General features: G+C 51.2%; 2 protein-coding genes across 3 annotated transcripts in view; one reads left to right on the top strand and one right to left on the bottom strand.

Annotated features, from left to right (window-relative positions):
* The window catches only part of numbl (NUMB like endocytic adaptor protein), a 130,345-nt gene extending 114,670 nt beyond the window's left edge, over positions 1-15,675 (top strand). For both annotated transcript variants that reach the window (XM_087983866.1, XM_087983867.1), the window contains 6 exons: positions 1,548-1,622; positions 4,594-4,734; positions 7,244-7,448; positions 12,159-12,452; positions 13,080-13,247; positions 14,445-15,675. In XM_087983866.1, coding sequence (XP_087839992.1) covers positions 1,548-1,622; positions 4,594-4,734; positions 7,244-7,448; positions 12,159-12,452; positions 13,080-13,247; positions 14,445-15,175 — 1,614 coding nt within the window. In that variant the 3' untranslated portion in view covers positions 15,176-15,675. The remainder of the gene's footprint in view (positions 1-1,547; positions 1,623-4,593; positions 4,735-7,243; positions 7,449-12,158; positions 12,453-13,079; positions 13,248-14,444) is intronic.
* A 26,635-nt stretch (positions 15,676-42,310) lies between these two features.
* On the bottom strand, positions 42,311-70,386 carry LOC122542685 (zinc finger FYVE domain-containing protein 1). The gene is made up of 11 exons (XM_087984137.1): positions 70,300-70,386; positions 64,059-64,563; positions 62,643-62,860; positions 61,273-61,379; positions 58,711-58,819; positions 57,395-57,492; positions 56,034-56,151; positions 50,686-50,856; positions 47,263-47,443; positions 45,910-46,020; positions 42,311-44,849 (listed from the first exon to the last, which is right to left on the bottom strand). Exons 1-11 carry the CDS (start codon positions 70,342-70,344, stop codon positions 44,617-44,619), a joined length of 1,896 nt encoding a protein of 631 aa, XP_087840263.1. The 5' UTR covers positions 70,345-70,386; the 3' UTR covers positions 42,311-44,616.
* Positions 70,387-71,007: the final 621 nt, after the last annotated feature.

Here is a 71,007-nt window from a genome sequence, read left to right as displayed (position 1 = left end):
CAGACGGCCTACCCCTACTCCCAGTTCCTATGGTCCTCGAGGGGCCAGACGGCCTACCCCTACTCCCAGTTCCTATGGTCCTCGAGGGGCCAGACGGCCTACCCCTACTCCCAGTTCCTATGGTCCTCGAAGGGCCAGACGGCCTACCCCTACTCCCAGTTCCTATGGTCCTCAAAGGGCCAGACGGCCTACCCCTACTCCCAGTTCCTATGGTCCTCGAGGGGCCAGACGGCCTACCCCTACTCCCAGTTCCTATGGTCCTCGAGGGGCCAGACGGCCTACCCCTGCACCCAGTTCCTATGGTCCTCGAAGGGCCTACCCCTACTCCCAGTTCCTATGGTCTTCTCAAGCAGCTTTGGCATGTGAGTTTGTAATTTTGAGCCAATGTCAACTTTTGCGCCAATGGGCGAAGTTGGCACCCAGCATCAGGAGGACAGTTCCATTCCTGTCCCTGGAGAGGAAGGTGGGAATGTGAGAATAGGCCATCGATTATGTCCCTGTTTAACACCAGCTTGAAGGCGGGATTTCCACAGAGCTCCTGCTACTCTTAATTTTTTGTGCCTACCTCACAGTGGGGAGGCAATGGCCTCGTGGTATTATCACTGGATCATTAATCCAGAGACGAGGTAACATTTTGGGGACCCGGGTTTGAATCCTGTCAGGGCAGGTGGTGCAATTTGAATTCAAATTTTAAACAAAATCCGAACTGAAGAGTCTAATGACAAGCATGATGTTGTAAAAACCCACCTGGGTCACTGATGTCCTTTAGGGAAGGAGATTGCCATCCTTATCTGGTCTGGCCTACATGTGACTCCAGACCCACAGCAATGGGATTGACTCTTAACTGCCCTCTGGGCAATTAGGGATGGGGCAATAAATGCTGGGCCTAGCCAGAGACACCCACATCCTGGGAAAGAATAAAAATATAAAATTACAGGTGATACCTTCACTTGCTAGTCACGCTGTCTGACTCTCTTAATCACCTGCAGCGATGCACTATTCAGTCTGTCGTTACACCACTCACACCATTTGTACAATCTTTTGATCTCTCTGGTTAGAAATTCCAGAGAGTTTCTCTCTTCACCTCACCTGGTGAAGGAGCAGCACTTTGAAAACTTGTGATTTCAACTAAACTTGTCAGACCACAACCTGGTGTCCTGTGACCTTTGACCCAGGGCCAGAGGACACAGTCTCAGAATGAAGGGGTGCCAGTTAACGACGGAGAGGAGGGGGAAGTCTCTCCCAGAGGGTCGCGCGTCTTTGGAACTGCTTACCCCAGAGAGCTGTGGGGGACAGAGCCCTCGTGCAGGTTGAAGACTGAGCTAGACGGATGATTGATCAGTCGGGGAAAACGTAGCAGAGTGTTTGTGAGCAATGTCGGGTCAGCCATGGCAGGGCAGGCTCTAGGGGCTGAATGGCCTCCTCCTGTTCCAATTTCTGGGCAGTCAGGGACAGGCAACAAATACTGGCCTTGCCACTGAGCCAAGAAAGAGGATCCTTTGCTCCCTGCAATCCAGTAAAGGTTTGTGTGTTCTTTTGGGTTACAGACGGGAAAGAAGTCAGTGAAGGCCATGCTGTGGGTGTCTGCGGATGGGCTGAGAGTGGTGGACGATAAGACTAAGGTAAGGTTTCCCCGTCTCCCGGAAGAAAGCGGGCCCTTTGCAGAGGCAGTGTTGCTGGTTAGCCCTGGGAGTCGTTGCTTAGCAACGTGTTTGCCTCCTCGCTATTGATTCACTGATGTCAGGTTTTAACTGCAGTTGTTATTGTGTAGGTGTGCATCGCTGGCATCTCTCTCTGGCCGTTATGAGCGGTTTATCCCAGTGTTTACCAGGGAGGACGCTCTCTTACCCACCACCCTGCTTTTCCTTTTAACCTCGGGGAAGTTAACGTTCCCAGCTTCGCGCTTAGAGGTTGTGGGTTCGAACCCCGCTCCAGAGACGTGAGCACACATTCGAGGCCGGCGCTCAGTCCAGCCCTCTGTTTGAAAGGAATGGTCAGAGATGCAGTGATAATGTCCCCACCTCTGAGCCAGGGGACCCGGGTTTGTGTCCCACCTGCTCCAGCAGTGTGCAGTACTGAGGGAGTGCTGCAGCGTTGGGAGGTGCCATCTCTCAGACGTGACGTCAAATTGAGGCCCTCCCTTAACCCCCGTCCCCCGCAACGCCTGGGGGGAAGGCTGTTTTCCCTGAGGTATCAGACCTTAACAGAGGTTTTTAAAATTATGAGGGACATGGATATGGTGAATAGCCTTTCCCCAAGGTAGGGCAATCCAAAACTACAGGGCATAGGTTTAAGGCAAGATATAAAAGGGACCTAAGGGGCAACATTTTCACACAGAGGGTGGTACGTGTGTGGAATGAGCTGCCAGAGGAAGTGGTGGAGGCTGGTACAATTGCAACATTTAAAAGCATTTGGATGGGTTTATGAATAGGAAGGGTTTGGAGGGGTATGGGCCAAATGGAACTAGATTGGGTTGGGATATCTGTTCAGCATGGACAAGTTGGACTGAAGAGTCTGTTTCTGTGCTGTACATCTCTATGACTCCGTCTATGAGAGCTGATCACTTCAGATAGTTTCTAAGCAGTCTGGCTAGAGATGTTATTACACACCTCTGTGGGAATCGAACCTGAGTCTACCCCACCCCCGCTCAGAGGTGGGGACACTACCACTACACCCACAGGAGCAGCCGGTCATTTGTTTAAAACGAACAGAGTGTAAGTGCAGAAGAACCCTCAAAAACCAGCTTTAAATTGTATTGTACAGAAGGTAACCATCAAGGAGACAGGTCAGTCGGTGTCTTTGTGACGTTTTTAGAATATTACTGGGGATGTGATTGAATGCAAACAGGTAACAAGAAAATGAGATTGACACACGTCCCCTCGAGTCAGGAGAGTAATTTGAAAGGCAGCCCGGCTGCAGCCAAGGGTTCATGTCTTTCAAAGCCAAATCTTCAAAAGACCCTTTGGGATTTCCTTTCTGTTGTCGAGTGCTCTGGAGGTGAAATGACGAGGCACTTGCGAAGGATTCTTCTGAAAATGTCGGGGAACATTGTCCTGTGGTGTGGTTCTGAAATCCTCACCCACCCACTCACCTCCTGTGCCTTTTAAACACTTACTGGAGAGTGCACTGAACTGTGTGGGCCTGTGAGAGGGGTTCCATATCTGAGAAACTGCTCACTTCAGTTGCCAGATGTGATTCGCAGCTCACTAGCCCGGGTTGAGTCATTTCAGACTTGTACCAGCAAATTTTCACACAAGAGCTGCAGCACAGACTGAGGCCATGTGACCCATTATGTCCGTGCTAGCCTTCCGATGGGAGTTGTTCATCTCATGTCCCACATTTCTCCTTTCCGGTTGGTAGAATAGAATCCCTACAGTGTGGAAACAGGCCATTTGGCCCAACAAGTCCACCCTGACCCTCCAAGAGTATCCCAGTCAGACCCATTCGTCCTACTCTGTATTTTACCCCTGACTAATGCACCTAACCCACACATCTCTGGACACTACGGGGCAATTTAGCATGGCCAATGCATCTAACCTGCACAGTGGCTCAGTGGTTAGCGCTGCTGCCTCACAGCACCTGGGTCCCAGGTTCGATTCCGGTTTCCTCCCACAGTCCAAAGATGTGCAGGCCAGGTGAATTTGCCATAGTGTTAGGTGCATTAGTCAGAGGGTTGGTGTCTACTTATTAGGCTGAAGGGCCTGTTTCCACATTGTAGGGAATCTAATTCCCGACACAAATTCCCAGCTCGGCGAACAGAATCACAATAACAGGGAATCTAATCTTTCGACTGTGGGAGGTACCCAGAGGAAACCCACATAGACACAGGGAGAATGTGCAAACTCCACACAGACAGTTGCTTGAGGCTGGAATCGAACCTGAGTCCCTGGTGCCACCATCCTGCCCTGTGCTGGGTCCTTAGATGACGGTCCAATTGTCTCTTGGTATCCTCGATGGGATCTGGCTCCCCCAGCCTACTCTTAGGCAGCATGTTCCAGGGCCCACCCCCTCCCTGTGCTCCCTCACATCACTGTAGTTTCTCTGACCAATCATCTTCAATGTGCTCTAGCAGCAGGAAGAGGCCTTTCTGCCCCTCTAGCTTGCTCTGCTGTTCAATGGCTGGTCTTATCTCGGCCTCAACTCCACTCTCCTGCCTGCTCCCTCCAAACCTTTAACTCGTTACTCATTAAAAATCTCTCTCCTCCTTAAATTTACTCAGTGACCCAGTACCCACCGCATTCTGGGGGAAGGGAATTCCATAGAGTCTGAGAGAAGGAATGTCTCCCGACCTCAGGTTTAAATCTGCTGCCCCTTATCCTCAAATAATGACCTCTCTTTCTGGACTGCCCTGTAACGGGAACCATCCTCTCTCTCTCTCTGTCTGACCACTTTCCCCAGTGAGATCCGTTTCTCCTGATCTGCTCCATCTCGATAGAGTTCCCCAGTGGTCAACATGCCCAACTTCACCGGTCCCTCTTTTGAACTGAAGACCCTCATCGCCCAACCCACCTCGCTGAGTGTTTCTGCGCCCTCTCTGATTTCTTTCACAGCTCCTCACTAACCCAGCTCCTCTTGCCTCTGTCCGACACTCAGGACCTTATCGTGGACCAGACCATTGAGAAGGTCTCGTTCTGCGCTCCGGACCGTAACTACGACAAAGCCTTTTCCTACATTTGCCGTGATGGGACCACACGACGGTGGATCTGTCACTGTTTCATGGCTCTGAAAGATTCGGTAAGGAGCACATCGAGGTTCAATTACCTTGGAAGTCGCCACCTTGGAAGGCCGCTCCCTTGCATTTCTGTAATTCCCAAATTCCAGCGCGTACTCCCCCCCCCGAGCTCTCAGCCTCTGAGTCCTGCCTCCTGTACATCCCCCAGGTTTACCCCCTCACTGTTAACTGCTGTGCCCCAAACTCCGGAACTCTCTCCCTAAACCTCTTCCCCCTCCCACTCTACCCCCCACTCACCCCCCACTCTCCCTCTCCCACTCTCCTCCTCCCATTCTCTCCCCCACTTTTTCTCTCTTACCCACCTTGCCCTCTATCTGCATGTCACTCTCTCCCCCCTCCCCTTTCCCTCTCTATCTCTCTCCAGCCCCCACTATCTCTCTTTGAACCTCTACTGACCCCCCTCCCCCATGGTGTACCCTGTATTGACCTCCCCCTCCCCAACGGTGTATCATGTATTGACCTCCCCCTCCCCCACGGCGTCCCCAGTATTGACCTCCCCGTCGCCTGCGGTGTCCCCTGTATTGACCTCCCCGTCGCCTGCGGTGTCCCCTGTATTGACCTCCCCGTCCCCCGCGGTGTCCCCTGTATTGACCTCCCCGTCCCCCGCAGTGTCCCCTGTATTGACCTCCCCGTCCCCCGCAGTGTCCCCTGTATTGACCTCCCCGCCCCCCTGCGGTGTGCCGTATATTGACCTCCCCGCCCACCGCGGTGTGCCGTATATTGACCTCCCCGTCCCCCCGCGGTGTGCCGTATATTGACCTCCCCGTCCCCTGCGGTGTCCCCTGTATTGACCTCCCCGTCCCCCGTGGTGTCCCCTGTATTGACCTCCCCGTCCCCCGCGGTGTCCCCTGTATTGACCTCCCCGTCCCCCGCAGTGTCCCCTGTATTGACCTCCCCGTCCCCCGCGGTGTCCCCTGTATTGACCTCCCCGTCCCCCGCGGTGTCCCCTGTATTGACCTCCCCGTCCCCCGTGGTGTCCCCTGTATTGACCTCCCCGTCCCCCGCGGTGTCCCCTGTATTGACCTCCCCGTCCCCCGCGGTGTCCCCTGTATTGACCTCCCCGCCCCCCGCGGTGTGCCGTATATTGACCTCCCCGCCCCCCGCGGTGTGCCGTATATTGACCTCCCCGCCCCCCGCGGTGTGCCGTATATTGACCTCCCCGTCCCCCGCGGTGTCCCCTGTATTGACCTCCCCGTCCCCCGCGGTGTCCTCTGTATTGACCTCCCCGTCCCCCGTGGTGTCCCTTGTATTGACCTCCCCGTCCCCCGCGGTGTCCCCTGTATTGACCTCCCCGTCCCCCGCAGTGTCCCCTGTATTGACCTCCCCGCCCCCCGCAGTGTGCCGTATATTGACCTCCCCGCCCCCCGCGGTGTGCCGTATATTGACCTCCCCGCCACCCGCGGTGTGCCGTATATTGACCTCCCCGTCCCCCGCGTTGTCGCCTGTATTGACCTCCCCGCCCCCCGCGGTGTGCCGTATATTGACCTCCCCGTCCCCCCGCTGTGTGCCGTATATTGACCTCCCCGTCCCCCGCGGTGTGCCGTATATTGACCTCCCCGCCCCCCGCGGTGTGCCGTATATTGACCTCCCCGCCCCCCGCGGTGTGCCGTATATTGACCTCCCCGCCCCCCGCTGTGTGCCGTATATTGACCTCCCCGCCCCCCGCGGTGTGCCGTATATTGACCTCCCCGTCCCCCCGCGGTGTGCCGTATATTGACCTCCCCGTCCCCCCGCGGTGTGCCGTATATTGACCTCCCCGCCCCCCGCGGTGTGCCGTATATTGACCTCCCCGTCCCCCCGCGGTGTGCCGTATATTGACCTCCCCGTCCCCCCGCGGTGTGCCGTATATTGACCTCCCCGTCCCCCGCAGTGTCCCCTGTATTGACCTCCCCGTCCCCCGCAGTGTCCCCTGTATTGACCTCCCCGTCCCCCCGCGGTGTGCCGTATATTGACCTCCCCGTCCCCCGCGGTGTGCCGTATATTGACCTCCCCGTCCCCCGCGGTGTGCCGTATATTGACCTCCCCGTCCCCCGCGGTGTGCCGTATATTGACCTCCCCGTCCCCTGTGGTGTACCCTGTATTGACCTCCCCGTCCCCCGCAGTGTGCCGTATATTGACCTCCCCGTCCCCCGCGGTGTGCCGTATATTGACCTCCCCGTCCCCCGCGGTGTGCCGTATATTGACCTCCCCGTCCCCCGCAGTGTCCCCTGTATTGACCTCCCCGTCCCCCGCAGTGTCCCCTGTATTGACCTCCCCGCCCCCCACGGTGTGCCGTATATTGACCTCCCCGCCCCCCTGCGGTGTGCCGTATATTGACCTCCCCGTCCCCCGCGGTGTGCCGTATATTGACCTCCCCGTCCCCCGCGGTGTCCCCTGTATTGACCTCCCCGTCCCCCGCGGTGTGCCGTATATTGACCTCCCCGTCCCCCGCGGTGTCCCCAGTATTAACCTCCCCCTTCCTCACGGTCTGCCGTATATTGACCCCCTCTCCCACGGTGTGCCCGGTTGCAGGGGGAGCGTCTCAGCCACGCGGTGGGCTGTGCGTTTGCCGCCTGCCTGGAGCGGAAGCAGCGACGGGAGAAGGAGTGCGGCGTCACGGCTTCCTTCGACGCCAGTCGGACGAGCTTCACTCGGGAAGGCTCCTTCAGGGTCACCACCACCTCCCAGCATGCCGAGCGAGAGGACACCATGAAGCAACTGCAGGACAAGACAAAAGGTGACGATGGGGGAGGGGGTGGAGGGTGGGTTAGCATCACATGGGGTCAGAGACTCGACTATAAACCTGACCAACCCCTCCAACCCTGCTCCGCTGTTTAGTAAGATTACAGCCAAACGGACTGTAATCAAATCTAGAATTAAGAGTTTACTGACAATCACGAATCCATTGTCGGAAAATCTGACTCACTAATGTCCTTTTGGGAAGGAAATATGCCAACTTTACCTGGTCTGGCCTATACGTGACTCCAGACCTACAGCAATTGTGGTTGATTCTTAATTGCCCTCTGGGGCAATTAGGGATGGGGCAATAAATACTGGACCTAGCTCATCCCGTTAATAAATAAAACAAAATCTCAAATCTGCCTCCCCCCATTAACATTTCACACTCCCCCCTCTGCTTAACAAGAATTTCTCTAGGATAAATAAACAAAGTCTTTTCCCTGTTGTGGGGGAGTCCAGTACTCGAGGGCATAGGTTTAAGGTGAGAGGGAAAGATATAAAAGGGACCTAAGGGGCAACTTTTTCACACAGAGGGTGGTACGTGTGTGGAATGAGCTGCCAGAGGATGTGGTGGAGACTGGTACAATTGCAACATTTAAAAGACATTTGGAAGGGTATATGGATAAGAAGGATTTGGAGGGATATGGGCCGGGTGCTGGCAGGTGGGACTAGATTGGGTTGGGATATCTGGTCGGCATGGACTGGTTGGACCGAAGGGTCTGTTTCCATGCTGTACATCTCTATGACTCTAAAACTGCATCACCTTTTCGGGAAGAGTTCCACAGACACGTGACCTCCTGAGAGAAAATAAATCCCACCCCCCCACCTCCGTCTCTGTCTTCAATGGCCAACCCCTTAAAGGAGAGGATAGGATAGGAGCAGGAGGAGGCCATTTGGCCCTTGGAACCTGCTCCACCATTCATCACCAACATGGCTGACCGTCCAACTCAATAGCCTAATCTTGTTTTCTCCCCATAACCTCTGACCCCATTCACCCCAAGTGCCATAACTAGATGCCTCTTGATTACATTCAATGTTTTAGCATCAACTACTCCCTTTGGTAATGAATTCCATAGGCTCACCACTCTCTGGGTGAAGAAATATCTCCTTAGCTCTGTCCTAAATGGTCCACACTAAACCCTCAGACTGTGACTCCTGGTTCTGGACACACCCACCATCAGGAACATCCTCCCTGCACCTACCCTGCCTAGTCCTATTAGAATTTTACATATCTCTGTGAGATCTCTCCTCGCTCTGAAACAGGTGACCCCCTGGTTCTGGATTCTCCCACTGCGGTATCTCCATATCCTCCAGGTCAGGACTCCTCAGGATCTTAAATTTCAATCTAGCCACCTCTTACTTTTCAAAACACCAGGGAATAAGGCCCAGTCGAATCTAACCTTTCCTCATAGGACAACCCCCCCAGTTGTAGGTATTGAGTCAGTAAACTCTCTCTGAACTGTATCCGACTCAGTTACATCCCTCCTTAGGCGATAGTGAGGACTGCAGATGATGGAGATCAGAGTCAAGGTTAGAGTGATGCTGGAAAAGCACAGCGGGTCAGGCAGCATCCGAGGAGCAGGAAAATCGATGTTTCAGGCAAAAGCCGTTCCTTAGATATGATGACCAATACTGAACACAGTTTTCCAGATGTGCACTCACAGAGCCCTGTACAATCACCTCTCATTCCCCTTTTGTTAAATGAAACATTCTCCTCGCTTTCCTGATGTCTTGCTGTCCCTGTGTATTACGTTTAGTGATTCATGAACAAGGACCCCCAGCTCCCTCCGCATCTCAGATCTCACCCCACCTTAGTGGAGCTCTCTCTGCAAGTACATTAATACTGTAGCCTTGAGGAAAGCAGCAATTTGATGTCATAAACCACTTTTTCTTTATTCTTCCATGGGATGTACGCATCAATGGCTAGGTCAACATGTGAGTCCCATCCCTAATTGCGCTTGAACTGAATGGGTTGCCATGGCAATTTCAGAGATTCAGCCACATGGCTGTGGATTTGGAGTCATGTTAGGCCCAGGCTGGGTAAGGGGGCAGATTTCCTTCCTTAACGGGGCATTAGTGAACCAGATGGGGTTTTGACACAATCGATGATAGTTTCCTGGTCATCGTCATGGAGACTAGCTGTCAATTCTGGCTTTACTAATTGAATTTAAGTTTCCCCGTGGTGGGATTTGAACCCCTATCCCCAAAGCCTGAAGCCTGTGGATTACTAGCCCAGAGACATTACCACTACCTCACCATTTCATTTGTATGATGGTAGTTAGACCATCTCAGGTTATTGATGGTTGAAGTCATATTGAGGTTGTACAGGACATTGGTGAGGCCTCTCCTGGGTTCTGTGTCCCGTTCTGGTTGCTCTGTTAGAGAAATAGATAGAAATGCACAGCGCAGAACAGGCCCTTTGGCCCACGATGTTGTGCCGGGGGTTAATCCTAATGTAAAATAAAATAACTTAACCTACGCACCCCTCAACTTACTGCTATCCATGTGCATGCCCAGCAGTCACTTAAATGACTGTTATTGGAAGGATATTATTAAACTGGAGAGGGTTCAGAAGAGATTTACAAGGATGTTGCCAGTTATGGAAGGTTTGAGTTACAAAGAAAGGTTGGATAGGCTGGGACATATTTCACTGGAGATTTATAAAATAATGAGGGGTATAGGTAGAGCTGACAGCAGGTATCTTTCCCCGCTGACGGGGGGATTTGAAGACTAGGGGACACATTTTTAAAATGGCAGGAGAAAGATTTTAAAAAGTCACGAGGGGCAAATGTTTTACACAGTGGTTTCTGTTTGGGATGCAGTTCCTGAGGAAGTGGTGGATGTGGGAACAGTTACAACATTTAAAAGACATTTGGATAATGACATGGATAGGAAAGGTTTGGAGGGATATGGTGAGACTGGTTTGGTTTGGGATTATGGTAGGCATAGACTGGTTGGGCCGAAAGGTCTGTTCCGTGCTGTATGGCTCTATGACCATCTCCCAGAAGCCCCTCACAGAGCTCAGTCTCTTCAGGAATTGGAAGCGGGCGGAATGCCATTCGGCCCACAAGCCTGGGCTGCTGTTCACCATGTCCACAGTCAATTTAAAAGACATTTGGATAATGACATGGATAGGAAAGGTTTGGAGGGATATGGTGAGAGACTGGTTTGGTTTGGGCCCACAAGCCTGGGCTGCTGTTCACCATGTCCACAGTCAATCTTCCACCTGAGCTTCACATTCACACCCTGTCTCCGTTTACCAAAACCCCATCACCCTCCGTGTGGAATCCCCTCTGAGCCTGAGTGCCTGGAGGGTGGTTACGAGATGGTCACAGGCCCGTGTTGGCTCCAGGCCAGGCCTGGAGAGTTGCTTCCCTTCCCTGAAGGGGAACAGTGTGCCAGAAGGGGCGTTGAAAGTAAACCTGATAACTCCATGGTCTCCGTTACTGAGACAGTGAGAGCGGAAGTCCCTGTCCTCACGTACATCTGTGACCCGGTGCCGTGTGGCATACCAGGGGCGGGGGGTGTGGGGGAACGAGGGTGTGGGGTCAGGGAGGGGGTTGTGGAGGAATGGGGGTCAGGTCAGGGAGGGAGTTGTGGGGGAATGGGGGTAGGGTCAGGGAGGAGGTTTTGGGGGAACAGGGAGATGGGGTCGGTGAGGGGGTTGTGGGAGAACGGGGATGGGGTCAGGGAGGAGGTTGTAGGGGAATGGGGGTGGGGTCAGGGAGGGGTTTGTGAGGAAACGGGGGTGGGGTCAAGGAAGGGTTTCTGGGGAATGGGGGGTGGGGTCAGGGAGGGAGTTGTGGGGGAATGGGGTGGGGTCAGGGAGGGGGTTGTGGGGGAATGGGGATGGGGTCAGGGAGGGGGAATGGGGGTGGGGTCAGGGAGGGGGAATGGGGGTGGGGTCAGGGAGGGGGTTGTGGGGAATGGGGGTGGGGTCAGGGAGGGGGTTGTGGGGAATGGGGGTGAGGTCAGGGAGGGGGTTATGGGGGAACAGGGGAGATGGGGTCGGGGAGGGGGTTGTGGGAGAACGGGGTTGGGGTCCGGGAGGGGGTTGTGGGAGAACGGGGTTGGGGTCCGGGAGGGGGTTGTAGGGGAATGGCGGTGGGGTCAGGGAGGGGTTTGTGGGGGAACGAGAAGGTGGGGTTCAAGGAGAGGGTTGTGGGGGAATGGGGGTGGGGTCAGGGAGGGGTTTCTGGAGAACAGGGGGTGGGGTCAAGGAAGGGTTTCTGGGGAATGGGGGGTGGGGTCAGGGAGGGGTTCTGGGAGAACAGGGGGTGGGGTCAGGGAGGGGGTCGTGGGGGAATGGGGGTGGGGTCAGGGAGGGGGTAGTGGGGGAATGGGGGTAGGGTCAGGGAGGGGGTAGTGGGGGAATGGGGGTGGGGTCAGGGAGGGGGTTCTGGGGAATGGGGGTGGGGTCAGGGAGGGGGTTCTGGGAGAACAGGGGTGGGGTCAAGGAGGGGGTTCTGGGGAATGGGGGTGGGGTCAGGGAGGGGGTTGTGGGGGAACAGGGGTGGGGTCAAGGAGGGGGTTCTGGGGAATGGGGGTGGGGTCAGGGAGGAGGTTGTGGGGGAATGGAGCGTGGGATCAGGGAGGGGGTTGTGGGGGTACAGGGGCGTGGTTGGGAGGAGCAGGTGAGCAGAGTGATGGGGAAGGGGCCGGTCACTGACATCTTGTTTCTCTCCCCATTCCCCACCCCCACCCTCAGCCGAGACGGCGGTGACAGGGAGCCCTGTGCCAGGGTCAGGGGCCCCCCCACCCCCCAGCAGCTCCCCCCCGCAGGGAGAGGGCTCTCCCGTTGACAAGAGTGACCCGAGTTACCAACACGCCATCCCGCGGCGCCACGCTCCCCTGGAGCAGCTGGTCAGGCAGGGCTCCTTCCGAGGATTCCCGGCGCTCAGTCAGAAAAACTCTCCCTTCAAGCGGCAGCTCTCCCTCCGCCTGAACGAGCTTCCCTCCACCCTCCAGAGGAAGACCACCGACTTCCAGATCAAGAGCCCAGGTGAGTCCGTCCGTGCTGTGTGTTTGTGGGGGAGAGGGGTCCTCACTCGGTCAAAGGGAGGGGGTCTCTGGGAGGGGGGCAGTGTGGGTCACACGGCCCTGGGGTCTCGCAGCAACACAGAACGGTCTCCGCGGGCTGCATATCCACCTCCACCCTCATTGTTTCTAAAGGGGAAGGGGTAGGGGGGTTGGGAAATAGGGCAGGGGAAATCAAACTTGACCCCACCAGCGACCCCGTCTCCGAAATTGCGGCCAGTTTCAGCTCCGGTCCATTGGGGCTGACTGTGGGGGAGGGGGTGGGGATGGGAGTGGGGGCAGGGTTGGGAGAGGTGTTGGGAACTGGGTCCCAACAGTCAGGTTCTTGTGAGGGGATGGGGGGGAAGAGGAGAGGTCAGGGTCAGGAGTTGGGGCATGGGGAGGGGTTTGTGGAGGAGCCGGGGGGTGGGGTCAAGGGGAGGGGGTGGGGAGTGGGAATGTGGTGTGGGGTCAGGGAGTGGGGTTTGTTGGGGGTGAGGAGTGTGGGGTCAGGGGGTGGGGGTTGTAGGGAGCGACGGGTGGAGTAAAGGGGGTGTGAGTGGGGTCCAGCTCTCACTGTGGATTTATTGTAATTTTCTGTCCCCCCCACCAGTGCCTGAGTTTGACTCTTCACCCACCACTGAGCCGGAGAATATCAGTGCTGCCTGTTTACAGACTGACCCCTCCTCGAACAAACCTCCCTCTGATCCATTCTACACCACACCGGCTACTGGCTCAATCGCACCGACTGCTCCCACACTACTTCCCAGCGTACCTCAGGGTGAGGGTCCTCACTGACGTTTCCATTAAACAACATCCTGGGGGGCGGCGAAGGGGGGAGGGGATGAAAGGGGGGGGGGGGAGGGCGATGCTGTGGGAGGACGCCCCAATGGAGCGCAGCTTGGAGCAACCAGCTGTGTCACTCACTCACTCACTCACTCACTCTCACTCACACTCACCTTCACACTGACGCACTCCGTCACAAGCACACACTCACACATTCACTCTCGCACACACACGCACTCACTCTCACTCACACGCAAGCTTGCTCACACTCAGTTTCACACTGACACACTCAGTCACACTCTCTCACACACACACTCACACATTCACACACTCACACTCGCGCACACACACACTCGCACACACACACTCTCACACTTTCACTCTCACACACATATTCACTCTCACTCACACATTCTCACACACACTCTCACACTCATACAGGGCAGGGGAAAAGGGGTTTTGGACAAGAGGGGGTTGTGGTGGGGGGAGGAGGGGGTGTTTGGGAGGGGAAGGGGTAAAGGGGGGAGGTGTTTGGGAGGGGAGGAGAGGGGTATTTGGGAGGGGAAGGGGTAAAGGGGGAGGTGTTTGGGAGGGGGAGGAGAGGGGTATTTGGGAGGGGAAGGGGTAAAGGGGGGAGGTGTTTGGGAGGGGGAGGATAGGGGTATTTGGGTGGGGAAGGGGTAAAGGGGGAGGTGTTTGGGAGGGGGAGGAGAGGGATATTTGGGAGGGGAAGGGGTAAAGGGGGGAGGTGTTTGGGAGAGGGAGGAGAGGGGTATTTGGGAGGGGAAGGGGTAAAGGGGGGAGGTGTTTGTGAGGGGGAGGATAGGGGTATTTGGGTGGGGAAGGGGTAAAGGGGGAGGTGTTTGGGAGGGGAAGGGGTAAAGGGGGGAGGTGTTTGGGATGGGGAGGAGAGGGGTATTTGGAAGGGGAAAGGGTAAAGGGGGAAGGTGTTTGGGAGGGGGAGGAGAGGGGTATTTGGAAGGGGAAGGGGTAAAGGGGGGAGGTGTTTGGGAGGGGGAGGAGAGGGATATTTGGGAGGGGAAGGGGTAAAGGGGGGAGGTGTTTGGGAGGGGGAGGAGAGGGGTATTTGGGTGGGGAAGGGGTAAAGGGGGGAGGTGTTTGGGAATGAGGGAATCTGTCGGTCGGGTGTTACGACGATGGTGTGTGATGGTGTGATTTTGCTTTTTGTCAGGGAATGGAGGGGGAGGAGGAGGAGGCGGCTGGGGAGACGTATCCACGGTGACAGCAGGTAACTCCACGTTTCAGCCGGGCCATCGGAGGACTCCCTCAGAGGCTGAGCGCTGGCTGCAGGAGGTGGCGAAGACAGCCCGGGCCCAGCAGCAGCAGCAGCAGCAGCAGCCTCCCTCAGCCCCGTTGGCTCCCACCGCCATCCCGGTTCCCACCGGCCTCCCAGCCTCAGCGAGCCCTTTCATCGGCACGGCTGCCCCCGTCAGCCTGTTCGGACCACCACCCGCCTTCGTGACCTACGCCCCCGGCCTGACCAACGGCACGCCCTCCCCTTACCCGGCCCCCAGCGTACCCGTGGTGGGAATCACCCCCTCGCAGATGGTGGCCAACGTCTTCGGCAGCGCCCAGCAGGCCCCACTTAGCAACCAGGGCTTCTCCGGCAGAGCTGCCCCATTCGTGCCCGCTTTCGGCATCACTGCATCATCTACTGGCGCCACCATGGCCCAGCACCAGGCCAGGCCCCCACGGCCTCTCGGAGGGGCGTCAGTCCCCAGCCGCTCTGGAGTCACCATGGGGCCTGGGGCCTGGCCCCCTGAACCCTCTGGCCAAGAGGCTGACCAATTCGAGGCCCAATGGGCCGCACTGGAGGCCAAATCCCAAGCCCGGCTTGGGGCTGCTCTACCGACCAACCCTTTTTCTACCGACTTACAGAAAACATTCGAGATCCAGCTCTAAAGGAGCCAGAGGATGAGTTTTTATTTTCTAAACAAAAACTAAATGAAGAAAAGACTCTTCGGACCGAACTGTATAACCACTAAGAAACATTTGTATTTTTCGTTTGAGAAGTGCCACGCTTGAGGTGGTGAAGGAGAGAGTGAGAGAAAAGCCCTCGGTTTGTTCTTTTACCCAATAATGACGCAACGTCAGGTCATTCTGTGAGGGCCAAGGCTTGTGGGTGGAGACAATGGGCAGGCCTTTCTCTGCCAGGGGGCGGAGTGGGGGCAGACATCGTAGACATACTGCAGTCAGGGAAGGGTACAATCCTACCCAGGAACGTCCAGACACTTCCCATCCCTCCCTCACCTTCCAATCCCTCCCTCACCTTCCCATCCCTCCCTCACCTTCCCATCCCTCCCTCACCTTCCAATCCCTCCCTCACCTTCCCATCCCTCCCTCACCTTCCATCCCTCCCTCACCTTCCCATCCCTCCCTCACCTTCCCATCCCTCCCTCACCTTTCAATCCCTCCCTCACCTTTCAATCCCTCCCTCACCTTCCAATCCCTCCCTCAACTTCCCATCCCTCCCTCACCTTCCAATCCCTCCCTCACCTTCCAATCCCTCCCTCACCTTCCAATCCCTCCCTCACCTTCCAATCCCTCCCTCACCTTCCAATCCTTCCCTCACCTTCCAATCCCTCCCTCACCTTCCAATCCCTCCCTCACCTTCCAATCCCTCCCTCACCTTCCCATCCCTCCCTCACCTTCCAATCCCTCCCTCACCTTCCAATCCCTCCCTCACCTTCCAATCCCTCCCTCACCTTCCCATCCCTCCCTCACCTTCCAATCCCTCCCTCACCTTCCAATCCCTCCCTCACCTTCCAATCCCTCCCTCACCTTCCCATCCCTCCCTCACCTTCCCATCCCTCCCTCACCTTCCAATCCCTCCCTCACCTTCCAATCCCTCCCTCACCTTCCAATCCCTCCCTCACCTTCCGCCCCTCCCTCACCTTCCAATCCCTCCCTCACTTTCCATCCCTCCCTCACCTTCCAATCCCTCCCTCACCTTCCAATCCCTCCCTCACCTTCCATCCCTCCCTCACCTTCCAATCCCTCCCTCACCTTCCGCCCCTCCCTCACCTTCCAATCCCTCCCTCACTTTCCATCCCTCCCTCACCTTCAAATCCCTCCCTCACCTTCTAATCCCTCCCTCACCTTCTAATCCCTCCCTCACCTTCCAATCCCTCCCTCACCTTCCAATCCCTCCCTCACCTTCCCATCCCTCCCTCACCTTCCCATCCCTCCCTCACCTTCCAATCCCTCCCTCACCTTCCAATCCCTCCCTCACCTTCCAATCCTTCCCTCACCTTCCCATCCCTCCCTCACCTTCCAATCCCTCCCTCACTTTCCATCCCTCCCTCACCTTCCAATCCCTCCCTCACCTTTCCATCCCTCCCTCACCTTTCCATCCCTCCCTCAGCTTCCCATCCCTCCCTCACCTTCCATCCCTCCCTCACCTTCCAATCCCTCCCTCACCTTCAAATCCCTCCCTCACCTTCTAATCCCTCCCTCACCTTCTAATCCCTCCCTCACCTTCTAATCCCTCCCTCACCTTCCAATCCCTCCCTCACCTTCTAATCCCTCCCTCACCTTCTAATCCCTCCCTCACCTTCTAATCCCTCCCTCACCTTCCAATCCCTCCCTCACCTTCCCATCCCTCCCTCACCTTCCCATCCCTCCCTCACCTTCCAATCCCTCCCTCACCTTCCAATCCCTCCCTCACCTTCCAATCCCTCCCTCACCTTCCAATCCTTCCCTCACCTTCCCATCCCTCCCTCACTTTCCATCCCTCCCTCACCTTCCAATCCCTCCCTCACCTTTCCATCCCTCCCTCAGCTTCCAATCCCTCCCTCACTTTACATCCCTCCCTCACCTTCCGCCCCTCACTCACCTTCTATCCCATCCTGAGACACCCAATGGAGATTAACAGAGCAGGAAACAATGGTACAGAGAGGGTTCCAACACAAACTCAGACAGACAGACATAGAATTCCTCACTCCACTCCCTGTCTCACTCCCTGTCCTCTCCAAAGTCTCCTTCTCCCCCACTGACTCATTCCAATCCCCTTCTTGACCCCACTCCCCCCTTCACCCTTGTCTCAAACCCTTCACTACCTCATATCCACCCCAGCCCCATCTCACTCCCCTCTGCCATCTCATACCAACCCCTTCACCTCCATCTCACCCCCTCTGCCATTCTCGAACTAACGCCCTGCTCCCATCCAAAACCTTCCCCAATCTCATTCCACCCCACCCATGTCCCCCATTCTCCCTCACCCCCACCCCACCCCCCTCCCCATCTCCCACCCTCTGCCACCTCCATCCCAAACAAAATACTATGGGAGTGGGCAATGAATGGATCAAAGGGAGTGTGAGAGTTCTAATTAGATTTCCTTCTTTACTTGAGTCTTTACAAAATTGCCCTCCCCCCACACTCACTACTGGACTGGATCCCCCTTTCATTACCATGGTTATGGCCTGGTTTTGTGGGCAGGCTGCTTGGGTTTGGCTCAAGTTGTGAAATGCGGGGGTCGTCAGAAACAGGAAGGATACTTTCATTGTCTCGGAGACCCTGGGATATTTTTAAGGCCGCGCAAGATGGGTTCTTGTTGAGCAAGAGGTGAAAGGTCATCGGGGACAGGCAGGAAGCAATCAGGTGAACCATCATTGTAAGGGATGATGGGTCAGCCTGAATGGTCTCCAGTTCCTCACCCAGAAGCGAAACTCAGACTCGATTCTTTAAAGTGCGCAGCAGCCCATTAGGATTGTGTGGGGACCAGTCCGGGGGGTGGGAAATTCCTGGGGACCTGTTTCCTTCAGGTGTGCATTTGTATGGTGCCATCTTCCCCAGATGAGTACTGGCCAGATGGGTTAGGGAGCTAACTACACAAACAGCCACAATCACAGTTCCTACGCCAAGCATCTGGTGTGACAAACACGCAGTCTTTAGATTTCTGACAGCCTGGAACTGCTGCTAATTCCCAATCTTGTCGTTAAGGGGTAGATTGATGCAGAACGTATCTAGCGATGATTTAGAAATTTCTGTCCCTTCGACCTGTACATAAATGAGGATAACACAATGCGTCACGTTCCCCTTCCTCCCACCCACCACCCGATTCAATCACGGGGCACCATTCCTGAGGATTCACCCCATTGGTGGGGAGCTAGGGCAGAGCGAGCAAGCTGATTGGTGGCTGCGATATTCGTTACTGGCGGCTGAGAGGATTCTGGTCTGCTGATTGGCCGCTCCCCTCTTGTTTGGAAAGGGGACTGATCCACTCTCACCCCTATCCCCTCCCCACGTCCACACACCCCGCCTTCCCGCACTTTGAGTTTCTGAGAACCTTTGACTAGGCCTCCTCTACCTCATGATGATTTTCTGTTGGAATCATTTTCGAGCCCCCCCCCCCCCAAACCAATTATTTGCAGAGAGAGTGTGAGGAACGTGGTGAACCGGGTGCTGGTCCCCAGTAGAGGGCTGCAGTGAGATCCTTTTGGGCTTCCTGCTGGCAGGGGCTTATTCCTTCCTGTGTTGGGATGGACTGAGAGAGGAGCAGGAAGAGTGTTAATGCTGCTGGACTCATAATCCACAACACCAGTGTTCTGGGGTCACGTGTTCAAATCCCATCAGGCCAGGTGACAGTAAAACTGAATCACAAAACAAAAACCCAGCCTAATGGACTGATTGCCAATTTTTGTTTTAAAAATGTCTGGCTCACTAATATCCAGAAACTGCCTTCCTTACCCGGTCTGGTCTACATGTGACTCCAGACCCACAGCGATGGGGTTGCCTCTGAACTGTCCTCTGGGCAATTAGGGATGGGTAATAAATGCTGGTCCTAGCCAGCGACACCCACCTCCAGTGAATGAATTAAAGAAATCATGGTGAATAAAAACAATTATTTTTGTTGCACCATTTTGCCTGTGGATGGAAGAGAGTCCCTCTAGTGTGGAAATAGGCCATTCAGCCCACACCAACCCTCCGAAAAGCATCCCACCCAATCTCTGTAACTCTGCATTCCCCATGGCCAATCCACATCTTTGGAAACCGGAGCACACCCCACTCAGACACGGGAAGAATGTGCAAACTCCACACAGACAGTTGCCCGAAGGTGGAATCGAACCCGGGTCCCTGGTGCTGTCAGGCAGCAGTGCTAAACACTGAGCTACAGTGCTGTGAGATCATGCCATCTCTACGCTGTTGTTTGATATTATTGCTATTCTGCGGGACCAGAGAGAGAGAGTGCCCATTTTCCTCTCTGGTCTGACCAGTTGATTAGATTAGATTTCCTACAGTCTGGAAACAGGCCCTTCGGCCCAACAAGTCCACACCGATCCTCCAAAGAGCAACCCACCCAGACCCATTCCCCTAACCTATTATTCTATACTTACCCCTGACTAATGCACCTAACACTGAGTAATTTCCCATGGTCGATCCACCTGACCTGCACATCTTTGTGACTGTGGGAAGAAACCGGAGCACCCGGAGGAAACCCACACAGACACGAGGAGAATGTGCAAACTCCACACAGACAGTCGCCCGAGGCTGAATTCAAACCCAGGACCCTGGTGCTGTGAGGCAGCCGTGCTAACCACTGAGCCACCGTGCCGCCTGTAGCTGGAGGCTATGATGCTGGAAGAGCACAGCAGGCTCAGATGGCATCCGAGGAGCAGGGAAGTCCTGACAAAGGGTTTCGGGCCGAAACGTTGACTCTCCTGCTCCTCAGATGCTGTGCTCTTCCAGCCTCACATCCATCAACTCTGACCCCCAGCATCTGCAGTCCTCAGGTCATGGTTGCCTGAAGCTGGTAGTTCCTCCCCCCCGATAACCAAGCCCCTCAGTGACGTGTGGCCAGTGCTCAGCACATTGACCCTCTCCCTCCTCACCAACCCCAGTTGACTCCCATCGCTGCTCTGGTCCCTCTGTGTTGAAGGCTTTGGGGGGGGGGGGGGGGGGAAGGGTGTGCTTAGGAGGGGGAGGGGTGGGTGTGGAGGTCGCCTCTTGAGAAATGGTTCAACCGAAACCACCAGCCAATCCGATCAATGCCAAGACCAGCTCACTCCACTCAGCCAGCAATCAGGATTCTGGGAAATTCAGTCCCTCCTCCCATATTGGGGGGGATGGGGTGGGGAGTGATGGATGGTCCACAGATCATTACTGAGACTGTCCTGAACCCGTTTATATTTCTGGGCATTAAATATCTCCACCCACAATCTGTTGGCCAGGGTGGGTGCACCAGATGGCATTGTCAGAAGGTGGTAGCTCATGTCTTGTAACAGAAAGTTTACTTGAAAAGAAAAATGCCAAATGACCTAATTAGTTTGTAATAGAGAGTTAACTAATCTCGGTTTTATCTCCCCGTCCTGTTACGGCGACTCCTGCCAAGGTCCCTGTTGGGGGTGGGGTATGCTCTTCGCAGGGTCAGTGCAGACTAGACGGGCCGAATGGCCTGTGTCCACACTGTATATGGGTTCTGCCATACTGCCACCTACAGGGGTCTCTGTGCAGGAGACTAACCAGGGCCCTTCCTGTAACCAGAGTGGGGGAAGGGTGGTGGGGGGGGGGGGGGGGGGGGGGGAGCCTGATCTGGGTGTAAAGGGCTAGCATTGGGCCCAATGGCCTTCCTGAATCCATGGAGTGCACCATCTTTCCTGCCTGGAATGGGGGTGCTGGGATAGAGAGAGGGGGGGATGAGCATTGCAGCATGTGCAAGTCCAGTTATAGAGTCATAGAGATGCCCAGCATGGAAACAGACCCTTCGGTCCAACCCGTCCATGCCGACCAGATATCCCAACCCAATCTAGTCCCACCTGCCAGCACCCAGCCCATATCCTCCAAACCCTTCCTATTCATATACCCATCCAAATGCCTTTTAAATGCTGTAATTGTACCAGCCTCCACCACATCCTCTGGCAGCTCTTTCCACACACGTACCACCCTCTGCGTGAAAAGGTTGCCCTTTAGGTTTCTTTTATGTCTTTCCTCTGTCAGTACCCTCTCAGTCGGCCCAGACTGACCACTCCAGAAATCCCCCTGAACTATTAAGCAGTGGCTGGGGACATTGCACAGGGACCACACCAGGTAGTGATTGGTGCTTGTTGAGTTTTGAGAAGATTTGTAGCTCAGGTTGAGGTTCTGGATGTAGGTTTGCTCACTGAGCTGGAAGGTTCATTTCCAGACGTTTCGTCACCGTACTGGGTAACATCTTCAGTGGGCCTCCGGACGAAGCACTGCTGATAATTCCTGCTTTCTATTGATATGTTTGGGTTTCTTTGAGTTGGTGATGTCATTTCCTGTGGTGCCTGGTTTTTACCTCGTGTCTCTGAAAGGGGTGGTCCTCTGCCAGCAGTCCCCTGCACAATTTCCAATCGCTACCCGGTATTTTGATGTTTTATTTTCCCTCGTGCTCTTTTATCAGAAATCAAAGACAGGAGGATCCCACTTTGACCCTGGCGTTGATCCGAGTTATGAGAGAGACTCCCGGGGTGGAGGGGGGGCTGTGCCCCTAGAGTCGCTGAGTCAAATCGCTGCCTTTGTTTAGCCCCTTCCTGTCCTTGCTGTTGAATGACAGCTACCCACCGCCCTCCCTTCCCCGACTCCCGGATATAGCCCCTGGTCCCAGATGGGACTGTGATACTTATCAGAAGTTCCACTCTCCATCTGGAGGTGTGTCTGAGGCTTCATCAGAAACACAAAAGGCGAAATCCCGACTTTTTCCCCAAGTCTCCAGCGCTGGCTCAGGGAGGCTAAACCGGTGAGCAAGCCCTGACAGACATGAATTATTTTTCTTTGTTTAAAAGGAGCTATTTATTTATTTCACCTCAAACTTTTGTTTCTGGAGCAAGTCCAACATTAGACCCCCTGCTGCCCAAAGACCCAGATCCTTGGTGCCGTCAGGGCAACAACAACTGCATTCTTGTAGCACACTTTGTTGGGGAATGACCAGGGATATCGTCAGGCCCCACGTGAGACCGGAACCACAAACTGAGACATCGGGGCAGGCGACCGAGGAACTGTTTCGAGAGGTGGGTTTTAAGGAGGAGAGGTTTAGGGAGGGAATTCCTCAGCTTCGATAATCCTCGGTAGCTGACGGTCCAGCTAAAGAGACTCCAAACCGAGACACTCGAGAGGCCATAGGTGGGGGAGGGCAGAGACGGCAGGGGGTGGTGTGACTGTAGGAAGGTACAGAGGTGGGGTAGGGACCAAGCATCACAGACACAACTTTGGTGAAACAGCTAGATGCAGAGTGACTGCATTACAGAACTTCATGGAGTCATACAGCGCAGAAACAGACCCAACCAGTCCATGCCGACCATAATCCCAAACTAGTTCCCACCTGCCTGCTCCTGGCCCAAATCCCTCCAAACCTTTCCTATTCATGAGTGTATCCAAATGTCTTTTAAACGTTGTCATTGTACCCATATCAACCACTCCCCCAGGAAGTCCATTCCACACGTGTATCACTCTCTGTGTAAAAATGTTTGTCCCTTGTGTCTTTTTGAAATCTCTCTCCTCTCACCTTAAAAATGTGCCCCCTAGTCTTGAAATCCCCCATCTCAGGGAAAAAGACAACTGCCATTACTCTATCTAGACCCCTTGTGATTTTATATATCCCTATAAAGGTCACCTCTTAACCTCCTACGCTCCAGTGAAAAAAGTCCCAGCCTTTATAATGCAAACCTTCCATACCTGGCAACATCCTGGTAAATCTCCCACAATCCAAAAATGTGCAGGTTAGGTGAATTGGCCATGCTAAATTGCCCGTAGCGTTAGATGAAGGGGTAAATGTAGGAGAATGGGTCTGGGTGGGTTGCTCTTCGGCGGGCCGAAGGGCCTGTTTCCACACTGTAAGTAATCTAATCTAATCTAATCTAATTTAAATCTCTTCTGAACCCTTTCCACTTTAATAATATCCACAGTTCTCTAGACAAGGCCTCACCAATGTCCTGTACAACCTCAATTTGACATCCCTATTCCTATACTCAAAGGATTGAGGAAAGAAGGAATCTTCATCTTCAGTTCCGCTTTCAAACTCTGAATTTAGCTCTCAAGGCCTTGATTTAATTATTGAATAATTGATGATTTAATATTGTCAACCTTGCCATATTCTCATTAAGTGTCTGCCTGATTATTGATTCCTACACCCCCTGGTGTCAGGCTTGAACCTGCCCTAACATTTAAATTATTAAGTGGAAACAAAAATGTAAGAGTCACTGGTATCAATGAAAATGTGCGAAATGAGGCCGGTTGCCACAGTTACACGGATAAGACTGCAATCTGCCTTTTCGGCAGTTGCTGTCTGTAACGCGTCTTAATGTTCGAATCACCACATTGTACCTGGATCAATTTGTCCATTCCGTGACCTATTTAGATAAACTAATCTCCAGTTCTGTGCAAGCACTGGCTGTTAGGATCAATCCTAGTGAGAGTTTCCAGTCAGATGTTATTGTACATCCCGGGAGCAGGTGGGATTCGAGCTCAGAGATAGGGGGTGCCATCTCTGTGCTATGAGATCCCAGAAGAACAGTAGGGACGCTATTGACTGCAACACAAGAGGCCTCCTAGTCCCAAACCTGGAAGCTAATGTCAATCTGTGTGCAGCTAATTTGGAAGTGAACTGACTCACTCTGGTGGGGTGCTCTTCAGAGGGGCGGTGTGGAGTCAATGGGCCGAGTGGCCTGCTTCCGCACTGTAGGGATTCTATGATTTACAATGGAGGTGGTGTCTTTTGAGTTCATTGGCCATTTCTATGATTCCATTGTAGAGAAAGGGAAGGTCTGGAGGGTCACCAGGGATCGTGGGAGATCTGGGCAGGGTTTGTTATCGCCATTCGGGTGGAGTCAGAATTTCCTGTTGCTTTTGGAAAGTAATCAGACACTTATTTGTCAAGAAACATTTAAAATGGATGAGGGAATCCAGACAAAGCAGGTAGCTATAGAGCTGGCAGTGTGGGCTAAATGGTCTACTCTGGAAAACGTGATTCTAGAGGCTAAACTTTTGTGGTGCTGATTCCTTTAAATCTAAGGACCTTGGCGTTTCATTAACCTCTTAAATAATTGACCGACCACCTCCTTTGTAAGCACCTCCAATCGTCCGCCTACCTGTAGCGATGTGACAAGCCCGCACCATGTTTTCACAGCCCATCGTCAGGGGGAACCTACACACAGCTTCACTGACGAATGGTGTCGCTTTGAGCAGTACTCGCTTGTATTAGATGTTTAGTCAGCCTGGACCTCCTCTCGCAGTGGTAATCTGCCTCTCTGTCAGCTCTAAGAGACGTCCTGAGAGCGGAGACTCCAACTGAGAGGAAAACTGCCCAATTTGAACTTTAATTAAATCATTCCATACAAAATGACCTGAACAATCCCCTCACTGTATTCCAGTGTGGACCAAATTACGGCGTTTTCTTAAATAGTTATAAACTGTTGTGGTTTATGCAATTTAATTTTTTTTTAAATGGAGTACGAGTAATATATCACATTAAATTAATTTTTTAAAAAATCTATCTTTGCGATGGATTGGAAAAGGTTCTTTGCAAAGCTGGTAAAGGGAAGGGGCATTTTTCTCGGCATCTTCATTTTCCTATAAACCCAGAGATTTCCCGTTTCCTTCCTTGTCAGCGCTGGGTGGGGTACAGGGTTGGCCCAGTCACTGTCTTTAGGCCTGGATGTGTCTTGAGGTGCTATTTGGCTGTGTAGGGCAGCGCAAACCCAACTGCCACAGAGAGAAACCCTCAGCAGCGATTGCGAACCCAGCGGGCTATTTGGTCGTGAAGGGCAGCGTTGAAAGGTTGGCAAACTCCTAGGGGGAGTGGGTACTGCAGATGCTGGAGATTAGAGTCAAGGTTAGAGTGGTGCTGGAAAAGCACAGCCGATCAGGCAGGAGCAGGAAAATCGACGTTGCGGGCAAAAGCCCTTCATCAGGAATGAGGGGAAGAGGAACCAGGAATAAAGTTCACAAACCCCTAGGGGAGCCATAATTGGCTGAACCTCATCATCTCCAGTATCAGAGAGGCAGGTCCTTCCAAATTCACATTGTCCTTCAGGCATCATCCATCGCCCCAACTCAAAACCAGACTCGAAAAACACACATGAAAACAGCCCATGGATACAGGGAATGTGAAATGGAGGAGTGGTACTGGTTGAGTCTGGGGAGGGTCACATTAAGGCAACAGAACACCATTGTCCAGTTCTGAAGAAGGGTCACTGGACTCCAAACCCTGTTTCTCTCTCCACAAGATGCCACTAGAGTTTCTCCAGTAATTTCTAACGCTCACCCCCACCCCCCCCCCCATTTAATATGAAGGCCTCTCAAAATCCACCAAAAGGAAATGTTGGAAGGAAGGTGGAGATTGCTGGAGAAACCCAGCAGGTCTGGCAATGTCTGTGGAAAGAGAGAGAGAGAGAAAGGGGGTGAATGTTTTTGGTTTTGGTGGGAGCCACCTTCAGGGTCCTCTGCACATTCTCGAGTGTGAACACCCCTGACGCAGTCGGGACTGTGGCCTGTAGCTCAGCTCTATCCCTCCACAGGTTTGGGAAGGTTATCCCGGGGTGCGGTGGGGAGTTGGTTTGGGATGGTCGGTACCTCCCACCCACCCTCAGGCTGTGCAAGTGGAAGGGTTTTCTGAGGGTGGGGCTGTTAGAGCAAACAATGTGTTTTTTTGTACACTGCAATTGTTGCAACCTCTCGATGTAAGAAGGGGGGCGAAAGAAAAATGTTGCATCTTGGGGGTTTTAACTTAATGCCAAATTCTTATTTTATATGTATTAATATATATTTTAAAATAGTTATGTTTATTAAGCTGTAAGTAATACTACCAAACATTGTCCTAGCCAGGAGGGGGAATCCGTTCGGAGAACTTGTCGGGCCTTTTGAGAAATTGTGTCGTCATCCAAAGGCAGAAATCTCCTTTTCAGGGACCTTTGCTCTTCACCGTTTGTGACCGGGACCAAGAATCGAACGTGTGCGTTTGTGTCACAGCCTTGTCTGGGAGCTGGGGCACCTTTTCTGATATCTGTTCCACACCACATTTGTTGTCACATCTGTCACGCGATGGTCAAACAGTCTCTCTCTGTGTGCCAGAATGATTCTGTGAATGTCGTCTGTGTTTAAATTATGCTGTCCCCTTTCATCCGATTAAAATGTGTCACCAAAATATCCCCAGATATCTGTGAGCTAGGGCCCCATTTCTTTATTTTCTTCCCATCCCCACCATCTGCAGTAACGGTACATATTCGGGTCTGGGACCAAGTCAGAAATGCGAGTCGTCTCAACTCTGCACTATCTCTGGATAGAACTGGAAACCCATGTTAAACTGGTGTAAAAGCTGCTCTCTCTCTCTCTGAGTTATAGAGCTGTACAGCACAGAGACAGCTCCAGGCCAACTCGTCCATGCCAACCACCATATCCGAAATTAATCCCGTTTGCCAGCATTTGGCCCATATCATCTTTGCTGTGTTTCCCCAGTCCCTCAACCTTTGAGCTCTCCTGGAACATGGACACCCCTGGAGCAGTCTGTTCGGCCCCTCTACTGGTGTTATATGCTGTGCGCAAGCCTTGCCCTGTTATATCTACCTCATCTCCTCTCAGCATGGCTTACCCTTTTCTCTTCTGCGTTCCTTTTGAAAGGATCTAGAGTACATGCCCATTGACTGTCCCCTGAAAATAGACACCAGATAACTTGCCCAGCCCCCAACCCGACCAATATTATCTAACAGGTTCTGAGGAACAGTCACTGAATTCAAAACTCTGCTTTCCCCTTCATAGATGCTGCCAGATCTGCTGAGCTTCAATACAGCAAATTCTGTTTGTCTCCAGCATCCACAATTCCTGGTTTTATTTCCTTGCCTGACCGGTTCCTGTTAAGGATTTGTCCCATTGGACCACGGTGGCATCCCCTGCAGTTATTGTATTTCTGTCAGTGGTCTCGGGGATTCTTTATAGTCCCCTTGAACTCGTCTCTGGCCTCCTTGATGTCCCCAAATCTTCCCCATCTTCTCTGTCTCTCCTGCCAACCAGCATCTGGGGGATGTAGAGTGAGAACCAGAGGCTGGCAACTCTCCAGAACTTTCCAGAAACATGAAGTTGATCCCCTCAGCAGCGTTGGAGGAACATCGCCTGCCCAACCCCAACCCCAACCCCAACCCAACAGACACATCATTATTTCTAGCTTTACACTTGCTTTTCCCTGTTGATTCTTAAAATATTGGCATGGGGAGAGATGGCTATTTGACCGGGTGGGGCGGCTGGAGGTATGTCATGTGATAAGACCTCGGTGAACGTGGCCATCCAAAGTTGGCGACCCATCTAAGAATTCTTTTTTCTTCTGTTGGTTTCATTTGGTCCTGTCACAAATCTCATTCCTTCCACAACACGGAGAGCTTTTTCTAGAAAACAACTGAATTAAAAGCTTTGCCAGGTGGTAACTTCCTATTGACTGAAAGGGCCCATCATAGTTTTTCAAAGGCAGGACTTCCTTGATAAATCCGTGGAGAATATTTAATATTCTTTAACGTGTGCGTAGTATGAGCTCACCCGATCGGTTTTAGTTAATGTGACCATGTACTGTACCTAAGGGTCTGCAGAGCAACATGCACTAAGGCCCTGAATTGATCTTTCCGTAGTGAAAATGGCCTATATCATTTAACACATGGATATCTCTGTCTGGCTTCACAGTTTATCCAGAGGTGAGATTCAATAAACTGATTTACCAAACAGCACCAATGTCTCCATCTCATCTGTGTGATGTCTCACTGGAAATCAGGCCCCAATATTCCTGAAGTCATCACAAAAGTTAAATACGTTTGTCAAAATCCCCAATTTCCCTGTCTTCTTAAGACCCAATTTTATAGAAAGCACTTTGTACATTTAATAAGGGAAACTATTTATTACAAATTAATAGGTTCTAGCCACAGGGTAACAACTTTCACTTGTTCTATCTCCACAAGTTCAAACTATAACACCCTTGTGAGACGTTCTTTACTTGCACACACACACAGATACACGTGCAATGGGCAGACCCACAAAACATCGGTGTTATGGACAGAGGGGAAGATTGAGAAGGCAGTTCAACGGCTTATAAAATTACACCAGACTTATACAATTAAAAATAGGGCTTCGGGCGGTGTTATACAACAGGGAAACTTTGGGGTTCAGGTTCATAATTCTTTGAGGTTTGCATTACATATCGACAGGCTGGTTAAGAAGACGTTTAGCACACTTACCTTCATTGGAGAGGGTTCAGAAGAGAGTTGTCAGGGTGTTGCTGGGATTGGGGGTTTGAGTTATAAGGAGAAGCTGGATAGGCTGGGATTTTTTCACTGGAGCGTAGGAGGTTGAGGGGTGACCTTATAGAGGTTTATAAAATAATGAGGGGTGTAGACAAGGTGAGTGGCAGGTGTGTTTTGTTCTCACATCCAACACTTCCTCTGGAAGTTCATTCCACACATGAACCACTCTCTGTGTAAAAGATTTATCCCACATGTCTTTTTAAAATCTCTTTCCTCTCACCTTAAAAATATCCCTCCTAGTCTTGAAATCCCCCATCTAGAGGAAATACATACTGTCATTCACCTTATCTATATCCCTCATGATTTTATAAACTTCTATAAGGTCACCCCTCAACCTCCCACACCTCAGGGAAAAACATCCCAGCCTCTCCTTATAACCCAAACCCTTCATTTCCAGTAACTTCCTGGTCAATCGCTTCTAAATCCTCTCCAGCTCGATAATATCTTGGGCTGGTTCAAGTCCAATGGGTTGAATGGCCTCCGTCTGTGACATAATGATTCTGTGAACTCTTATCAATCTCAGCTTTGGTGTTTTCAGTTGACACCCCCCTGCCTGAACAGCCTGTGTGTGTGTGTGTGTCCATGTGTATGTGTTTATGTCTGTGTGTATGTGTCATGTGTGTGTGTCTGTATATGTGTCTGTGTGTGTCTATGTATCATGCGAGTGTGTGTGTTTGTCTCTGTGTCTGTGTCATTTGTGTCAGTGTGTGTGTATATGCGTCTGTGTGTCATGTGTGTGTGTCTGTGTATCATGTGTATGTGTCAGTGTGTGTGTACATGCATCTGTGTGGGTCTGTGTATATGCGTCTGTGTGTGCGTATGTGGCTGTATGTACGTGTCTGTCTGTGAGTATATATGTGTGTGTGTGTGTCTATGTATGTGTGTACCTCACCAAAGATGAACAGTTACCATTCACTCTGTTCCAATACACTCACTGCAGACACAGATGAATCATGTCCATTGCCAATGAGTTACCGATGCAGGATATGTGTGGTCAGGAAGTCATCAGCTGTTCCATGAAGGGGAAATGTATCTGCATTAGCTATGAACTTGAATAATTGATCATGTTTGATTATAGTAATAATCAGATTACAGACTGTCTAGCAATTCTTTCTTTTCCAACTCCAACTGGGAGAGGTAATCCATACCCCTCATGATTTTATAAACCTATAAAGTCAACCCCTCAGCCTCCAATGCTCCAGGGAAAACAGACCCGGCCTGTTCAGCCTCTCCCTATAGCTCAAATCCTCCAACCCTGGCAACATCCTTGTAAGTCTTTCCTGAACCCTTTCAAGTTTCACAACATCTTTCCGACAGGAAGGAGACCAGAATTGCACGCAATATTCCAACAGTGGCCTAACCAATGCCCTGTACAGCCGCAACATGACCTCCCAACCCCTGTACTCAATACTCTGACCAATAAAGGAAAGTATACCAAACGCCTTCTCCACTATCCTATCTACCTGCGACTCCACTTTCAAGGAGCTATGAACCTGCACTCCAAGGTCTCTTTGTTCAGCAACACTCCCTAGGACCTTACCATTAAGTGTCTAAGTTCTGCTAAGATTTGCTTTCCCACAATGCAGCACTTCGCATTTATCTGAATTAAATTCCATCTGCCAGTTCTCAGCCCATTGGCCCATCTGGTCCAGATCCTGTTGTAATCTGAGGTAACCTTCTTCGCTGTCCACTACACCTTCAACCTTGGTGTCTTCTGCAAACTTACCAACTACAACCCCTATGTTCACATCCAAATCATTTATATAAATGATGAAAAGCAGTGGACCCAGCACTGATCCTTGTGGCACTCCACTGGTCACAGGTCTCCAGTCTGAAAAACCCTCCACCACCACCCTCTGTCTTACACCTTTGAGCCAGTTCTGTAACCAAATAGCTAGTTCTCCCTGTATTCCATGAGATCTAACCTTGCTAACCAGTCTCCCATGGGGAACCTTGTCGAACGCCTTACTGAAATCCATATAGATCACATCTACTGCTCGGCCCTCATCAATCTTCTTTGTGAACATTTATGCCTCAGCTGAACTCTGAGCTTGACTTGAAGGTGTCTGTGTTGGCCTGGGGTGGACAAAGTCAGAAGTCACATGACACCAAGTTGTAGTCCGACAGGTTTATTTGAAACCACAAGCTGTCGAAACGCTGTTCCTTCACTGGGTGAAGTCACTGAGGAAGGCGGACTATTCCAAAAGCTTGTGATTTCAAATGAACCTGTTGGATTTACAGATTCCTGATGAAGGGCTTATGCCCGAAACGTTGACTCTCCTGCTCCTCAGATGCTGCCTGACCTGCTGTGCTTTTCCAGCACCACCCTATTCGACTCTGACTCTCCAGCATCTGTAGTCCTCACTTTCACCTCGTGGACTGTAACCTGGGGCTGTGTGACCCCTGGCTGTGAACTCTAAACAGTTTGTATCATTATGAAAGTGGCTGGACTGCATCATTTATAAACACATAGAAACATGAAATATGTGAGGAATGTTCTAGAAAGTCCTCAGCCATGCCATAGGGCGGCACGGTGGCTCAGTGGTTGGCATTGTTGCCTCACAGCACAAGGGACCTGGGTTCAATTCCCGCCTCAGGCAACTGTCTGCGTGGAGTTTGCACATTCTCCCTATGTCTTTGTGGGTTTGTACCGGTTTCCTCCCACAGTCCAAAAATGTGCAGGTCAGGGTGGATTGGCCGTGGGAAATTGTCCATAGGGTTAGGTACATTAGTCAGGGGTGAATGGGTCTGGGTGGGTTGCTTTTTGGAGGGTCGGTGTGGACTGGTTGGGCCGAAGGGCCTGATTCCACACCTTAGGGAATCTAATCTAATCTAAACAAAGCATGAAGTTGGTAAATGATAATTGATCATTTTCCCATATTGGTTTGTTCAAGGCATCAGGAACCACCTTGTGATATTTGTACATTGATCTAAACCACCGAAAACAAAAATGGCCACGGTGCTGTTTATGGGATCCTGCTGTGCAGAAGTTGGCTGCTGGGTTCCCTGCATCTCCATCGTGATCTGTGACTGCTTTGGGATGGCCTATGATTATGAAAGGTGCTATAGAAATGCGATCAGGTTAGGGATAGGATCATCGTTTCTGTGATCAGTCTGACCTACAAGGACATGACTGTGAGCTCAGAAGATTAACCATCAATCCCACAATCTTCCCAAAAATCCCTCCTTTCACCCACCTTCATGATTTTGTAAACCTCAGTCAGGTTCCCTCTCAATTCCTTTTTTCTAATGAAAACAATCCTAACCTACTCAACCTCTCTTCATAGCTAGCTCCTTCCATACCAGGCAACATCTTTGTAAACCTTCTCTGCACCCTCTCCAAAGTTCCACATCCTTTTGGTAACGTGGCGACCAGAACTGTATCATTTGTGTATATCACAAACAACAGTGGTCCCAACACTGACCCCTGTGGGACACCACTGGTCACCCTTCTCCATTTCGAGAAACTCCCTTCAACTACTACTCTCTGTCTCCTGTTACTCAACCAGTTCTTTATCCACCTAGCTAGAACACCCTGCACACCATGAGACTTCGCTTTCTCCATTAGTTTACCAACCTTATCAAACGCCTTACTAAAGTCTATGTCTATGCCATCTACAGCCCTTCCTTCATCTATCAACTTGATCACTTCCTCAAAGAACTCTATTAAGTTGGTAAGGCACGATCTCCCCCGCACAAAACCATGTTGCCTATCACTGATAAGCCCATTCTTTTCCAAATATAAATAGATTTTATCCCTCGGTACCTTCTCCAGCAACTTTCCCACCACTGACATCAGGCTCACTGGCCTGTAGTTACCTGGAATATCCCTACTACCCTTCTTGTACAGGGGGACAACATGAGCAACTCTCCAGTCACCTGTGTTACAAATATATCTGTCAGGGCCCCAGCTATTTCCTCTCTCGCCTCCCCTCAGCAACCTGGGATAGATCCCATCCGGTCCTGGGGATTTGCCCACCCTAATATCCTTTGGCCTACCCAACACATCTTCCCTCCTTATGTCAACGTGATCCAGAGTAAACAAACTTCTATCTCTAATCTCAGCATTCTTCACCTCCCGTTCCTCAGTGAACACTGTAATCATTGGCATCTCTGACGTATTCCCATTTCCTTCACAGCTGTGCCTTCAGCTTCCGAAGCTCTGGAATTCTCTTCTGAAACCTCTCCGCCCCTCAGAACCATAAGACCGCTACAGTGCGGTAGCAGGCCACTCAGCCCATCGTGCCTGCATGGGATCTATCCCCTAGTGCCAATCTCCAGCCTTTATCCCCATGGCATGCACACCCTTTGACCTGAATGCCCCTCTTAAACATTCTATCACCTCACTCCTAGGCAGTGCATTCCAGAGCGTAACCACTCGCTGTCTGAGAGCAGTCTCTTTCTCTCTCTCTCTCTCTAAAGCCTCTGTCTTTCATGTGAGGGAGATATCTTGTCATGAGCTTTGAAATCTCCGAAAGTGCCTAAGGGTCAAAGTCTGTCTGAGGATATTCCTGTGAATGGCCTGGTCCAGCATTTATTATCCATCTCTAATTACCCAGAGGATGGTTAAAGGTTGGCAACGTCGCTGTGGGTCTGGAGTGACATGTGCCAGACCAGGAATGGACGACAGTTTACTGCCCTAAAGGGGTATCCGACAATCGCCAACAGTCTCATGGTCATCGTCAGATGCGCAAACATCCACTCCCTCCCCCACCAACTCTCAGTAGCAGCAGTGTGTACCATCCATAAGATACACTGCAGGAATTCACCAAAGATCCTCAGACAGCACCTTCCAAACCCATGACCACTTCCATCTAGAAGGACAAGGGCAGCAGATAGATGGGAACACCACCCCCTGCAAGTTCCCCTCTGAGCCACTCACCATCCTGACCTGGAAATATATCGCCGTTCCTTCAGTGTGGCTGGGTCAGAATCCTGGAATTCCCTCTCTAACAGCACGCAGACAACAGCGGTTCAAAAAGGCAGCTCACCCCCACCTTCTCATGGGGACAGGCAATAAATGCTGGGCCCAGCCAGCGAAGCCTGCATCCCATAAATTGATACATTTTCAAAAAACTCTTAAACCCAGATGCATTTTACTCATCGAATTCAAATTCCACCACCTGTAGGGGCAAGATTCAAACCCAGGTCTCCAGGACACTATCTGGGTCTCCGGGTTTAAAGCCCAGCGATAATATAACTAGTCCTTCACCCCCTCCTCGGTGGTTATCAATATTTAATTTAATTAATTCACAGTAAACTGGCCCGTAAAAGCATCATCTCCTTCAGTGCTTGTGTTTGCAATTAGAAGATCGAAAGAGACAAAGCTGTTGCACTAAGATGCTGTCTGGTCATTGAGCTGGTAATGGTGTGGAATTAAAATAAATCCCCAGCTCCATCCCTAGCTGCTCCCCTCAGTGAGTGCACCAAGCGTTAATTGGAAATTGCAGTCTCCAGATGCTAATTGCTGGAAAGGCCAAAGTCTTCAAAGGGACCTGGCCCCGGTGTTTTATTATCTCATTAATCCTGACCCTGCAAGACAGGTGATTAGTGAGCCCTGTCTCCTCAATCCTTCAAACATCCAGCAATTATAAAACGAAAGTGAAGCAGTTTTGGGCTTAATGCTCATGGCACAGAGTAGCCAACTGGCCAACGAATGCTCAGAGTCAGCAGTAAGCATCAATCCCCTGAATTCTTCTAGAAAACTGAGAGAAAGATTGCGGGAGTGTTTACAAAACCAACTCAGAAGAGCTGGAGGAAGAGACGTGATGTACAGGACCTTGGTTAGGCCACATTTGGAGTACTGTGTGCAGTTCTGGTTGCCTCACTTTAGGAAAGATGTGGAAGCTTTGGAGAGGGTGCAGAGAAGATTTACCAGGATGTTGCCTGGAATGGAGAATAGGTCGTTCGAGGATAGGTTGAGAGTGCTAGGCCTTTTCTCTTTGGAACGGCGAAGGATGAGGGGTGACTTGATAGAGGTTTATAAGATGATCAGAGGAATAGATAGAGTAGACAGTCAGAAACTTTTTCCCCGGGTGCAACAGAGTGTTACAAGGGGACATAAATTTAAGGTGAAGGGTGGAAGGTATAGGGGACATGTCAGGGGTGGGTTCTTTACCCAGAGTGGTGGGGGCATGGAATGCGCTGCCTGTGGGAGTGGTAGAGTCAGAATCTTTGGTGACCTTTAAGCGGCAATTGGATAGGTACATGGATGGGTGCTTAAGCTAGGACAAATGTTCGGCACAACATCGTGGGCCGAAGGGCCTGTTCTGTGCTGTATTGTTCTATGTTCTATGATGTGGGGTCTTTTCACTTTGTACTCATCAGGACCGAATCGCGAGAATACCAAATCCCAAGGGGAAACAACAATTTATACAGCATGAGAATTGGGTACTGATTGGTTGGCTGGTTGATTCTGATTGGTTGTGGTGTTACCATGGAGATTGCACCCAGAAACAATTGTTCCTGACTGTTCTGTCCAACCTAAAGGAGGGGCAATGCCTGGAGACGTTGCATTTATTTGCCTAGGACGGGTCCCTGAGTACAACAATGTGTAGTTCCAAGCAAACATAAGTGAGCCACATTGCAGATCCAGGGGATAACGTTAAGTAATGTCATTCCTGGCACATCCGTGAGTGTTCACCAAGTACTGTCCAATGCAAAATCACGGATAAACGTAGGAGCCAATGACTGCAGATGCTGGAGTCTGTCCTGAGAACAACAAATGCCGGAGATCACAGTGGGTCAGGCAGTATCCATGGAGGGGGGTCAAGCTAATATTCTGAGTCTAGATGACTCTTCAATTGAGCATGGCCAACCCACCTTAACCTGCACATAAGAGTCAGAGAGATGTACAGCATGGAAACAGACTCTTCGGTCCAACCTGTCCATGCCGACCTGATATCCCAACCCAATCTAGTCCCACCTGCCAGCACCCGGCCCATATCCCTCCAAACCCTTCCTATTCATATACCCATCCAGATACCTCTTAAATGTTGCAATTGTACCAGCCTCCACCACTTCCTCTGGCAGCTCATTCCACACATGCACCACCCTCTGTGTGAAAAAGTTGCCCCTTAGGTCTCTTTTATATCTTTCCCCTCTCACCCTAAACCTATGCCCTCTAGTTCTGGACTCCCTCACCCCAGGGAAAAGACTTTGCCTATTTATCCTATCCATGCCCCTCATAATTTTGTAAACCTCTAGAAGGTCACCCCTCAGCCTCTGACACTCCAGGGAAAACAGCCCCAGCCTGTTCAGCCTCTCCCTATAGCTTAAATCCTCCAAACCTGGCAACATCCTTGCAAATCTTTTTGAATCCTTTCAAGTTTCACAACATCTTTCCGATCACAATATAGCAATTGGCCTAACCAATGTCCTGTACAGCTGCAACATGACCTCCTAACTCCTGTACTCAATACTCTGACCAATAAAGGAAAGCATACCAAACACCTTCACTATCCTATCAACCTGCAACTCTACTTTCAAGGAGCTATGAACCTGCACTCCAAGATCTCTGTTTGGTAACACCCCCTAGGACCTTACCATTAAGATTAGATTAGATGATTAGATTCTCTACAGTGTGGAAACAGGCCCTTCAGCCACACCGACCCTCCGAAGAGAAACCCACCCAGACCATTAAGTGCATAAGTCCTGCTAAGATTTGCTTTCCCAAAAAGCACGCACATCTTTGGACTGTGGGAGAAAACTGGAAACCCACCTAGACGCAGGGTGAATACGCAAACTTCAGACATACATTCGCCTGAGGGTGGAATTGTACCCAGGCTCCGTGAGGCAGCAGTGCTAACCACTGAGCTACCACACCACCCCTTGCTCTTGTTTAATACGGATGTTATATGTTTTGATAAAAGTACACTGGCAGACTCTTCTAATAGTGTTCAGTGAATCATCACTGGGGTGGCACAGTGGTTAGCACTGCTGCCACACTGCGCCAGGGTCCCTGGTTCAATTCCAGCCTCAGGCGACTGTCTGTGTGGAGTTTGCACATTCTCCCCGTGTCTGCGTGGGTTTCCTCCGGGTGCTCCGGTTTCCTCCCACAGTCCAAAGATGTGCAGGTTAAGTGAATCGGCTGTGCTAAATTGCCCGTAGTGTTTGGGGCTGAAAATGTGTTGCTGGAACAGCGCAGCAGGTCAGGCAGCATCCAGGGAACAGGAGAATCGACGTTTCGGGCATTAGCCCTTCTTCAGGGGGATTAGTGTTTGGGGGATTAGTCAGGGGCAAATATAGGCGGGGTGGGTTTCTCTTCGAAGGGTCAGTGTGGACTTGTTGGGCCGAAGAGCCTGTTTCCACACTGTAAGTAATCTAAAGCAAAGCATAGCTGGGTGTCTATCGAGCCATGTTTTTCCTGTCCTGCATTAAGCTGGGGATGTAGCACTGGCCAAAGAGGATTTACTTGCTGGGTTTGTCAGTGACCATCTAACTCTGGTCTCCCTTCATAAGCAGAAACACCTTCCGATTCATCAAACCTGCTCCTCAGGATTTGTATTCACTTCTCCAGAATAAAGAAACAGAGAATTCCTGGTTAGTTAGAACCTCTCCGGTTTGGGAATCGCTCCTCACACAGGGAGGGGACATGTTAACTGAGCCAAGTACCCTCCTGAGTTGGTACCGTTTGGAGGTGGGGGAGAAACTGGAGGAGGGATTAGATGAAAACAAGTTCCAGGGTTCTTGCCCAGAGTGTCTGGGTTTGTCCACAGCGTGGAGGTTTTGATTCAGAAACGCAGCAGGCTGCAGGTTTCAGCTGAATGCCCTTTCAGGATTCAGAGAGGATGGGGCACCCACATCCAGTGGACAGTTCCCTCATTTTATTCCAGCCTGAGCTGAAATGCCCCCTGCTGCACTCGCAAGGAATCACAGGCACGGCCTTGCAAAATCCAACAGTACAGGATAGTGACTGCTCGGCCCATCGTCCCCATTCCAGCTCTTTCCAGAGCTGCCTGATTACTCTCACTCTTCCCACCTGCCCCTCCCCCCCACCCCACCACTTTTCCCCAAAACGTCCTGCAACTTTTCCTAGTGCTCATCCTTTTGAAAATTCCTCCGGGGTTCGATCCCACTGCCATTTCAGGGAATGCCTTCCGGATCACTGTCGTTACAAACAGATTCTCCCTGGTTTGCTTCCCGGTGATCCTAAATCCGTGACCCCTCCTCCCCCCGACGGCTCAGACATCAGTGAGTCAGAGATTGGTGCAGGTCATCAGGAGCAGGCAACTCTCCCGCTCCTAATCAATACTCTGGACGCTATAAATATCAAATAAAAAGTGCTGGAGAAACCCAGTTCTGAAAAAGTCATACTGGACTCAAAATATTCGCCCTGTTTGATTAGATTAGATTCCCTACAGTGTGGAAACAGGCCCTTCGGCCCAACCAGTCCACACTGACCCGCCGAAAACTAACCCACCCTCCTACTCCATGTTTACCCCTGACTAATGCACCTAACACAATGAGACAATTTAGCATGGCCAATCCACCCGAACCTGCACGCCTTTGGACTGTGGGAGGAAACCCACTCAGACATGGAGAGAATGTGCAAACTCCACACAGTCGCCCAAGGCTGGAATTGAACCTGGGACCCTGGCGCTGTGAGGCAGCAGTGCTAACCACTGAGCCGCCATGCTGCCCCGTAGTTTCTCTCCCTCCACACAGATGCTGCCAGACCTGCTGTGTTTCTCCAGCAATTTTTGCTTTCGTGCATTCCCCTCATCCCTCCATTTCTGAAGCAGAATGTGGAATAATTGATAAATCATTCTAACCGGACCATCACAACGCACTCAGACAACAAAGATATTCAGCCAGAACAACATCAGTCCTAGATATTCTTATAAGTGCCATTTTTACCATTTATCTCTGGGCATTGTTAGCTGGGTATTACCCACCCTTAACCATCCAGAGGGCAATTAAGGGTCAACCTCACCACTGTGTGCCCAGATTTGCTCAGGCTCCTTGATGCGTCCTGATGAAGGGCTTTTGTCCGAAACGTCGACTCTCCTACTCCTTGGATGCTGCCTGACCGGCTGTGCTTTTCCAGCACCACACTCAGAGGGAAATGGGTCCGGGTGGGTTACTGTTCAGAGGGTCGGTGCGGACTTGTTAGGCTGAATGGCCTGCTTCCACACTGTAGCAAACCTAAATCTAACTCAGCGTTGAAATGGTTTGGAATGTTTTTATCATGGGGCAGGTACAATATCAAAACATGTTGTCTCTCTGTCTGTCTCAGGTAGGCATTAAAACTTCCATAGTATTATGTTGAAGATGACTATAGGAATTATCCCCCATCCCACAGCTCAATATTTATTTCCTAATCAACAGGTCAAAACAAATTATCCAGCCCTTTACATGCTGCTGTAAGTGGGATCGGTCTGTGTATAAATTGACTGCAGTGTTTCCTACATTATAACAGAGGCTACACTTAAAACAAAATGACTTATTTTGCTGTAAAGCACTAGGCAGTCCAGAAATGGTGAGGAGGTGCTTTACAAATGCAATTATTTCACTGTCTCCTATTGATGGATCTTCAGATTGCAGTTACTGTTTTCAACACCAGAGGGTGCAGTTCCAAATTATAAGCAGGACACAGGACTCCCAGTTGAAACTCATTCCCTTTCAATTTGGTTAGATTCCCTATAATGGGGAAACAGGCCCTTCGGCCCAACCAGTCCACACCGACCCTCCGAAGAGTAATCCACCCAGACCCATTCTCCCTCTGACTCATGCACCTAGCACTATGGGCAATTAAGCATGGCCAATTCACCTGACCTGCACATCTTTGGACTGTAAGAAGAAACCCACACAGACACAGGGAGAACGTGCCAACTCCACACAGTCACCGAGGCTGGAATTGAACCTGGGACCCTGGTGCTGTGAGGCAGCAGTGCTAACCACTGAGTCACTGTGCCGCCCCACAAGCTCCCATTAAGAGCAAATGTGATCACCACCAGATAAATATTCCCTTGCCCTTCTTCAAAGTAGCGACCAATCTCTCCTGCCCATTCAAGAGGGCTGAATGGCCTGTTTCTCTGCTGTTAATTTATTCTCTGTTGTGGGCGGCACAGTGGCACAGTGGTTAGCACTGCTGCCTCACAGCGCCAGAGACCCGGGTTCAATTCCTGCCTCAGGTGACTGACTGTGTGGAGTTTGCACGTTCTCCCCGTGTCTGCGTGGGTTTCCTCCGGGTGCTCCGGTTTCCTCCCATAGTCCAAAAATGTGCAGGTCAGGTGAATTGGCCGAGCTAAATCGCCCGTAGTGTTAGGTGTAGGGGTATGGGAGGGTTGCGCTTCGGCGGGTCGGTATGGACTTGTTGGGCCGAAGGGCCTGTTTCCATACTGTAATCTAATCCTTTGCAAACAGGTCTCAAAAGGTAAAACTGTCCCAATTTGTCTCCCGATCCTCCCTCCCAGACCTTTGATCCTCATTGGGTACATTTCACAGTCTTCAGGTTAGCTCTAAAAGGTGTACACAGTCTGTTAGATCAAAGCTGGTTTACACAGAACAGTAGGAATTATTTGAATATTTCAGCCTTTCGAGATATTTGTGGCCTACGTGGGAAAATATGGTAATTTTGCTGCAGACATTGGTCTGCCTGACTCGTAACCCCAGCTGGTCTGGGTGTTTAACGTTGGTTATTTCCCCTACCCCAGCCAGGTTACTGCCTCCCCAGAGTCTACCAGTCTCGCTTGGGTGAGGAAGGAATGGGCAGTATGGTGGCTCAGTGGTTAGCACTGCTGTCTCACAGTGTCAGGGACTCATGTTCAACTCCCACCTCGGGTGACTGCGTGGAGTTTACACATTCTCCCCGTGTCTGCGTGGGTTTCCTCCGGGTGCTCCGATTTCCCCCCACAGTCCAAGGATGTGCAGATCAGAGTGGACTGGACATGCTAAATTGCCCACAGTGTTAGGCGCATTTGTCAGGGAATGGGCCTGGATGATTACTCTTCAGAGGGTCAGTGTGGAATTGCTGGGCCGAAGGGCCTGTCCCCATACTGTAGGGAATCTAATCTAATAAAATGTCTCTGGAGGCTGCAACCGGGATCTCTGCATTTGTTGGCCTGTGATTTTCCCCGATCAAAATTAATGGCGTGGTGAGTTTGGGCAGCTTGGCCGCAGGAGATCTCACACTGAAAGCCAACCCCATTTCCCCGGCCCCACTGAGCTCACCGGCATCTCTGGAATAATCAATCTGAACCTGATTTTCTCTGTGGGGTAACCCCGAAAGCTGTTAGCTGGATTGGGCCATTCGGCCCTTCAGTCCTGTTCCACCATTCGGTAAGGTCATGGCTGATCAGGTGGTGGCCTCAGCTCTGTTTTCCTGGCCTGACGCCCTCTCCAGGGCAACCCCTGACTCCATTGTCAACAAACAGCTATTGAACACAACCTTGACTGAATTCAACAGCCTAGCTTTCACTGCTCTCCACGGGAGACTGATAATCCCCAGAGAGAATAAAACATTATCTTCCTTACTGGTTTAAATGGGGACCTTTGATCTGTAAGCTGTGCCCCCCCCTTGCTCTATGTTAAGGCCTGTACTCTCTGGAGTCCAGAGGCAATTTAATTGAAACATATAAGATCCTGAGGGGACTTGACTGGGTGGATGCTGAAAGTATGTTTCCCTCTGGGTAGAGAATCTAGAACGAGGGGTCACGGTTTTAAAACAGATGAGGAAACTTTTTTTTTCTCAGAGGGTCGAATGTCTTTGGATTCCTTTCACCCAGAAAGCAGTGGACACAGAATCTTTAAACATTTTTAAGGCAGAGATTCTTGCTGACCAAGGGGACAAAAGATTTTCAGGGATCATAACAGTCCTAGAGGCCACTCATCCCATACTGACCCTCCGAAGAATACCTCCCACATTTCCCACAGCTAATCCACCGGCACATCTTTGGACTGTGGGAAGAAACCCACGCAGACACGGGGAGAATGTGCAAACTCCACACAGACAGTCGGCCCGAGGCTGGAATCGAACCCGGGTCCCTGGTGCTGTGAGGCAGCAGTGCTAACCACTGAGCCACCCCAAATATTGCAGGAACATAGCGTTGAGGTGAAAAATCAGATCTTATGAATAATGGTGCGGGTTCAAAGGACTGAGTGGTTTTCTCTTTTTACGCCTTGTCTCTCCGCTCCCCCACATGGGGAAACATCTTTTCAGCATTTACTCTTGTCAAGCCACAGAGATACAAGGGAGGCACAACCTTAACCCACTTTCTCAAATAATCACTTGCATTATCAAACCGGCTCCATTTAATCTCACCGCTTGCTCCACGTTTAGCGATGGGGCTTAAACGAACATGGAACAGGCACGTTGTGTCTGAACAGGACCCAGCTCAGCAGCAGTGCAAACTGTTCACAGAATGGTACAGTACAGGAGGCCATTCAGTCCATCACACTTCTGCCAGCTCTGTGTGTGTGAGAGAGAGACACACACACACAGAGTGAGAGAGAGAGTGAGAGTGAGAGTGAGAGTGAGAGTGAGAGTGAGAGTGAGAGTGAGAGTGAGAGTGAGAGTGAGAGTGAGAGTGAGAGTGAGAGTGAGAGTGAGAGTGAGAGTGAGAGTGAGAGTGAGAGTGAGTGAGAGAGTGAGAGAGTGAGTGAGAGAGTGAGAGAGAGAGTGAGAGTGAGAGTGAGAGTGAGAGTGAGAGTGAGAGTGAGAGTGAGAGAGAGAGAGAGAGAGAGAGAGAGTGAGAGAGAGAGAGAGAGAGAGAGAGAGAGAGAGAGAGAGAGAGTGAGAGTGAGAGTGAGAGAGAGAGAGAGAGAGAGAGAGAGAAAAATAAAAAAAGGAAAAAGTACCAACTCAAAGTCTCACCTTTTTAATGAAGATTTTTTTTCTGGAATTTTTTTTCTAGATTGATTCAGACTTTGGGCATCAAAGATTGACAACTAATCTCTGACACAGACTGCACCGTCACACAATCGGATGCTTTTAAATCAATACAGGAAGGTAGAGGCTGGATCATCTTTAATGTCAATGATTTTTGGAGACCACACACTGCTGTCATTGGCTGTGGTTAATTTTCAGAACACAATTTGTTTGGAATTATCATCGCTAACTGCATTTTATTGGGCAGGTCTGTTGATGTTGTTTAGGAATGAATTAAAACCGCTCTAACCTTCCACTCATTAACTGACACTACACGGCATCAATTTTCAAACTGATGAACAGCTTGTGTTCAGTAAAATTGTCTCCTGTTCCCTCTGAAGACATAACCCTCTTCCATGTCAAACCTCAGGATACCCAGGCTCCAGAGCTGGCCATTGAGAATCACAAGGCTATTCAGCCATGGAGTGCTTCACGATTTCTATACTGTTGTTCTGCTGCATGATTGGTCTGGATTACCTCTGTTTAAGGGAACTGAGCATTAAGCAGGATGCTGAGAGAACAAGTCAACTGTTCTGGCCTGGCCCACTGTTGGGGCTTAACCCACGCCCATCTCGAAATGCTCTCACGACCGCTGTTGGTCACAGACCCTGGTGGGTGCTCAGTAAAAGGACAGAGAGGTACAGACTTGGAAAATGCCCTTGCAAAGTGTCAAAGGCTGTGCAAACCTCTTCAAAAGGAAAGTGCATTGTCAAACATTTCGAAACAAAAGTGCTTACAAACTTTGAAATTAGTTCATGGGACAAGAGTGTCACTGGCTGGGCCAGCATTTATTGGCCGTCCCTAATTGCCCCTCGAGAAGGTGGCTGTTAGGGAGGGAATTCTAGGGATACCGAAGGGGCGGCAATATATTTCCATGTATCTTCTGTCGTATCCTCGTCTTCTTAATTATTACATCCTGCAATACGGGAGCTCAGCTTCAGCTGCTCAGCCAATGCAAAATAAAAACTGGGGTCAAGCTTCAGGAAGAATATGAAAACCAGAGAGAAGGTGTAGCACACCAACAGGTGAATGGTTCCAGTCTGGATAAGGTCGTCTATACGTTTAAATGTTGCTGAAAACAGAGAAGACGGCCAAACAGATTGCCTTGCAATGGTCAGGACGAGGAAATAACAGACAGGCTTGACCATTCTCCTGAAACTTTAACCCCAAGTTCTCTCTCCTCAGACGTGGCCAGATCTGCTGAGCGTTTCCAGCAATTCCTGGTTTTTGTTTGTGGAACCCTTTTATAAAACAAGAGCAGAGGGTGCTGATTGGTTGGCCAGTCACTAACCTGGAGAGTTGGCAAGAACAGTTAATTGTCAATCTTCATTCACAGAACAGGCAAGCACATTCTGAATGGTCAGGGTAATGCCATGGGGCAGTTAATTGTCAATCTTCATTCACAGAACAGGCAAGCACATTCTGAATGGTCAGGGTAATGCCATGGGGCAGTTAATTGTCAATCTTCATTCACAGAACAGGCAAGCACATTCTGAATGGTCAGGGTAATGCCATGGGGCAGTTAATTGTCAATCTTCATTCACTGAACAGGCGAGTGGATTCTGGTTGGTCAGAGGGTTGCTGTGGGCAGTTAACTGTCAATTGTCAGTCACAGACCAGGTAAGTAGAATCTGATTAGTCAATTTTTAAGAAAAACGAATAATTATCTGCACAAACTCCTTTCATCTACACATCATTAAGGCTCCTGAAGGTTGAAGTTTAACTTCTGGGGCAACCATTCACACAAAGTAATCTTCAACATTCACTAGTGACTTTCAATTAATATTTTGAGATGAATTAAGTGGAAGGCAGCTTGACTGAAATGGAGTGTTGGCCAATCAGTGCAGAGAAAGGGCGTGCTCACTTTCTGATTGGCTGTGGGAGGAAGGGGTCAAGATGATTGATGTGTAAATCAGCCAATAGTAGGGTACTAGGGGAGAGTGTGAAAGGACAATAAGTCACATGACAGACTCTCCAGGATCGATGTCCAGAGTTGGCGACGTCCAGGCCTGTCGGCCATATTTGTCCCTCAGGCCAGTGTCAACATGAGTGGCCTAGACAACGTGTCGTCCTTACTGTGGTTTTAACCGGCAGGAACTGGATGTAGATTAGCCGAGGGAGGGTGTAGAACGCCTGGTGAACCTTCCCTGGAATCAGACTATGATCCTGCCCCTGGAGGAGATGGTCCTCAGTGACTCGCTCACACAGGTGACCAAGGCTTCGAGTGAAGGGGCTGGGCCTCAGAGCTCCCCTTTCTGCTCGCTACAGTCCAGACAGACCCTGACTGGGTGGTGCCAACCCCGAGATGGCACAGTCCTCAACTCCGGGGAGCACTGACCACAGATGCCTAGGCCGCAGGCTCGGCAGTGGTGCTTGGCCGTCATGCCTGAAAAGGGCTTCGCGCAGCGGTGGCACTTGACCAGCTCGTGATCTGGCACCCAATAATCAGGCCTTGCCACTTCCTTGACAAACCCTGGAAAAACAACAACAACCCGGGTGTGGAAATAATAAAATACAGAAAATACCACACAAATTCCTCCACACAGCCCTCACCGCACTCCTTCTCACTCAGAGTGCGTTTACCATGGCGGGACTGGGAACACTGGGAAGCCTGGGCCAAGGGTCATCGAGTCAACACTGGGAAGCCTGGGCCAAGGGTCATCGAGTCAACACTGGGAAGCCTGGGCCAAGGGTCATCGAGTCAACACTGGGAAGCCTGGGCCAAGGGTCATCGAGTCAAATAGCACAGAAGAGGCCCTTCAGCCCATCAAAAAGCATCATTTGCATGTCCCCACAGAAAAGACCAGGAGCCATATTCAATTCTCGTTTTCCACATCCTGGTCTCTTCCTATCTCAGGAATCTCCAGCCCCACTAATCTCTGCGATATCGCTGCCCCTCGGACACTCGGAGGGGTGGGCAGGTGGTGGTGGTGGGGGAGGGTTAAAACCCCGGGGACACGGGTTCGAACCCTGGCACGGGGACTGGTGCTACTCAAACTCAATTTACAGAATTGAGGAAGTTGGCCACTGACGGTCAGAAGGTTGTGAAGGGGGTCGTGAGGGAGGGAGGGAAGGGTAGGGTAGGGTGGGGGAGAAAAGAGGGGAGGAACTGACTGCAGGTCTCCCACACGAATGGTTGTGTCTGTTAGTCTAGTAGCACACTCAAGGCATTGAGAGAAAGGTGGGTACTCCACTTTAACTTAGATCTCTCTTCCCCTTTTGTTCTTGGTGCCCAAATCGTTAATTTAGTTGGCGACACTGGCGGTGGCTTTATTTATCAAAATAAAAATCTGGATTTTGCTTTCCCCCCCACCCTCAGTGGTGTTGACCATCACATCCATCACTGGAGTAGGAAATCTGCAGTCCTTACCCAGTCTGGACTACACGTGACTCCAGACCCACAGTGATGAGGTTGTCTCTGAAATGGCCAGGGCAAGCCATTCCGTTCAAGGGGGTAATTGGGGACGGGTAACAAAATGCTGACGTTGCCAATGGTACTGTGAAGCAATAAAGAAAACAGTCGGTGTACATACCAAGCGGATATTCGACTGCTGAAGTCATCGTATCTAGAGTGCTCTGAGCCACCTCTGTAATCCTGCGAGCCAATAACCCTTTGCCTTCTCTCGCTGACCCCAGCTCCTTTCCTGAAAAGCAATTTTTTTTTTTAAACAATGATAGGAAGAGAATTTCCAGAGACTTTTCCTCATCATCACGGACAGGAAGTTGGGCTCACCCACAATCCTCCAGGACTGAACCCACATTCGCCAAGAATTGCGAGTCAACGTCCAGACCCTCCAACACTCGAGATATATCTTCGGAACATTTAAACAGAACTGTTTAACACTTTTCCTCACCAGATGTTAAAAAAATATTAGTGAACTAAAACAGGCAATTTCGCTGATGGTCAGGTGTCATCCAAGGAGTCTTTTTACTTTCTGGTTGGCCTAGGAAGGCAGAGGATGGATGACCAATGGCTGGGCAGTTTGGTGGGGTCATATGACAAAACCTCCAGGACCCAATTTATTCCCAGTCAGATCTCGTCTTGATGAGTCCCTCTCTCACAACACTCCCCTCAGGACAACTTGTGGCACTTCAATCACTGTTCAGTGTCACTGGGTCAAACCTTGTTCTTTTGGTTTTAAGGGGGCCATGGGGAGGGAAAGGCTGCAGTTAGACAGGGGCAGCTCAGTGGTTAACACCACTGCCTCACAGCGCTGGGGACCCGGGTTCGATTCCCCCCTCGGGTGACTGTCTGTGTGGAGTTGCACATTCTCCCAGAGTCTGGGTGTTTCCTCCTGCAGTCCAAAGATGTGCAGGGTTAGGGTGGATTGGCCATGGGAAAAGCTGGGTTACAGGGATGCTCTTCGGAGGGTCAGTGTGGACCCAATGGGTCAAATGGTCCATTTCCACACTCCAGGGATTCTATGACCATTCCAAATTCTCACCTGTAATAACCTTTCAGTATCCCACTTTTCTGGAATCCACCTACCTTTGGGAATTGAGTTGCCCAAACCCAATGGCTGTCAGAGTAAACGCCTCCTGTTAAAATAGGAACACCCCCCCCACCCGAGTATGAATGGTGTCTCCCGCGTTCTAGTAAAGTGCGGCTGGGGTCTGGAATGCACCACCTGAAAACGTGAGGGAAGCAGATTTGATCACGATGTTTAAGAGGGAAATGGATCACGATCTGAAAACTGACAACTGCAGAAGGGGATGGCTCCTTCCAAAGGGGCCAGCATTAACACGATGGGCCAAATGACCTCCATCCGCTGTGTAATCATCCAGTAATGCACGATCCCCCTCCTCCTTGCAGTGTAACGCTCTGCGGAGTGGACAAGGTGTCTGCGTGCTGAGCGAGAGGGTAACAGAGCGTCAGTAATGTTTACCTGTGCTTTTCCCCCCTGTTCTGAAGCAATTGTCACACACTCTCACTGCAGCGGACCCCCAGCCTCGTTCCGGGACTGGTATACTTTTACTGGAGCAGGTGTCACAGCAACCCTCTCCACACGCACGGCAGTGATGCTTACGGTCCCCCTCCTCGAAAGGTCTCTTGCACTGATGGCACTCCTACAGAGAATGAGCAAACAGCCTGTGTGTGAGTGAGTGAGTGAGTGAGTGAGAGAGAGAGAGAGACACATACAAGGCATGGATCAGCTCAAGGTTTACACACAGGGCCATCGAGGGGCGGGTCGCTGGAGGAATGAGCTGTGGCTGAGGGTTGAGTAACAGTGCACAGGAGTGAGAGGGTGGGAAGTGAGGAGGAGGGGAGCAGTGGGTGTAGGGAGTCAAAGAGGGAACATAAGGAGTGTTTACCCCTCTCCTTTTGCAACCTCTGATCTCCAAAAATGTTCACCCCATTTCAACCATCCCCTCTGAAACATACATAAAATTCTAAATGTACAGACACACACACACACACACACGGAGACAGCGAGACAGACCGTGTCAAAAGATTCATAGAGATGTACAGCACAGAAATAGCCCAACTCATCCATGCCAACCAGATATCCTAAATTAATCTATTCCCATTTGCCAGCATTTGGCCCATAACCCTCTCAACCCTTCCTATTTATAAACCCATCCAGATGCCTTTTAAATGCTGTAATTGTACCAGCCTCCACCACTTCCTCTGGCAGCTCATTCCATACACGCACCACCCCTCTGTGTGAAAAAGTTGCCCCTTGGGTTCCTTTCAAATCTTTCCCCGCTCACCTTAAACCTGTGCTGTCTAGTTTTGTACTGAGAGAGGATGTCCAGGAGGTGAAGAGGAGTTGCTGGGGAAATTGGGAGGGGGGAGCAGTATCGGGGCGAGACATGACAAGGCAGGAAGGGGGCATTGACCCGCTTTGTAGGGGCTGGGGTGAATCAACACTTCAGTTAATTCTCAAGTGTCACACTCGTGGGCAGCGTTCCCAACCTGCTACTGAAGGGTCCACATCATGTCCAGGTAACAGACCCACAGGGTAAGGCCAGGGCAGGCAGCCCAAGTCTCTACACCTCTTGCCCTCCGATCTCACTCTGGCCGGACTCACAATGTTTCCCAGGAGGGAATTTTAAACTCCCCGTGTGAGTCCTGTCAATGAGAGCTCATGGGAATACCCTCAGGATCCCAGCTTGCTGCAGTGACCCATGGTGCACTGGTGCCCCTCCCTATAACCGGAACGGTGGAGTGGGTGGGAGAACGGGAATATTGTGGATTAGTAATCCAGGAGACGTGGCTTCAAGTTCCATCACAGCAACCCGTGGAATCTAAACCCAATTCATAAACTCAGGAATCGAGCGGTGGTCTTGGGGATGGCGACCATGATACCATCATTGATTGTTATTAAAACCCCACCCGGTTCACAGATATCCTTTAGGGAAGGAAATCTGCCGACCTTACCCCATTCTGGCCTATATGTGACTCCAGACCCAAAGCCATGTGGTTGATTCTTAACTTCCCGCTGTAATGGCCCCAGCGGAGACACTCAGTTCAGGGGGCACTCAGGAACAGGGAACTGCCTTGGCAGCTAGCCCACGAAGGATTAAAACGATAATTTTGTGTCCTGAGTGTATCCCAATCCCAGCAGCCTCTGTGAATCAGTCTTCATCGTCAGGGCCAGAATGTACTTGCATTTGTATAGCGCCTTTCACAGCCACTGGACATCCCAAAGTGCAGCGTAGCTGACCAACGGGTGTGTCTCAGTATTGGAGGTTTGGTACACAGCAAGCTCCCGTGAACAGGCGGTGAGAATGTGACCGGATTAACCGATTTCATGATGTGAAAACCCGCCCTTTCCTACATCCCCCTCCCCCCCTCCCCGACATCATTGTGCTTGCTTGAAAGGCTGACAATGGGACCTTTCACACTCAGGCGCGACAGCACTCTGGACTCTCACTTTAAACTTTCATCCGAAAGCCAGCACTTCCGCAGCACTGCTCTGGGAATGCCAGCCAGGATTCGGAGTAGAGTTCTCAGCGAGTGGGAACTGAACTCACAACCCTCCAACTCGTGAGAGAGATACCTTTATTGCTGGGCAGATAGGGTAGTCAAAAAGGCCTATGGCTTTGTTGGAAGGGGCATTGAGTACAAGGAGAGACAGGTTCTGCTGCAGCTTTGTAGAACTTTAGTGAGGCCACACTTGGAATATTGCGTACAGTTCTGGTCACCACATCACCAGAAGGAAGTGGCTGCTTAGAAGAGGGTACAGAAAAGATTTACCAGGATGTTGCCTGGTACGGGGGATGTTAGCTATTAGGAAAGGTTGGATAGACTGGGTTTATTTTCACTGGAACGCAGGAGGTTGAGGGGGTGACCTGTTAGATGTTTATAAGATTGTGAATGGCACAGATTAGATTAGATTAGATTCCCTACAGTGAGGAAACAGGCCCTTCGGCCCAACATGTCCACGCCAACCCTCCGAACAGTAACCCACCCAGACCCACTTCCCTCTGACTAATGCACCTAACACTATGGGCAATTTAGCATGGCCAATTCAGCTAACCTGCACATCTTTGGATTGTGGGAGGAAACCCACGCAGACACGGGGAGAATGTGCTAACTCCAGACAGTCAGTTGCCCAAGGCTGGAATCAAACCTGGGTTCCTGATGCCGTGAGGCAGCAGTGCTAACCACTGAGACACCGTGCTGCCCCAAAGAGTGGATGAGGCCTTTTCCACAGGGTGGAGGATCAAGTACTAGGGGACACAGATTCAAGGTTTGGGGGGGGGGGGGGGGAACGAGGGAGGGGTGTTTAAAAGAGATGTGCGAGACACGTTTTCACACAAAGGCTGGTGAGTGCCAAGAAGGAGCTGCCAGAGGAGATGGTGGAGACAAAAAAACCTGCAGATGCTGGAATCCAAAGTAGCCAGGCAGGAGGCTGGGGGAACACAGCAAGGCAGGCAGCATCAGGAGGGACAGGCAGGAGGCTGGGGGAACACAGCAAGGCAGGCAGCATCAGGAGGGACAGGCAGGAGGCTGGGGGAACACAGCAAGGCAGGCAGCATCAGGAGGGACAGGCAGGAGGCTGGGGGAACACAGCAAGGAAGGCAGCATCAGGAGGTGGTGCTGGAAGCTGACACAATAGCAGCATTTGAGAAACACCTGGACGGATACATGGATAGGAAAGGAATAGAGGGATATGGATCCTGTAAGTGAAGACAGTTTCAGGACGGAAGGGCAAATGTGCTGGCGCAAGCTTGGAGGGCCGAAGGGCCTGTTCCTGTGCTTCACTCGGTCTCGTATTCCTGTCTGATCGCAGCCAGGACGTGGGTTGGTCACAATGGGGGATTTATTTCAAAACCAAAAATCAAAGCGAAGACAGACTCACCGTGATCTGGGTATTAGGCCTCCAGTAATCCGGGGCCACCTGATCGGTCAGCCAGGAGCTGATGGCTTTGCTTGGTCCTGCGCTGTACTCGGAGACCGACTGGATCACAAAGCTGACACTGTCCAGCACTTGCTGCGCCCCATTGTGGTTCGGCCTCAGGAACGAGTCCGCCTGAGATTTAGACGACAAGGAACGGGTTTCTGCATTTCCATAGCACCGCTTATGGCCCGAATGGACAGGCTTTCTTCGAAGCTCAGCCAACCCTCACGGAGCGAGCCACCTCAAAATCCGCGTAGGGATCTCGTTTTTAAAAAGTGGGCAATAACTAAGCGAGCAGGACCCGAGGGAGACCTCCCCAGTTCTTTCCTAGACCCTGTCGTATAATCCTTCCCATGTTCACCAGAGGGTCAGGTGTTACATTTAATGTGTCATCTGAACAGCTCCTCAGACAGTGCAGCACACCCCACACCCCCCCACCCCCCCACCCCCCCCCCCCCCCCCGCTCTGCGTCCCTTCACATGAACCCTGCCGACGTGAGTGAGAGAACAAACTCAATGGGGAACGGTCATTTCCAGGCTACCAGACGGACTGCCCTTTAGGGGTGAACTCTCAGTGCATCGCTGCATTTAATTGCTCCGAACACGCAGTCCTCATCAAAGTTCACAGCACAGGAGGAGGCCCTATTGCCCAACGGTCAACAAAGATCTGACTACACCAATCCCACTTTCCAGCCTTCAGTCAGAGAGGCGTACAGGACAGAAACAGACCCAACCCGTCCATGCCAACCAGATATCCCAACCCAATCTAGTCCCACCTGCCAGCACCCGGCCCATATCCCTCCAAACCCTTCCTATTCATATACCCATCCAAATGCCTCTTAAATGTTGCAATTGTACCAACCTCCACCACTTCCTCTGGCAGCTCATTCCACACACGTACCACCCTCTGCATGAAAAGGTTGCCCCTTAGGTCTCTTTTATATCTTCCCCCTCTCACTCTAAACCAATGCCTCTAGTTCGGGACTCCCCGACCCCAGGGAAGAGATTTTGTCCAATAGCCCTGGAGGCTAAGGCAATGCAAGTGGAGATCTAAACACTGCTTAACTGTTACAAGAGTTTTTGACACATCCATCATTTCAGGCAGTGATTCCAGACTCCCACCACTCTCTGGGTGAGGAAGAAAACATCTCAACTCTCCGCTTGGTCCTTGACCTCTAACCTCAAGACAATGCCTTCTGGGTATTAATGATAAAACTGGCTTCTTGGTCTGCACCCCTCAATCTTATCCAGTTCTGTCAGGTCCCCTTCCCTGCTCCAAGGAAAACTAGCTGTCTTTCCAATCTTCTCCTACAGCCTGGACTCTCCTGTCCAGGAAACATCCTGTAAATCTCCAGGTAAATGAGGGAGTGTGAGCATGATGGACTTGGGGAATTCCCTCACTATCTTCCTGGTCCCCTTCCTCTGTGTGATGGTCATCTCAACATTCCCTCCACACCAGCCCTGCCTCGAGCTGCAAGGGGTCACACAATATCCTGGGAAATGCCACAGGGGTGGGGGAAAGGATGCAGGTGGGGAAAACGGGGGAGGGCGAGGGAAAAGGGGGGGGGGGGGGGGGAGGGTGAGGGAAAAGGGGGGGGGGGGGAGGGCGAGGGGAAAGGGGGGGGAAGGGCGAGGGAAAAAGTGGGGGAGAGGGAGGGAAAAAGAGGGGAGGGGAGGGATAAAGAGGGGAGGGGAGGGATAAAGAGGGGAGGGGAGGGATAAAGAGGGGAGGGGAGGGATAAAGAGGGGAGGGGAGGGGAGGGATAAAGAGGGGAGGGGAGGGGAGGGATAAAGAGGGGAGGGGAGGGATAAAGAGGGGAGGGGAGGGATAAAGAGGGGAGGGGAGGGATAAAGAGGGGAGGGGAGGGATAAAGAGGGGAGGGGAGGGATAAAGAGGGGAGGGGAGGGATAAAGAGGGGAGGGGAGGGATAAAGAGGGGGTGAGGGACGGCAGGAGAAACAGTGTGAAGCAGGAGAGAGAGACAAATTATGAAGAGAGAGAGAGAGGTGGAGAGGGGGAAATGCTCAAATGTCATAAATCTTTACTCATCTCTCTCCTCTGGGATAAGAGTGTAAAAGCAGCAAATTTTCAATAGTTAGTTTAATGCCTGATTCAGTCTGTCACCCAATTCCCTCGTGAACTCACTGAGTATTTGTCACGTTCTGGTCTCCAAGGGTTGTTCACAGACAGTTAAACACTTGTTCAGACAGTTCACTCGCTGCTGATATCCACAGTCTGTCAAAAGCCATCAGCATCCAAAAAGCAGTCTCTGACAGATGGCCCCAGGCTGGAAGCCTGTTCACAGTCCATGTCTCTCTCTCTCTCTCGCTCTATCACTGGCTGTGTGGGCTAGTCTCAGGCCAAGTCAACATAACCAACCTCACCGCAACAGCTGGTTACCATGGGCCGAATCGATGATTATCAAAACCCAGGTCAAAACCAACAGCAACAGCATTGACCCCAGGAGATGGTTTTCCAAGGGGTATGAGGTGCCATTTTATTTACCTCCTGAATCAAGGTTTAGGATCAGGAAACAGATACAGCACAGAAACACAAAAAATAGCAGGAAGAGGCCATTCAGCCCTTCAAGCCTGCTCCACCATTCAGTATAATCATGGCTGATCATCCAACTCAGTCCCTATTCCTGCTTTCACCCCCAATACCCTCGGATCATTTTAGCCCCAAGAGCTGTATCTAACACCTTTTCGAAAACATTCAATGTTTTATCCTTGACTGCTTTCTGTGGCCGAGAATTCCCCAGGGTGCCCACTGTCTGGGTGGAGATATTTCTCCTCTTCTCAGTCCGAAATGGCCTACCCAGAATTCTTAGACTGTGATCCCTGGTTTTGGGCTCCCTGGCCACCAGGAACACCCTTCCTGTGTTTACCCTGCCAGACTACTCAGACCCCTCAGCATTATGATAGCCCACAAACCCACCAACACACTAAAACAGCAGCTAATGAACTTGAAAGACTCTATACAGACAACAAGCAAAACTAATGTCACTTATGAAATACTGTGCAAGATCTGTAACAAATACTACATTGGACAAACACGCAGAAAACTAGCCACCAGGATACATGAACATCAACTAGGCACAAAAAGACATGACCCTCTCTCACTAGTATCCTTACATACAGATAAGGAAGGACAACACTTCGACTGGGACAACACATCCGTACTAAGGCAAGCCAAACAGAGACATGCACGATAATTCCTAGAAACAGGTGGTGGACACTATCTACACCCACTGAGAAAAGGAACAGGCAATGACATCACCAACACAAAATGACCTCATCAACACAGGAAATGACATCACCAACCCAAGGAAACCTAAGCACATAAACAGAAAGTGGGCCAAATCACCAGGGCTTCATCCTGAGGCCCACTGAAGATGTTACCTAGTATGGGGTCGAAACGTTTGAAAACTAACCTTCCAGCTCAGCGAGCAAACTTTTACAACCAGTACCTCAACTTGAGTTACAAATCTTCCGAAAACCTGCCGTTTACCCTGTCGAGCTCTGTTAGAATGTTATATGTTTCTATGAGATCACCCTCCCATTCTTCCAAATTCCAGTGAATACAGTCCTAACCGATCCAGCATTTCTTAGAGTCATAGAGATGTACACCATTGAACAGACCCTTTGATTCAACTCGTCCATGCCAACCAGATATCCTGTATTAATCTAGTCCCGTTTGCCAGCATTTACCCCATATCCCTCTAAACCCTTCCTATTCATAAACCCATCCAGATGCCCTTGAAATGTAATTGTACCAACCTCCACCACTTCCTCTGGCACCTCATTCCATACACACATCATCCACTTGGTAAAAAGTTGCCTCTTAGGTCCCTTTTAAATCTTTCCCCTCTCACCCTAAACCTATGCCCTCTAGTTCTGGACTCCCTCACCGAATGTCAATCCTACCATCCCAGGAATCAGTCTGTTTAACCTCCATTACACTCCCTCTGTCATAAGTACATGCTTCCTCAGATAAGGAGACCAATAGAGGCACACAGAAGGAGGGATGTTCGGCCCATCGAGTCCTTGATGACATTCCACAACAGCGACTCACCTCGTCGCTCACCTCTGGCCAATTCCTGCGGACCCACACACACCCGTGCAGCGGATGACGCAATTTTCTTTCAAAAGCATCGACTGAACAACCCTGTCACATTCCAGCCTTGAACAGTCCCCCTCAAAAATCACGGGAAGTAACCGTGCAGGGGTAGCAGGCAGTGAGGCAGACAAACTGTGTGTTAGCAAGAGGATTCATGTACACATACAACAATGTCTTGCTGCAGATACATAGGGCACTGGTGAGGCCACACCCGGATTTTGGTGTGCAGTTTTGGTCTTTTTTTCTGAAGAAGGACATTCTTGCTACGGAGAGTTCAGTGAGGGTTTACTAAATGATTCGAGGGATGGTCAGATGAATGTATGATGAGAGAAGGAGTCAGTTAGGATTGTATTCACTGGAACTTAGGAGAATGAGGGGGGGTCTCTAGAAAACTATAAAATTCTAACAGGACTAGACAGAAGGATAGAATGCACGAGCTTAATACTGACCAGGCTCAGGGTATCCCAGCAAATCCTCCACACTCTCCTGTGAGGCTTCTCCTGAACCTCTCCCTCAATTACAAACACACTCTGTGTTCCAACCAGCCTCCCTGTGCAACGCCGAGGGAGCGCCGCACCGTCGGAGGGTCAGCGCCGAGGGAGCGCCGCACCGTCGGAGGGTCAGCGCCGAGGGAGCGCCGCACCGTCGGAGGGTCAGCGCCGAGGGAGCGCCGCACCGTCGGAGGGTCAGCGCCGAGGGAGCGCCGCACCGTCGGAGGGTCAGCGCCGAGGGAGCGCCGCACCGTCGGAGGGTCAGCGCCGAGGGAGCGCCGCACCGTCGGAGGGTCAGCGCCGAGGGAGCGCCGCACCGTCGGAGGGTCAGCGCCGAGGGAGCGCCGCGCCGTCGGAGGGTCAGCGCCGAGGGAGCGCCGCGCCGTCGGAGGGTCAGCGCCGAGGGAGCGCCGCGCCGTCGGAGGGTCAGCGCCGAGGGAGCGCCGCGCCGTCGGAGGGTCAGCGCCGAGGGAGCGCCGCACCGTCGGAGGGTCAGCGCCGAGGGAGCGCCGCACCGTCGGAGGGTCAGCGCCGAGGGAGCGCCGCACCGTCGGAGGGTCAGCGCCGAGGGAGCGCCGCACCGTCGGAGGGCTCCAATCTTCACTGTTTCCACATGAGTTTTTATTTTATTCCCCTTCCGGCTGTGCCTGAACATTAACCTTGAAAGCCCAGAGACGGGGCTAGAGAGCTGTGTACTCACCCCTTGCCAGACGTGTTTCAGTTCAGGACGTACAACTGATGCCTCGGGATCTTGGTTTCCAATCCAGTACTGTCTGCTCCGGTAGATTACCCCACAGTTTGGACATTCCAGAACATACCTAAGCAGAAAATTAAAAGACAGACAACTAGAAACCAAACTCTGCACTGCCAGTCAGGATTCGATTTTTGTATAAAACGTACCTCTCTCTGCTTCCTGGGAATTTAAGGAAGAAAGTAAGTTGATGGCCGACGTATTGAAATCAGATGGAGTCCAGGGAAACTGGGAACAGGAAGCAGGGCCAAACCAATCAAGGACAACTTTAGGTTTTCGGAAAGAAACTCTGGAACCTCAGAACTCCACAGTCTCCAGACCCGGCTTCTGGGAAAATATTACAGTCTCCCTCAAGAGAGGGAGGGAGAAGAACACCAGCATTTATGTAGCACCCTTCCCCTGAGGATTGGCCTCCTTTAAAGCAGATCCAGGTGTTTCCACTGCTCCAAATGTCGGACACGTGGCAGCCATTTGCACATAGCAAGATCCCAAAAGGAGCATTGTGAGCTTTGTTTCAGTGAAGGCGGGATAAACATCTAGCAGGACACCAAAAAGTAACTTCCTCCCCCACCCCCCACCACTTCTCCAACTGTATCCTGTGGGATATTTTATCCAAAATGGTCATTGAGGACCTTGCTTTAATATTCTACCCAGTACCAACCCTCCGGCAGCGCGGCGCTGCCTCGGCACTGACCCTCCGGCAGCGCGGCGCTGCCTCGGCACTGACCCTCCGACAGCGCGGCGCTGCCTCGGCACTGACCCTCCGGCAGCGCGGCGCTGCCTCGGCACTGACCCTCCGACAGCGCGGCGCTGCCTCGGCACTGACCCTCCGACAGCGCGGCGCTGCCTCGGCACTGACCCTCCGACAGCGCGGCGCTGCCTTGGCACTGACCCTCCGACAGCGCGGCGCTGCCTCGGCATTGACCCTCCGACAGCGCGGCGCTGCCTCGGCACTGACCCTCCGACAGCGCGGCGCTGCCTCGGCACTGACCCTCCGACAGCGCGGCGCTGCCTTGGCACTGACCCTCCGACAGCGCGGCGCTGCCTCGGCACTGACCCTCCGACAGCGCGGCGCTTCCTCAGCACTGCACAGGGAGGCTGGTTGGAAGGCAGAGTGTGTTTGTAATCAAGGGACAGGTTCAGGAGAAGCCTCACAGTGGAGTGGGGTGGACGTGCCGGGATGCCCTGAGCCTGGTCGGTGTAAAGCTGGTGCACTCTATCCTTCTGAAGAACAGAAGCTCAGGGGCCGTGCTCTCCAGCCTCTTACTGTGCAGTTTTTGTTCCGATCTCCGGTGACAGACATCACTCACCCTGACCAGGCATAGGTCGCGAGTCCGAACCACTTGCTGTCCGTTGATGCGGAGGTTTTGGGGTTGACAGTTACTTCCCAGCCTCGTTCGTAACACACCTGGATCAGATCAAACAGAGGCATTCTGACCAGGACGTTTCATCCCACGTTGTCATCTCTTACCCCCCCACCACAGCACCTATCAGTAACATTCCCTCTCCTCCGCAAATTGTTAAGACTCAACATGCAAAGGGTGACCAGGAGAACAGGTCACTCACTGCACTGCTTCGTAAGCAGCAGGTTGCATCATCCCGACACGGAAATACATCGCTGTTCCTTCAGTGTCGCTGGGTCAAAATCCTCCCTCAAAGCTCTGGGGGCTCCCCACAGCACACAGACTGCAGTAGTCAGCTTACTATTGCCTTCACTGGGACTGACAACAAATGCAGTGATTCCTACATCCACAAGTGAATAATTTTTATTTGAAACAATTCTCATCCTTTCCCCTTTGATGATTATTTTAAACCTGTGTCCCCTGGTTTGTTGCTGACCCTCCTGCCATTGGAGTGGGTGTCTCCCCGATAACTCTGTCAAAGCCTTTCAGGGTTGAAAGGCGTTTGATTAAATCTTCTCACCAATCTTCCCTGCTTGAAGTGGGATGGGGAACACATCATAGAGATGTACAGCACAGAAACAGACCCTTCGGTCCAACCCGTCCATGCCAACCAGAGATCCCAACCCAATCTAGTCCCACCTGCCAGCACCCGGCCCATATCCCTCCAAACCCTTCCTATTCATATACCCATCCAAATGCCTCTTAAATGTTGTAATTGTACCAGCCTCCACCACTTCCTCTGGCAGCTCATTCCACACAGGTACCACCCTCTGCGTGAAAAAGTTGCCTCTTAGGTCTCTTTTATATCTTTCCCCTCTCACCCTAAACCTATGCCCTCTAGTTCTGGACTCCCCCACCCCAGGGAACAGACTTTGTCTGTTTACACTATCCATGCTCCTCGATTAGGTCACCCCCTCAGCCTCCGATGCTCCAGGGAAAACAGCCCCAGCCTGTTCAGCCTCTCCCTGTAACTCAAATCCTCCAACCCTGGCAACATCCTTGTAAATCTTTTCTGAACCCTTTCAAATTTCGCAGAGGTCTACATCGTGGAAACAGGCCTTTTGACCCAAGGTGCTTATGCTGCCTAGTTTTCACATTTAATCTAGTCCCATGTACTGGTGTTTGGTCCATATCCCTCCATACCTATTCCATTCATGTACCTGTCCAAATGTTTCTTTAATGAACAAACCGTACTCGCTTCTGTAGCAGGAAGCAGCACTTACCCTGCAGATTAACACCTTGTTATTGTACTGGTGCATGTATCGACATCTCCCCGTTGCCTGGTGTGGGACATTGTCCTTCATGTGGTTCATGCTGTTGGTACAGTGAGCCCTCCAAACAAACAGAAAAAACAGGGAATAATGACATCCACTCTCCCCAGTTACACAGAAACACACTGAGCAGGAGGGGAGGGTGGCAGTGCAAACTTATTGAAACCTACAGGATACTGAGAGGCCTGGACAGAGTGAACATGGAGAAGATGTTTCCACTGGTGAGAGAGAGCCTAGGACCTGAAGGCAGAGTCTGAGAGTGAAGGGACCACCCTTTAGAACGGAGGTGAGGAGGGAATTTCTCCAGCCAGAGAGGGGGGAGTCTGTGGAACTCATTGCTGCAGAGAGCTGTGGAGGACAAGTGCTTGAATGGCCTGTATCTTATGGTCTATGCAGCCCATTCGGCCCATGGACATGAAGCAAGCAAATGGATTTTCTAAGGGGCAACTTTTTCACAGAGGGTGGTACGTGTATGGAATGAGCTGCCAGAGGAAGTGGTGGAGGCTGGTACAATTGCAACATTTAAGAGACATTTGGGTGGGTATATGAATAGGAAGGGTTTGGAGGGATATTGGCCGGGTGCTGGCATGTGGGACTAGATTGGATTGGGATATCTGGCCCACATTGTGGTAACAGGCCTTTCGGCCCAACATGCCTATCCTGCCCAGTTTTCACAATTAACCTAGTCCCATTTGCCTGTGTTTGGTCCATATCCCTCCATACCATCAGCACGGTGGCTCAGTGGTTAGCACTGCTGCCTCACAGCACCAGGGACCCGGGTTCATTTCCTGCCTCAGGCGACTGTCTGTGTGGAGTTTGTACGTTCTCCCCGTGTCTGTGTGGGGTTTCCTCCGGGTGCTACGGTTTCCTCCCACAGTCCAAAGGATGTGCAGGTCAGGGTGGATTGGTCATATTAAATTGCCTATAGTGTTGGGTGCGTTAGTCAGAGGTATATGGGTCTGGGTGGGTTACTCTTCGGAGGGTCAGTGTGGACTTGTTGGGCTGAAGGGTCTGTTTCCAGACTGTAGGAAATCTATCTATGGACGAGTCGGACTGAAGGGTCTGTTTCCATCCTGTACATCTCTATTAGTCTATTCATTCTAACTGAACTGTGGAACAGATTGGAGGGGCTGAATGGTCTCCTCCTGTCCTCCTTGTTACTTTTGCTCCATATCCCTCAACAATAAACAAAAAAAAAACGAACAATCTCTATATTGAAACATAGAGAATAGGAGCAGGAGTAGGCCAATCGGCCCATCGAGACTGCTTCCCCATTCAATCTGATCATGGCTGCTCATCCAACTCAGTCCCCTCTTCCTGCTTTCTCTCCCCCTCACCCTTTGATCCCTTTAGCCCCAAGAACTATTATCTAACTCCTTCTTCAACGTCTTGGCCTCATCTGCTTTCTATGAGAATTCCACAGGCTTCCCCACTCTCTGGGTGAAGACATTTACAGGAGAGAGTGAGGACTGCAGATGCTGGAGATCAGGGCCACGAGTGCGGCGCTGGAAAAGCACAGCCGGTCAGGCAGCATCCGAGGAGCAGGGGAATTGACGTCCAGCTGAAGGGCTTATGCCCGAAATGTCGATTCTCCTCAGATGCTGCCTGACTTGCTGTGCTTTTCCAGCACCACACTCTCGACCCTGAAGACATTTATAGCCAGCTCTCTGATGTTTGGGACACGTTTACCTGAAGATATGGGAACTCAATTAGGCTGTTGATTCTGGATCGTGGCTGATATGACTAATCTAGCAATACCCACCACTGGGCAACAGGAAGAGGATGCTACCAGGATTTGAGAATTAAATCAGTGAGGAATGATCAGTCAATTTAGGGCAGTTTTCTTTGGAAGAGACTAAGCAGCGTGGTGATCCAATGGTATCCCACAGTTAAGTGAGGACCCAACAGCTTGGATAAGGGAATCCCTATACAGATTTCCTTTCAGCTTAGTTGAGATCTATTGTATTTACACAGGCTCACTGTTTCTCAGATTGTTTCACTACCACCTGGCTGCTAAACCAGTTTTGAAATAAAAAAACGCTTTCCCTGGCTGGGAGATTTGAAACATGGGCGCGATTGTGAATTCGGAGTGAATTTTATTCAGTAGCATAGTCATAGAGCATGGAAACAGACCTTGCAGCCCAACCCGTCCATGCCGACCAGATATCCTAAATTAATCTAGTCCCCTGTGCCAGCACTTGGCCCATATCCTTCTCAAATTCTTCCTATTCATATACCCATACAGATGCCTTTTAAATGTTGCAATTGTACCAGCCTCCACCACTTCCTCTGGCAGCTCATTCCATACACGCACCACCCTCTGAGTAAAAAATTGCCCCTTAGGTCTCTTTTTTATCTTTCCCCTCTCACCCTAAACCTATGCCCTCTAGTTCTGGACTCCCCGACCCCAGGGAAAAGACTTTGCCTATTTACCCTATCCATGCCCCTCATGATTTTGTAAACCTCTATCAGGTCGGGGTCAATGACAGTGACGAGGGGGAGGGGAGAACTCACCCACAGCAGAGGCACACTCTGGAGCAGCTGAAGTACTCATCAGGGAAGAAACAGTCAACCACAATCCTGCTATCTGTAATCTCACCGTTGAATCTGATACTCAGAGCCTGAGGGGTGAAGGGAAATAAAACAGGAACATCTCTCAGCTAGACGCAACGTGCATTCCTATAGCACCCTTCACAACCTCAGCTCACCCCAAAGTGCTTTACAGCCAGCGGAATACCAGCATTTTCACCACGCAAGGGGTGCAGTAGAGTAAGTGCACAGTGAGATCCCACAAACAGATGTCAATAACTGACAGATCGGTGTGTGTTTTTTTTAAGGAAAATGGCGTAGGTCGTTGGCACAAATACTGGGGCCAGGACAGAGGTCACTGTGGCACTTCTCATGTCAAACTGGAGTGGCAGAAAGGGGCCTTGGTTTAACAACTCCCCTGAAAGAGAGCACCTCTGACAGAGCAGCACTCCCTCAGTACTGCACTAGGAGTCTCTCTCTCTCTCTTTCAGGGGAGAGACAGAGAGAGAAAGAGACAGAGAGAGAGAGAGAGAGACACACAGAGAGACAAGAAATCAAGCATTCCTGTACACTTTGCCTTCTCATGCAAAACCAGCCCACAAAAGGCCATTCAGCCCTTCAATTTCATGCAAATTCTTTGATGGAGCAACAATTTCTTTTATTCTCATGTTGTTGGGCAAGGCCAGCATTTGTAGCCCATCCCTAACTGCCCCTTGAACGAGCGCCTTGCTCGGCCAATTCAGAGTCAACCGCAACTGGGTGTGGAGCCACGTGGCTGAGCCAGACCAGGTAAGGATGGCTGATTTCCTTCCCTGAAGGAACATTAGTGAACCTGAAGGGTGTTTTTACAACAATGATGGTTATCATGGGCACCGTCAACGAGACTAGCTTTCAATTCCAGATTTCACTCAGGCCCCAACCCCTCCACCCTCTCAGGTGCCAGTCTGGCCACTAGAGATGCCCCGCACAAGCCGGGAATGAGAGTTCTGGAACGTTCTCCTGCGTGGCTTCGGTTTGTGGGTTAGGGATATGCATTTGATGGTCATCCTGTAGACCCTGCTGACAATCAGAGACTCCGCGGCCTGGCAAGGATTGATGGGCATAGCCAGCCATTGCCTATGAGTTAGGTAAAAACAAGGGCTGCAGATGCTGGAAACCAGATTCTAGATCAGAGTGGCGCTGGAAAAGCACAGCAGTTCAGGCAGCAGCCGAGGAGCAGGAGAATTGGAGGTTTCGGGCAAAAGCCCTTCATAGGAATAGAGGCAGAGTGCCTGCAGGGTGGAGAGATGCCTGTGAGTGCCAGTGGACGTTACAATCTGCCAGTTCCCCCATCAGTCCATTCACCCCGGCGTTACCTTTAACACATTGTAGACAATGGCGGGTGATCTCCGACAGCGGGTCAAGGTGCTGTTTGCTCTCTGACGCACTGCCTCCAGGAACCCAGAGAAATCGGTGGGGGGGCTCGTTGTCTGCGTGCCAACATACTCGACAGAGTTGAAAGCTTCTGTGCTCAAACCGAGCAGGTGGAACCTCTTCTGCAGCAGCTGCTCTGCACTCCCTGGAGTCTGGGAGTCTAGGAAGTCAACACAGCACAGAGAAGCTCTGCGTCAAAAAGCAACCTGCAGCTTTTTTCAATCAAGAAATAACATCCATGCGTGAGACACGGGCAAGACCACGATTGATCGTCCATCCCTGAAGAAAATGATGGCGAGTTGCTTTCTCAACAAGTCAGTGACTGGCCTATGGGGAGACGCTGTTATACTGACAATACCAGTGGATTATTGGGGGACACCCGTTTCAACAGCATCTGATGGAATTTAAATGCAATTAATAAATCCAGAATGGAAAGCTAGTCTCAGAGAACGGAATTTAGTTTTACTTCTGTTCCCAGGGTGTGGGGGTCAATAGAAAGGTCAACACTTATTGCCCATCCCATGCAGCTAAGAGTCAACCACATGGTGGTTGTAGGACTGGAGTCAGATGTAGGCCAGACTGGGTAAGATTTTTTTCCCTAAAGGGGATCCATTTTACATCAATTGACAATTGTTTCAATAGACTCATTCGCATTCAGATTTCACCAGCTGCCCCTGGCAGGATTCGGGTCTCTGGAAAAATATCTGGGTCTCTGAATTAATATTCAAGCAACAATGCCACCAGGCCATCGCTTCCACTTTAGTGGGACTCTGAAGCTCCCTCTGCATTGCCCCAGGGATTGGTCTTCAGTCCCCAGCAACTTTACTATGGGAGAGCAATTCTCACGTTAACTACAAAGTGAGAGTTAGCAACAAACTGGAGATAACAGGCACAATTGGATTGAGTGAAGTGGGTGTGGAGGGGGGAGTGGGGGTGATCGGGGTTGGATTGATTGTGGTGGGGGGGATGGGAAGTGCAGGCTATGGGCATGTTAAGGATGGAACAGACTTAACGTTGAACAACACCCAACCCCCTCCCCCACTGCCAACGAATTGACCAGCTGGGGGTCAGTGGCCAAGCCTCCGACCGCACACCCCACCCAGCCCAGCTCTCACTCTTCCAACAAGCCCCCATCTCAGGCGATGACCACCCTCTCTCCTCAGGCAATGTGCCCCTATCACCTCAACCCATCACCCCACTCCCTGCAGGCAATGCCCTTCCTGAGCCAACGGCCCTCTTAGACAATGCCTACTCCCCCCTCCTCCATCAGGTATTGCCCCCTCTTCTCCCCCCCCTCCACTCAGGCAGAACCCTCACCGCGCCCCTCCCTCCACCTATGCCCCAGACCCCTCACTCACCGCCACCCAGCAGCTTGGTGTTGGAGGTCTCCTGGAAGACGATGAGGGCGGGTCCGAGACTGGACATCGGCAGTCCGAGCCCGAGGCGCTGGCTTGCGGCCTGCAGCTCGTGGCTGAAGTGGCGGAGGTAGGCCCGGGAGGCGTTGCCCAGGAAACGGAAGAGGTCGTTGTGCAGCCGCTCAGCCCGCGTCCTGTACACTACCAGGTCAGAGACGGCCAGCACCTTCAGCAGCAGCCGCCTCCGGCGGTCCTGTTTACTGGTGGCTCCCAGCAGGCCCTCGGTGTCCAGCAGGACCAGGCCCAGCGATGGTTCATAGGCCGCCCACACGCCCACCGTGCACGAGTCCTGGGTGTCCGAGGTGCGGAACACCTCCCGGCCGCCGAAGAAGGCGGCATTCAAGGTGTGAGACTTCCCGTCCCCCGTGTTGCCGAAGATGGAGAGGACCTTGATGGCTTGGTCTCCCGGCACTCCCAGTTTCTTCACAAAACTCTCCTCATCCGGCACCTGTTAAATAATTCCACAATGACATCCTGTCAGACGCAACATCACTCAAGATGGATGGCATGGATGAGTTGGGCCAAAGAGTCTGTTTCAATGCTCAATGACACCAACCAAGACAAAGCAATTTGCTTGATAGACATCACATTCACCAACATTTATGGGCGGCACAGTGGTTAGTACTGCTGCCTCACAGTGCCAGGGACCTGGGTTCAATTCCAGCCTCGGGCGACTGTCTGTGTGGAGTTTGCACATTCTCCCGTGTCTGTGTGGGTTTCCTCCAGGTGCGCCGGTTTCCTCCCACAGTCCTAAGATTGCAGGTTATGGTGGCCATGCTAAAATTGCCCATAGTGTTAGGTGCATTAGTCAGGGGCAAATGTAGGGGAATGGGTCTGGATGGGTTACTCTTCGGAGGGTCACTGTGGACTTGTTGGGCCGAAGGGCCTGTTTCCAAACTGTAGGGAATCGAATCTAACCTAAAACATTCACACCCTCCATCACTGACGCTCAGCAATGTGTACCATCTATACGATGCTCAGCAGAAATTCACCAAAGATCCCTCAACAGCACCTTCCAAATCTTCCATCTAGAAGGACAAGGGCAGCAAACACATGGGAACACCACCCCCTGCAAGTTCCCCTCCGAGCCCCTCACCACTCTGACTGTGGAAATATATTGCTGTTCCTTCAGTGTCACTGGGTCAGAATCCTAGAATTCCCTCCCTCAGGGCATTGTGGGTTTGCACGGACTGCAGCGGTTCAAGAAGGCAGCTCACCCCCACCTTCTCAAGGGGCAACCAGGGACAGGCAATAAATGCTGGGCCCAGCTATTGGTGCTCACGTCCCACGAATTAATAATGATAAAATCACAGCAGACCATTCCCAACACAGTGGCGAGGAACATTCATCAGAAACCCTCTTAGAATCCCGACAGTGTGGAAACAGGCCAATCGGCCCTACAAGTCCACAGTGACCCTCCGAAGAGTAACCCATCCAGACCCATTCCCCTTCATTTGCCCCTGACTAATGCACCTAACACTATGGGCAATTTAGCACGGCCAATCCATCCTAACCTGCACATCTTTGGACTGTGGGAGGAAACCGGAGCACCCGGAGGAAACCCACACAGACACGGGAAGAATGTGCAAACTCCACGCAGACAGTCGCCCGAGGCTGGAATCGATCTCGGGTCCCTGACGCTGGGAGGCAGCAGTGCTAACCACTGAGCCACCGTGCCGCCCTCGTTCTGTCCTCTCCAGTGGACCTATACAATCCCAGGACGTACCCCCAAAGGCGAATTTCTCCTTGATTTTCTGAATCATGTTGGTTTAAAGACTAAACATTGTTCAGGACAATGAATCACAAAAACATTAACCTCTGCAGGTTATGGGCAAGTGGGCTGTTGGCCTGTAGTTCAAAGTGAATGGAGTAGAAAAGTCGTGAGGTTTTGTTAAAACTGCTTCAGTCCCGATGAAGGGCTTTTGCCCGAAACGCCGAATCTCCTGCTCCTCGGATGCTGCCTGACCTGCTGTGCTTTTCCAGCACCATTCTAATCTAGACTCTGATTTCCAGCATCTGCAGTCCTCACTTTTGCCTATACAAGGCAATAGTCAGACCACAGCTGGAATACTGTGAGCAACTGTGGGCTCCTTATCTAAGGGAAGATACACTGACATTGGAGACAGTACAGAGAAGGTGCACTTGGCTGATACCGGGTATGCAGGGAGGGTCTGATGAACAAAGGATGAGTAGTTTGGACCTGTTCTCATTGGAGAGAATGAGAAGCAATCTTATTGAATCTTACAGGACGGGGGAGATGTGGAGAGATTGTTTCCACATGTGGGAGAGTCTAGGGCCAGAGGGAATCATCTCAGAATAAGGGGTTAAACATTTAGGATAGAGCACAGGAACAATTTCTTTACTCAGGGGGTAATGAATGTGCAAAATTCTTCCCAGTAGGGGCTGTTGAGGCTGGGTCAATATGTATATCCGAGGCTGAGACCAGGAAGGGAGTCATGGGTTTGTAGGGAAAAGGCAGGAAAGTGGAGTTGAGGATTATCAGATCAACCATGATCTCACTGAATGGCAGAACCAGATTGATGGGCTGAATGGCCTACTGGATCAACATGACACTACTGATCATGATGTGGTGCAAATTGGCTGCTGCATTTCACACACACTGCCCTTTAAGAAGTTACTGAAACAGATTTGAAGTCTGGAACGTTTTCAAACACAAGTCCAGCTCAATCACAGTTATCTGGTATGACGGCCAAGTGAGAGACCAATGTAGTGTTTTCAGATAGAGGGGTTCCCCACTCGAAAAAGCTATCTCAGCAGTTCAGAAATGAGACTGTAATCAGGGACTGTGTGGTCAGCAGAGTTAATCAATGAGGATGATTAAACAAAAACAGTGTGTGTGTGAGAAAGCGAGAGACAGAGCGAGAGACAGAGCGAGAGACAGAGCGAGAGACAGAGCGAGAGACAGAGCGAGAGACAGAGCGAGAGACAGAGCGAGAGACAGAGCGAGAGACAGGGCATTCCTGCTGGTCTTGGGGAAGTGGAAGAGCAGTGTTTAAAAATGAAGAAGGGTGATACCAGACTTGAGGGTCTGCTTCTTTCTCTCCACACATGCTGCCAGACCTGCTGAATTTCTCCAGCAATTTCTGCTTTTATTATATCCAAAAAACAAAAGAGCCAGATCTTTCAGGAGTGAAATTAGAAAATACTTTGACTTAGAGGGTGGGAGAGGTTTAAAACGCTCCTCAGTAAATAATAAATCAACTTTCAATCAATCGTTCATTTTAAACCCGAGATCGATAGATTTTTGATAACCAAAAGGTATTTAGGGGTAGGAGGTAAAAAATGGTTGGCATGGAGGTAGGTCACAGATCAGTCATTAGTGAAGAGCTTAGAGAGGCTGAATGGCCTCCTCCTGTTCTTATCTCCTTTAGATTTCCTACAGTGTGGAAACAGGCCCTTCGGCCCAACAAGTCCACACCGACCCTCCAAAGAGTAACCCACTCAGACCTGTTTACCCCTGACTAATGCATCTAACACTACGGGCAATTTAGAATGGCCAATTCACCCTGACCTGCACATCTTTGGACTGTGGGAGGAAACTGGAGCACCCGGAGGAAACCCACGCAGACACGGGGAGAATGTGCAAATTCCACACAGACAGTGGCCAGAGGGTGGAATCGTTGTCTTAATGCCCTGGACCTCACACAATCCGAGAGCAAACATTTGGGAGAGAGTTGGGGTTGGCTTTCTTTGGGGGGTGGGGGTTGGTGGTTGTCTGTTTGGGAGATACTGTCTGAGGATCTCGGGTGAATTTTGGCAGTCTGTCTTGTAGATGGTACACACTGCTACTGGATGGAGGGAGGGGATGTTTGTCAATGTGGTTTCTATCAAACAAACAGCTTTGTTTAAACTGAAGAACTTTCTTTTGAAATACCCTCACTTCCAGAAGCCTTTTTTTTAAAAAAAAATCAGGTAAGGTGTCAAAAAGTATCATAGAATCATAGAGTCATAGAGATGTACAGCACGGAAACAGACCCTTTGGTTCAACCCATCCATGCCGAACAGATATCCCAACCCAATCTAGTCCCACCTGTCAGCACCCGGCCCATATCCCTCCAAATCCTTCTTATCCATATACCCATCCAGATGCCTTTTAAATGTTGCAATTGTACCAGCACTTCCTCTGGAAGCTCATTCCATACCTGTACCACCCTCTGCGTGAAAAAGTTGACCCTTAGGTCTCTTTTATATCTTTCCCCTCTCACCCTAAACCGATGCCCTCTAGTTCTGGACTCCCCCACCCCAGGGAAAAGACTTTGCCTATTTATCCTATCCATACCCCTCATGATTTCGTAAACCTCTATAAGGTCACCCCTCAGCCTCCGATGCTCCAGTGAAAACAGCCCCAGTCCCTGTAGGTCAAACCCTCCAACCCTGGCAACATCCTTGTAAATCTTTTCTGAACCCTTTCAAGTTTCACAACATCCTTCCGATAGGAAGGGGACCAGAATTGCAAGCAATACTCCCAACAGTGGCTTAACCAATATCCTGTACATCTACAACATGACCTCCCAGCTCCTGTACTCAACGCTCTGACCAATAAAGGAAAGCATACCAAAGGCCTTCTTCACTATCCTATTGGGGTGGCACGATGGCTCAGTGGTTCGCACTGCTGCCTCACAGCGCCAGAGACCTGGGTTCGATTCCAACCTCAGGCGACTGACTGTGTGGAGTTTGCACATTCTCCCAGTGTCTGTGTGGGTTTGCTCCGGTTTCCTCCACAGTCACAAAGATGTGCAGGTCAGGGTGGATTGGCAATGGGAAATTGCCCACAGTGTTAGGTGCATTAGTCAGGGGTAAATGTAGGGGAATGGGTCTGGATGGGTTACTCTTCGGAGGGTTTATCTGGACTCATTGGGCTGTCTACCTGCAACTCCACTTTCAAGATTTGGCTATTAACTCCAGGCTAATGGTCGGGGGGGGCACACCAAAAAAACAACCCTGGAGATCACTGTGGGTCAGGCAGCATCCTTGGAGAGAAGGCAAGCTAACATTTCGAGTCTAGATGATTCTTCATCAGAGCTCTCCGTGGATGCTGCCTGATCTGCAGTAACGTGTTCCTAATGGTCTGGGGAAATGGGTTCAAATTCCACCAGGGCAGCTTCTTAAATCATAAATTGAATAAATCTGAAATTCAAAACAAATCTCATCAACTGCCATAAAAACTCATCGAGTTCACTAAGGCCCTTTCGCGAGGGATACCTGTTGTTTTAACCTGGTCTGGGCCTACATGTGACGGAGTTGACTCTTAACTGCCCTCAGGGCAATTAGGGATAGGCAATAAAGTCTGGCCCAGCCAGCAATACCCTCATCCCAGGAAAAAATTTAGAATAAAAATAAAATCAGACCTCAAATGTCTTTCCTTTGGCTGATGTCCACCACGAGAGAAAGAAAGCGGAGAGACTTGAAACAGATCCTGCAGCTGTTCCTATTCAGTCCCCATGCTACAGCAGCCCCACAATATCATCGTGTTTCCTGTCTGAGGGAAATTGTCCCAGAGTGTGGGAAGCCCTGGAAGAGGTGGCACTGTGGCTCAGTGGTTAGCACTGCTGCCTCACAGCACCAGGGTCCCAAGTTCGATTCCAACCTCAGGCGACTGTCTGTGTGGAGTTTGCATATTCTCCCCGTGTCTGCGTGGGTTTCCTCTGGGTGCTCCGGTTTCCTCCCACACTCCAAAGATGTGCAGGTCAGGTGAATTGGCCATGCTAAATTGCCCATAGTGTTAGGTGCATTAGTCAGAGGTAAATGGGTCTGGGTGGGTTACTCTTCGGAGGGTCGGTGTGGACTGGTTGGGCCGAAGGGCCTGTTTCCACACTGTAGGAAATCTAATCTAGTCAAGCTTCAAATCACAAGCATCAATATTTTCAAGTTTGAGTCACTCCTCTGCAAGTCGACATTCGATTGTGTAATTGTATACACAATCTACAGGAGTGCTGTGCTGGAGCCTCTGACGTTGGGCACAGTCCCAGCCTGCTCTGCATGAACAGGCCCTGGAGCAGTTCCACCAGAGGCCTGCAAGGTGGGGATGTGCCAAGCACCTGGATGAAGAATGGCCAAGCTCCACCGCTCACCTGGACCAATTAGTGTCGGAGCCCAAGGATGTGCTGACAAGAGCAGGATTACTTACACAATAGGGCTGCACTTGCAGTGACTCACATCATACCTGACTTCCCCCAACATATGCTGCCGAAACGGGCATGATTCCCATGTTGCTGAGGATGTGTTACCGTGTCACTGGGCATCCATGTTGCTGGTGAGGAAGGGTCACTTTTAATTCAGGAGCATATTAATTTCAGGAACTGAATCGTGCCCACCCCTCCCCCAAGAGGGGCTGTGCCCAGTGCCGGAAATACAACGCAGCGTCCTGCACTCTGTTCGTCTCTGTTGCTCTCAGAGCTCACTCTCACCTCGAGGGATAACTCAGGATCAGCAATAATGTGCCAAAGCTGTCAGTGATGCCCACATCCCATGTGAAATAACTAAATAACGATGCATTATAATGCCCCGGGCTCAAAGGATGCAGAGGGGAGAAATGTTACATCTCACTTGTCGTTAGGAAAAACCCAGGAAGGCATGGTGGCTCTGTGGTTAGCACTGCTGCCTCACAGCGCCAGGGACCCAGGTTCGATTCCAGCCTCGGGTTACTGTTTGTGTTTGCACATTCTCTCTGTGTCGGCGTGGGTTTCCCCTCTGGGTGCTCCAGTTTCCTCCCACAGTCCAAAGACGTGCAGGTTAGGGTGGATTGACCCGTGCTAAAATTACCCCACACAGAGTCCAGGGATGTGTAGGTTTGGTGCATTAGCCATGGGAAATGCAGGGTTACGGGGATTGGGTGGGATACTTGTCAGAGGGTCAGTATGGACAGGATGGG

This window comes from Chiloscyllium plagiosum, unplaced genomic scaffold (assembly GCF_037043375.1).
Source record: "Chiloscyllium plagiosum isolate Xiang-an unplaced genomic scaffold, Cpla_swu_hap1 HiC_scaffold_47, whole genome shotgun sequence".
Taxonomy (NCBI): Eukaryota; Metazoa; Chordata; class Chondrichthyes; order Orectolobiformes; family Hemiscylliidae; genus Chiloscyllium; species Chiloscyllium plagiosum.
Note: the sequence above shows the minus strand (reverse complement) of the source record. Positions and strands in the feature narration are given on the sequence as shown.

What these genes read in the sequence shown, in the direction of transcription:
- LOC122542685 (XM_087984137.1), bottom strand. Translation starts at nt 70,344, where the DNA reads ATGGGAATCATGCCCGTTTCGGCAGCATATGTTGGGGGAAGTCAG. An exon ending in CACCAAGCTGCTGGGTGGCG is followed by an intron (nt 62,861 to 64,058) that starts GTGAGTGAGGGG and finishes TTGACTTCCTAG; the next exon opens with ACTCCCAGACTCCAGGGAGT. An exon ending in ACAAGGTGTTAATCTGCAGG is followed by an intron (nt 57,493 to 58,710) that starts GTAAGTGCTGCT and finishes GATCTGATCCAG; the next exon opens with GTGTGTTACGAACGAGGCTG.